Source organism: Triticum urartu, chromosome 4A (assembly GCF_056163025.1).
Source record: "Triticum urartu cultivar PI428250 chromosome 4A, HENAU_Tu73, whole genome shotgun sequence".
NCBI lineage: Eukaryota > Viridiplantae > Streptophyta > Magnoliopsida > Poales > Poaceae > Triticum > Triticum urartu.
The window spans coordinates 510,806,494-510,878,582 of NC_141876.1; the positions used below are offsets into that span (position 1 = coordinate 510,806,494).

General features: G+C 45.3%; 2 protein-coding genes and 1 long non-coding RNA gene across 5 annotated transcripts; 2 read left to right on the forward strand and 1 right to left on the reverse strand.

Moving 5' to 3' along the window:
• The first annotated feature begins 10,883 nt into the window (after window positions 1-10,883).
• On the forward strand, window positions 10,884-14,033 carry LOC125528672 (uncharacterized). 3 transcript variants are annotated; one of them, XR_007292447.2, is made up of 4 exons: window positions 10,884-11,451; window positions 11,570-11,641; window positions 12,240-12,307; window positions 13,706-14,033. It is a non-coding gene; the product is annotated as an uncharacterized LOC125528672 (long non-coding RNA). The 3 variants fall into 3 exon arrangements; XR_015601452.1 differs by lacking the exon at window positions 11,570-11,641 and having other exon boundaries at window positions 10,961-11,119; window positions 11,207-11,451; XR_007292446.2 differs by lacking the exon at window positions 11,570-11,641 and having other exon boundaries at window positions 10,963-11,451.
• Window positions 14,034-19,913: 5,880 nt separating this feature from the next.
• LOC125552433 (branched-chain-amino-acid aminotransferase 2, chloroplastic-like) lies at window positions 19,914-22,201 on the forward strand. Its single transcript, XM_048715985.2, has 7 exons — window positions 19,914-20,185; window positions 20,412-20,485; window positions 20,657-21,017; window positions 21,138-21,368; window positions 21,457-21,669; window positions 21,770-21,882; window positions 21,989-22,201. Exons 1-7 carry the CDS (start codon window positions 20,093-20,095, stop codon window positions 22,101-22,103), a joined length of 1,200 nt encoding a protein of 399 aa, XP_048571942.1. The 5' UTR covers window positions 19,914-20,092; the 3' UTR covers window positions 22,104-22,201.
• A 4,068-nt stretch (window positions 22,202-26,269) lies between these two features.
• On the reverse strand, window positions 26,270-30,899 carry LOC125552432 (squalene monooxygenase SE1). Its single transcript, XM_048715984.2, has 8 exons — window positions 30,403-30,899; window positions 28,899-29,010; window positions 28,643-28,817; window positions 28,150-28,318; window positions 27,852-28,070; window positions 27,467-27,742; window positions 27,099-27,377; window positions 26,270-26,666 (listed from the first exon to the last, which is right to left on the reverse strand). The coding sequence occupies exons 1-8, from the start codon at window positions 30,658-30,660 to the stop codon at window positions 26,556-26,558; spliced, it is 1,599 nt and encodes a 532-aa protein (XP_048571941.1). The 5' UTR covers window positions 30,661-30,899; the 3' UTR covers window positions 26,270-26,555.
• Between the last annotated feature and the right edge of the window lie 41,190 nt (window positions 30,900-72,089).

Consider the following 72,089-nt stretch of genomic DNA (forward strand, 5'->3'; position numbering starts at 1 on the left):
TCAGTGTGCCATGCTTTACGGCTTAGAACCGGGTCTTCAACGACGTTTTGAATGTCGTGGAGCATATGAGATGTTTCAGGAGTTGAAGTTAATATTTCAAGCAAATGCCCGGATTGAGAGATATGAAGTCTCCAATAAGTTCTATAGCGGCAAGATGGAGGAGAATAGTTCTGTCAGTGAACATATACTCAAAATGTCTGGGTATCATAATCACTTGACTCAACTGGGAGTTAATCTTCCTGTTGATAGTGTCATTGACAGAGTTCTTCAATCACTGCCACCAAGCTACAAGAGCTTCGTGATGAACTATAACATGCAAGGGATGGATAAGACGATTCCCGAGCTCTTCGCAATGCTAAAGGCTGCGGAGGTAGAAATCAAGAAGGAGCATCAAGTGTTGATGGTCAATAAGACCGCCATTTTCAAGAAAAAGGGCAAAGGGAAGAAGAAGGGGAACTTCAAGAAGAACAGCAAACAAGTTGCTGCTCAGGAGAAGAAACCCAAATATGGACCTAAGTCTGAAACTGAGTGCTTCTACTGCAAGCAGACTAGACACTGGAAGCGGAACTGCCCCAAGTATTTGGCGGATAAGAAGGATGGCAAGGTGAACAAAGGTATATGTGATACACATGTTATTGATGTGTACCTTACTAGAGCTCGTAGTAGCACCTGGGTATTTGATACTGGTTCTGTTGCTAATATTTGCAACTCGAAACAGGGACTACGGATTAAGCAAACACTGGCAAAGGACGAGGTGACGATGCGCGTGGGAAATGGTTCCAAAGTCGATGTGATCGCGGTCGGCACGCTACCTCTACATCTACCTTCGGGATTAGTTTTAGACCTAAATAATTGTTATTTGGTGCCAGCGTTGAGCATGAACATTATATCTGGATCTTGTTTGATGCGAGACGGTTATTCATTTAAATCAGAGAATAATGGTTGTTCTATTTATATGAGTAATATCTTTTATGATCATGCACCCTTGAAGAGTGGTCTATTTTTGATGAATCTCGATAGTAGTGATACACATATTCATAATGTTGAAGCGAAAAGATGCAGAGTTGATAATGATAGTGCAACTTATTTGTGGCACTGCCGTTTAGGTCATATTGGTGTAAAGTGCATGAAGAAACTCCATACTGATGGACTTTTGGAATCACTTGATTATTAATCACTTGGTACTTGCGAACCGTGCCTCATGGGCAAGATGACCAAAACGCCGTTCTCCGGTACTATGGAGAGAGCAACGGATTTGTTGGAAATCATACATACAGATGTATGTGGTCCGATGAATGTTGAGGCTCGTGGCGGATATCGTTATTTTCTCACCTTCACAAATGATTTAAGCAGATATGGGTATATCTACTTAATGAAACATAAATCTGAAACATTTGAAAAGTTCAAAGAATTTCAGAGTAAAGTTGAAAATCATCGTAACAAGACAATAAAATTTCTACGATCTGATCGTGGAGGAGAATATTTGAGTTACGAGTTTGGTCTACATTTGAAATAAAGCGGAATAGTTTCGCAACCCATGCCACCCGGAACACCACAGCGTAATGGTGTGTCCGAACGTCGTAATCGTACCTTACTAGATATGGTGCGATCTATGATGTCTCTTACTGATTTACCGCTATTGTTTTGGGGTTATACTTTAGAGACAACCGCATTCACGTTAAATAGCGCACCATCGAAATCCGTTGAGATGACGCCTTTATGAACTGTGGTTTGGCAAGAAACCAAAGTTGTCGTTTCTTAAAGTTTGGGGCTGTGATGCTTATGTGAGAAAGCTTCAACCTGATAAGCTCGAACCCAAATCGGAGAAATGTGTCTTCATAGGATACCCAAAGGAGACTATTGGGTACACCTTCTATCACAGATCCGAAGGCAAGACATTCGTTGCCAAGAATGGATCCTTTCTAGAGAAGGAGTTTGTCTAGAAAGAAGTGAGTGGGAGGAAAGTAGAACTTGATGAGGTAACTGTACCTACTCCCTTATTGGAAAGTAGTTCATCACAGAAACCGGTTTCTGTGACACCTACACCAATTAGTGAGGAAGTTAATGATGATGATCATGGAACTTCAGATCAAGTTTTACTGAACCTCGTAGATCAACCAGAGTAAGATCCGCACCAGAGTGGTACGGTAATCCTGTTCTGGAAGTCATGCTACTAGATTATGATGAACCTACGAACTATGAAGAAGCGATGGTGAGCCCAGATTCCGCAAAATGGCTAGAAGCCATGAAATCTGAGATGGGATCCATGTATGAGAACAAAGTGTGGACTTTGGTTGACTTGCCCGTTGATCGGCAAGCAATTGAGAATAAATGGATCTTCAAGAAGAAGACCGACGCTGACGGTAATGTTACTGTCTACAAAGCTCGACTTGTTGCAAAAGGTTTTCGACAAGTTCAAGGGATTGACTACGATGAGACCTTCTCACCCGTAGCGATGCTTAAGTCTGTCCGAATCATGTTAGCGATTGCCGCATTTCATGATTATGAAATTTGGCAGATGGATGTCAAAACTGCATTCCAGAATGGATTTCTGGAAGAAGAGTTGTATATGATGCAACCGGAAGGTTTTGTCGATCCAAATGGAGCTAACAAAGTGTGCAAGCTCCAGCGATCCATTTATGGACTGGTGCAAGCCTCTCAGAGTTGGAATAAACGCTTTGATAGTGTGATCTAAGCATTTGGTTTTGTACAGACTTTTGGAGAAGCATGTATTTACAAGAAAGTGAGTGGGAGCTCTGTAGCATTTCTGATATTATATGTGGATGACATATTACTAATTGGAAATGATATAGAATTTCTGGATAGCATAAAGGGATACTTGAATAAAAGTTTTTCTATGAAAGACCTCGGTGAAGCTGCTTACATATTGGGCATCAAGATCTATAGAGATAGATCAAGACGCTTAATTGGACTTTCACAAAGCACATACCTTGACAAAGTTTTGAAAAGGTTCAAAATGGATCAAGCAAAGAAAGGGTTCTTGCCTGTGTTACAAGGTGTGAAGTTGAGTAAGACTCAATGCCCGACCACTGCAGAAGATAGAGAGAAGATGAAAGATGTTCCCTATGCTTCAGCCATAGGCTCTATCATGTATGCAATGCTGTGTACCAGACCTGATGTGTGCCTTGCTATAAGTCTAGCAGGGAGGTACCAAAGTAATCCAGGAGTGGATCACTGGACAGCGGTCAAGAACATCCTGAAATACCTGAAAAGGACTAAGGATATGTTTCTCGTTTATGGAGGTGACAAAGAGCTCATCGTAAATGTTTACATTGACGCAAGCTTTGACACTGATCTGGACGATTCTAAATCGCAAACCGGATACGTGTTTATATTAAACGGTGGAGCTGTCAGTTGGTGCAGTTCTAAACAAAGCGTCATGGCGGGATCTACGTGTGAAGCGGAGTACATAGCTGCTTCGGAAGCAGCAAATGAAGGAGTCTAGATAAAGGAGTTTATATCCGATCTAGGTGTCATACCTAGTGCATCGGGTCCAATGAAAATCTTTTGTGACAATACTGGTGCAATTGCCTTGGCAAAGGAATCCAGATTTCACAAGAGAACCAAGCACATCAAGAGACGCTTCAATTCCATCCGGGATTTAGTCCAGGTGGGAGACATAGATATTTGCAAGATACATACGGATCTGAATGTTGCAGACCCGTTGACTAAGCCTCTTCCACGAGCAAAACATGATCAGCACCAAGGCTCCATGGGTGTTAGAATCATTACTGTGTAATCTAGATTATTGACTCTAGTGCAAGTGGGAGACTGAAGGAAATATGCCCTAGAGGCAATAATAAAGTTATTATTTATTTCCTTATTTCATGATAAATGTTTATTATTCATGCTAGAATTGTATTAACCGGAAACATAATACATGTGTGAATACATAGACAAACAGAGTGTCACTAGTATGCCTCTACTTGACTAGCTCGTTCATCAAAGATGGTTAAGTTTCCTAACCATATACATGAGTTGTCATTTGATTAACGGGATCACATCATTAGGAGAATGATGTGATTGACTTGACCCATTCCGTTAGCTTAGCACTTGATCATTTAGTTTGTTGCTATTGCTTGCTTCATGACTTATACATGTTCCTATGACTATGAGATTATGCAACTCCCGTTTACCGGAGGAACACTTTGTGTATCACCAAACGTCACAACGTAACTAGGTGATTATAAAGGTGCTCTATAGGTGTCTCCAAAGGTACTTGTTGGGTTGGCGTATTTCAAGATTAGGATTTGTCACTCCGATTGTCGGAGAGGTATCTCTGGGCCCACTCGGTAATGCACATCACTATAAGCCTTGCAAGCATTGCAACTAATGAGTTAGTCGCGGGATGATGTATTACGGAACGAGTAAAGAGACTTGCCGGTAACGAGATTGAACTAGGTATTGAGATACCAATGATCGAATCTCGGGCAAGTAACATACTGATGACAAAGGGAACAACGTATGTTGTTATGCGGTCTGACCGATAAAGATCTTCGTAGAATATGTAGGAGCCAATATGGGCATCCAGGTCCCGCTATTGGTTATTGACCAGAGAGGTGTCTCGGTCATGTCTACGTAGTTCTCGAACCCGTAGGGTCCGCACGCTTAACGTTCGTTGACGATATAGTACTATATGAGTTATGTATGTTGATGACCAAATGTTGTTTGGAGTCCGAGATGAGATCACGGACATGACGAGGAACTCCGGAATGGTCCGGAGATAAAGTTTGATATATGGGATAGTAGTGATTGTGAAGGAAATATGCCCTAGAGGCAATAATAAAGTTATTATTTATTTCCTTATATCATGATAAATGTTTATAATTCATGCTAGAATTGTATTAACCGGAAACATAATACATGTGTGAATACATAGACAAACAGAGTGTCACTAGTATGCCTCTACTTGACTAGCTCGTTAATCAAAGATGGTTATGTTTCCTAACCATGAACAAAGAGCTGTTATTTGATTAACGAGATCACATCATTAGTTGAATGATTTGATTGACATGACCCATTCCATTAGCTTAGCACCCGATCGTTTAGTATGTTGCTATTGCTTTCTTCATGACTTATACATGTTCCTATGACTATGAGATTATGCAACTCCCGTTTGCCGGAGGAACACTTTGGGTGCTACCAAACGTCACAACGTAACTGGGTGATTATAAAGGAGCATTACAGGTGTCTCCAAAGGTACATGTTGGGTTGGCGTATTTCGAGATTAGGTTTTGTCACTCCGATTGTCGGAGAGGTATCTCCGGGCCCTCTCGGTAATGCACATCACTTAAGCCTTGCAAGCATTGCAACTAAATGAGTTAGTTGCGGGATGATGTATTACAGAATAGTAAAGAGACTTGCCGGTAACGAGATTGAACTAGGTATTGGAATACCGACGATCGAATCTCGGGCAAGTAACATACCGATGACAAAGGGAACAACGTATGTTGTTATGTGGTCTGACCGATAAAGATCTTCGTAGAATATGTAGGAGCCAATATGGGCATCCAGGTCCCGCTATTGGTTATTGACGGAAGACGTGTCTCGGTCATGTCTACATTGTTCTCGAACCCGTAGGGTCCACACGCTTAAGGTTACGATGACAGTTATATTATGAGTTTATGCATTTTGATGTACCGAAGGTTGTTCGGAGTCCCGGATGTTCTCACAGACATGACGAGGAGTCTCGAAATGTTCGAGACGTAAAGATTGATATATTGGAAGCCTATGTTTGGACATCAGAAGTGTTCCGGGTGAAATCGGGATTTTACCGGAGTACCGGGAAGGTTACCGGAACCCCCCGGGAGCTAAATGGGCCATGATGGGCCTTAGTGGAAAAGAGAAGAGGCAGCCCTACATGGGCTGCGCGCCTCCCCCTTCCCCTAGTCCTATTAGGACTAGGAGAGGTGGCCGGCCCCCTCTCTCTCTTTTCCCCCTCCGCGAATCCTATTCCAACTAGGATTGGGGGCGGGGGGGGGGGAATCCTACTCCCAGAGGGAGTAGGACTCTCCTGGCGCGCCTCCTATGGCCGGCCAGCCTCCCCCCTCTAGTCCTTTATATACTGAGGCAGAGGCACCCTAGAACACACAAGTTGATCCACGTGATCTATTCCTTAGCCGTGTGCGGTGCCCCCAGCCACCATAGTCTTCGATAATACTGTAGCGGAGTTTAGGCGAAGCCCTGCTGCTGTAGTACATCAAGATCGTCACCACGCCGTCGTGCTGACGGAACTCTTCCCCGACACTTTGTTGGATCAGAGTCCGGGGATCGTCATCGAGCTGAACGTGTGCTCGAACTCGGAGGTGCCGTAGTTTCGGTGCTTGATCGGTTGGATCGCGAAGACGTACGACTACTTCCTCTATGTTGTGTCAACGCTTCCGTAGTCGGTCTGCGTGGGTACGTAGACAACACTCTCCCCTCTCGTTGCTATGCATCACATGATCTTGTGTGTGCGTAGGAAATTTTTTGAAATTACTACGAAACCCAACAGTTTGATCTCCGGAAGGGTTCCGGAATTCACCGAAAGGGGTTCCGGATGTTTCCCGAAATGTATGGGCACGAGAACACTTTATCTGGGCCAAAGGGGAAAGCCCACGAGGCTTTTGGAAATTGCAAAAGGAAGTTTTGCGGAGACCGGAGGCTAGACGCCAGGAACCCTGGCGTCTAGGGGGTAGACGCCGGGAACCCTGGCGTCTAGCCCTAGAGTCCGAGAAGGACTCTTGCCTTTCGGGTGAAACCGACTTTGAGGAGGCCTTTACTCCAAGTTTCGACCCCAGGGCTCAACATATAAATAGAGGGGTAGGGCTAGCACCAAAGACACACCAAGAAACACCAAGCCGTGTGCCGGCAACCCCGTCCCCTCTAGTTTATCCTCCGTCATAGTTTTCGTAGTGCTTAGGCGAAGCCCTGCGGAGATTGTTCTTCACCAACACCGTCACCACGCCGTCGTGCTGCCGGAACTCATCTACTACTTCGCCCCTCTTGCTGGATCGAGAAGGCGAGGACGTCATCGAGCCGAACGTGTGCAGAACTCGGAGGTGTCGTGCTTTCGGTACTTGGATCGGTCGGACGTGAAGACGTACGACTACATCAACCGCGTTGATATAACGCTTCCGCGAACGGTCTAAGAGGGTATGTAGACAACACTCTCCCCTCTCGTTGCTATGCATCACCATGATCTTGCGTGTGCGTAGGAAATTTTTTGAAATTACTACGTTCCCCAACAATCTTCACAGCCCATTAGTCCGTCCCATAGATAACAGGCCGGACGCCGAAGGACCCCTTAGTCCAGGACTCCCTCAGCGAGAGCTCCAAAAGAAGTCGAATGACGTACTATCAGGACCGCTGAATGATGACGCAACAGTAAGACAACACGAGCTGCACTTGCAGATTGAGAGACTCCTTGAACAAGAAGAAGTATATTGGCTTCAACGAGGCCGGGCAGATTGGCTCACACGTGGAGTCCAAAATACAGATTTTTTTCATAGAGCTGCTAATGGCCGACGGAAAAGAAATTTCATTAAGAGGTTACAGAAAGATAATGGTGAGTGGATTGAGGATCAAGAACTAATCAAATCTCATGCTAAGGATTACTTCTCGAATCTATTCACATCCGGTGTGCTGGAACCGGACTTTGATGTCATAGAGAAGGTTAAGCCGAGAGTTACTGATGCCATGAACGCCGAACAAAATAAACCTTACACTCGCGAGGAGGTGAAAAAAGCTATGTTTAATATTGGTGATTTGAAAGCACCCGGCCCGGATGGTTTGCATGTTGTGTTTTATAAAAGGTTTTGGCATATCATAGGAGAGGATTTGATAGATGAAGTGCTACTGGCTGTGAACTCAAAGAAAATTCCAGAGGGATGGAACAGTACCACTATTGTTCTTATTCCGAAGGTAGAAAATCCAGATGTGATCACATAGTTTTGGCCTATTAGCTTATGTAATGTGGTATATAATGTGATCTCAAAACTCTTAGTTGGTCGTCTTAAACATCTCCTTTCGGATATTATCTCACCAAATCAAAGTGCTTTTGTGCCGGGACAACTTATTACGGATAATTTCCTTGCGGCATTTGAATCTTATCATGCTATCAAAAGGAAGACCAATGGACAGTATGGTACATGTGCTGTAAAACTCGATATGCATAAGGCATACGACAGAGTTGAGTGGAGTTTTCTGGAAAAGATCATGTTGCGACTGGGCTTTAGTATCAGTTGGGTGACCATGATAATGGAATGTGTCAGGTAGGTAAGATACCAAGTCCAGGTGAATAATATTTTATCTAGCTATTTTGTTCCTTCCAGGGGCTTAGGCAGGGAGACCCGCTTTCACCGTACTTGTTCTTGCTTTGTGCTGAGGGCTTGTCTAGTCTGATACAACATAAAGAGGATGTGGGTAATTTAATTGGAGTTAAGGAGTGCCGAGACGCCCCATCAGTTTCACACCTTCTCTTTGCAGATGATTCCCTTATTCTGATGAGAGCTGACGCTGCAAATGCCGCGAGCATTCGGAGAGCACTAGATGATTATTTTGCGGCTTCGAGGCAGTTGGTGAGTGAGGCCAAGTCGAGTATTTTTTTCAGTCCTTGTACCTCTGTTGATACTAGAGTGTAAGTGTGCACAACTTTGAATATTATGGCAGAGGCTATCACAGATAAATAATTGGGCTTACCACCTATTGTTGGAGTTGAAAGGTCAGATTGTTTCCAGCATCTCATTGACCGAGTACTGAGCAGAATTAGAGGTTGGAAGGAAAAATGTTATCAATAGGTGGCAAGGAGGTTTTGTTGAAGGCGGTAATACAAGCTATCCCGTCTTATGCTATGTCGGTCTTTAAGTTGCCTAAGAAAATATGCAATAGTGTGACTACAGCCATGTCAAAATATTGGTGGGGAGATGATGATCTTAAACAACATATGCATTGGTTCACGTGGTGGAAAATGTGTGTCCCCAAAGAGAAGGGAGGCATGGGATTCAGAGACTTACATTGTTTCAATTTGGCACTACTGGCAAAGCAATGCTGGAGGTTGTTATGTGAACCAGAGTCCTTATGTGCTAGAGTGCTACGGGCCAAATATTTTCCTGATGGAGACCTTCTTAATTGCAGCCTTAAGAAAGGGAGCTCATATACTTGGCAAAGCTTGTGGAGTGGCATTCAATCTTTCAAGAGAGGTCATATATGGAGGGTGGGTGATGGGTCCCAACACTACTAGAAATCCCCATATTTCCGACGGTGAAATATAATAGCCGACGGGCCGTCGGTTATTAGAGTAATAGCGGACGGTAGTTCCAATGGCTGACCGTTATTGCCAACTCACAAGTATTACTACCAATAGCCGACGGTATACTAGATTGCCCGACGGTAAAAATCCAACTCTCGGATATCCAATTAAATGCCCGACGGTTCATTATAATGTCCAACGGTTTTTGCTACACCCTCGGGGATTACATGTAATGTCGGACGGTGAAATTTAATAGCCGAAGGTGAAAAATAAAACTCTCACCTATTAGTGCAAATGGCCGATGGTACATATGTGACCCTCGGTTATTTGGAAAATACCCAACGGGAGATAGCAATAACAGACGGTTAACTTTCACTCTCGGTGATATGCTTCAATGGATGACGTCAATAAACATGTGGAATGACCAATAGTAATTATATTCCAGATAATTCAAGATGATACATTTCTCTGTAAGTATTAAGCAATAGCTAGTATTCTAGAGTGTCTACTCACAGGCTATGTATCCGCGCATAAGCTGATTTTATATACAAAAGTATGTATAAATTTCACACTTTTAATTGTTGACTTGCAAGTTCCATTGAGAAGTTTTATCTCTATATCGGTAATTTATTACTCCGGTTGTAGATTCTACAGGTCGGAGGGGCGTTGGGTGCAGGCTCTACGTCGGGGGAAACCCTTGACCAATGAGGCCGGCCACGATGTTGGTGACGCCCATGGCGCTGTTTTCCTTCTTGTGGGCAACATCGAGACCTACACCCGGCCCTCCGCCTCTTGGCCGCAGGCGAAAGCCCAAAATCTCCGGATTGGGCTACGGCGGCACATCGGCGTTGCTTTCTTCTTGAAGGTGCCAGCTTGGAAGCTCTTCGTGGTCAGGGCTCAGTGCGGTGGTGGTCTGCTGGTCTTCAATAGTGTCCATGCTCGACAGCTGCGGTGGGTGTTTGGGTCTTGGCCGGAGACGGTGGCGGTGTATGAGTTTCCTTTAGGGGTGAGCTCGCCACGACTGTTGTCCTATCCTCGGCAACTGGTTGCCCTGTCCATTCGTGCTCGGGGGTGAGTTGCTCTGCCTGCCGACAGGACGGCGTCCTTCAATCCAGGACGAGAGGGCAGGGGTGCCCTCTTCGGAGGCAGCGACGGGACAACAAGTTTGACCTTGGGAGGAAGAGTGTGGCTTTCGTCCGGCGGTGAATAGCTCCCTTGTCGGAGTCGTTGATGACATGATCTGAGGTCGTCGTTGTTCCGTGGAGTTGTGTATCTCGTTGATTCATTTTCCGTTTCTTGTTGTATGGCCGGTTGTAATTTATAGTTTTCTTTATATATAAAGCGAGGAGAAAATCTTTCTCGGTATAGCACACACATTCAACTATAACTTTATATATGCATACCAATATACTCCCTCCGTCCCAAAATAAGTGTCTTAAAATTAGCATAAAGTTGAGACACTTATTTTGAGACGGAGGGAGTATTATTAAATAGAGCTGCTATAACATATAAAGTAATGATCTAAACGCTTTTATATTTCTTTACAGAAGCAATAAGATCTAGGTACAACGATTCATGTCAAATATAGATTGATTCCCTGATTTGGGTCATTTTTTTCGAGTTGATTTGGGTCCAACACATGTGACCATAGCATCAGCCAATCATACAAAGACCGTCCGATATTTCCCGCTTGATAACAAATTTTATGTACGTGGCCATGTCCTCCCATGTCTCACCCCCTTTTCCCTCCGATGAAACCTCCCACGCCGCTCCTTCTCTTCCCCCCATCCCCGCCAGTCCGCCACCACGCGCCAATCCCGCCGTCGCCCGTCGATCCGGCGCGCAGTTCCACCCTCGCCTCTCTCCCTGGTCCAGCAATGTCACCCAGCCCCTTAGCTTTTCCTCCCGACGCGAAAATGTCCTTTTGACTCCCGTCTCCATCTTGTTGGCCCGCAGATCTGGCAGCCCTCAGCCACGACGCTGCGAGCTCTGGCCGGCTTGACCTCGTCGGCTCGTCGCCCCCATTCAATAGGTGCTGGACGCCGCTCCTCGGGACCGCGGCGGTCTTCTTCATGGGCTCTCTCTCCCTTCACCTCCTACGCCATGTATCGGCCCCTTCCTAAAGCTCCTCCTCATCCGTGTGCCCCCCTGATGTCGCCGAGTGGACCACGCCCACACCCGCCTCCGCCCGCCTGTACCAGGTCCGGTCGCCTCTTCCTTTGGGCTTTGCGCAATTCGTCGAGCAGGTCTTATATGTGGCGTGTGTACGTGTGCTTTTGTAATGGATGGTGGGATTGTGTTCTGGTGGTTGGGGTGCAGGATTTGCTCCTGTTGTTCAATTTGAATAGCGGGGAGATGGAGGAGATGGTGGCATGAAGGGCTAGTGTGGTGGTGAGGTTCAAGTTCTATAACGAGGCCATGGTTGTTTGCATGTCTGTTTAGTTTTTTTCTTTTGTATGGTTGTTGAAAAACAAAGCCGAGCCTATTAGTTTGGAAAATAAAGTCAAGCCTATGTGTTGAAAAATAGTTTGATTAACTAGCAAGTGGCCATTTGCGCCGGTGAGTTGAGTTGGCTAGCTTGTGTTGATGCATGCATGTTTGGTCAAGGCTAGCTAGTTGCAGCAGTTGGGAATAGTGCATAAGAGAAGAGACCCTATATCAGCGTGTGTAATCAAGACTGGCATGTATACTTGATACTACTGTATAGCTTAACTAGCAGTCCCTGTAAGCAAACCAACTAACATTGAAGAGGTCCTCCATTCATGTCATAGTACGTACATTCCTAGTTCTTTTTCCTTCAGTTTTGGTTCGTAGATGTAATTGTAAGTTTTGTAATCTCGCTTTTGCTTTTCTTATCAGTATTTTGTAGTTCTGTAACATTTAACTTGTATGCCTAAGGCTGAAGCAGTCACTGACATGTTAACATCATGTCCTGTGTGTTCTTTCTCAAAGATGTAGAGCAGGGGTTCTTACAGTTTGATAAATACAGGCCACATCAGATTCTGAAGGCGGCTTTGAAAGGGGGTGAGATGATGCTCGTCAAGACTAACTGAAAAGGTTAGTCCATCATGTCTTACCCATTTAGTTATGCACCAATTTAGTTCTGGACAACATGAGCATGCTGCGGATAACTTGCTTTGAGACATGCTCTTTTATTTGAGCCTGATTTCTTAGCTTACCTCATTGCCTACGTGGTACTGTTGTACTATATATGATGTATGCACCTGCTTATGCCCTATTTTCCCAGATGTGGCTCATAACTGAGATATCTATCTATTAAATCCATCTTAATTAAGGTGTGATGGCACAATTTGGTTGAACTCATATAGGAAAAGATGTTGCTATAATCAATTATAGTAAAATCATTTGCACAGAGAAAAATATTTCAACATTAGACAATATGATCTGGCATGTTTGACCCTCATCAGGCGTACTCCTTTCTAGCTTTTGTTTTCCCCTGTACTAGCTTTGCCTCTTTTGGTCCTCAGCTTTCCAGACCTTGATGCTTTTGAGAATGTCCAGCAAACTTGGTTTCATTTTAGTAATGGAACCAGGGGTGCCTCTCTGTTTATCTAAAAAAGTGGACAATATTGAAATTTTTTTGGAAGTGCATACAGAAATAATGGTAGCTTAACATGAAGAATGATTGTGACCTGTCATACGAAACATAAGAAGTTGCTTAATTTGCTATGCGCAATATAACCGAAACTATAGTTGGTGGAGATTAGTGTGCTACTGCTATTTAATTTGTTTGAATGAAAAATTATATTTATATCTTTCTTTACATGACATTCTTAATCTGTTTTTTGTATTTATTGTATGCCCAAACTAGCCAATAGTGTTATGCTAGTCTATTGCTTCTGTTGTGTTATCAGACTGCAAAATATAAGCGCTAGTATATATACTTCAGTGGGGTTGCAGATGTCTGTTGTACATTTGTACTTGGTTATCATTTTACAACTTCAACAAGCCAATGAATCGATTATCGACACGACATATGTGTCTTTCAGATAAGGTTTTTTTTACCTGTATCACATGGCCATCTTGGTGTAACCATAGTACATGCGGGTTCTGGACATAGGATTGTTACAGTTAATTAAAAAATGTCGTGTGCTTCGAATTATATTAATGTTACAAGTAATTTGGAAAGCATGATGTGTTCTGAACCGTTGCAAACTTATAATGAAGTTGACATTAGTGCAGTTTATTGGTATATTCCTTTTGTACACATAGCAACGTGTAGTACTCAGTCTATTATTTGGAGTTGCGTTCCTGCTGATTCATGTAACCCTGAAAATTGCATGTGAAGGACCAAAAGGTGAGTACGTAGTCATACTGTTAGATATCTAACCAGTCAATTAGAACATCTAAGTTCCTTTTTTTGTATCATCAATTAAATTTCAACTACAGTATGTCGTTTTCATCTCCCTTACATTTAGTCTAATCATTTCTTAGGAATGGGAGACAGTACTGAAGAATCGTGATCTATGGCAAGGGTGATGATGTCTATGGCGATGATTGTTATGATCTATTTGGCGACGAGCATTATGATCCATATGGTGATGAAGGGTGACGAGTCTAGTGATCTTTCTTCAAGACGTTCAACAAAGTGAAATCATGGGGTTTTGGTCAATCTAGCTTATGCATAATGCTTGGACCATTATATCTTAGTTTTTTTTGCATTTTAAACTTTCTAGATTGTTCATCATGATCAATGTAATTCTGATGCAACTCTTCTGATATTTTGAAAGTTGTGCTATATACAATATATGTTACTTGGTCATGTGTGGGCTGTGCAATTCTGTGATATATTTGAAATGAAAAACAATCCTCTAAGGGTGACTATATATATAGGGTGTTCGTCGGCCTCTCAACTATAGGAATAAATGAAGGGGTGTATGCACAATCAGCGATTATACTAGCTGACAGTTTGGTTCTCCTCTTAGTTATAATGAACCCCGAGGGGCCAAATATGCCGTCACCTATTGCAAAAGCCGAGGGGAATTGATAACTGTCAGGAAATAAATTCCCGACGGGAAACCGTCAGATATGAGCATCGTCGAGTTTTGGGGAGCTGGCTCGCGACCAAAATATGACCGGCGGCTCACCGTCAGCCAAATACCGTGGAAAAATGTATTACCCTACGGTACCGTCGGCTATTATTGTAATGGCCGACCAAGCATAGCCGACGGGAGATTGCCGATGGTGTACCGTCGGTTATAAAGAAAGATGACGGTGAAGAAAAATATCCGACGGTAATTTGACCCTCGGTTATAATGGGAAATCTAGTAGTGCAAATAAACATCTGGGAGGACCCTTGGATATACCTAGTAGTCCCTCAAGGAAAATGATGATGCCTAGGGGTAATATTGTGATCACAAGGGTGTCTGAACTCATTAATACAGAGAGTAGACAATGGGATGAGCAATTACTTAATGACTTATTTTGGCCCATTGATGTATAGAGAATTCTAAACATCCCATTGGCCCTGGGGATGATGGATGATTTTGTATCATGGCACTTTTGTCGGAATGGTATTTTTTCTGTAAGGTTGGCATATCATGAAGAATGGGATCACCAACACGGATGAAAGTTGAGAATGACAAATTCAGTCCAAGGCTCAAGTACTAGTCCAGTTTGGAAGACCATTTGGAAGTTAAGTGTGCCAGCCAAGATAAAAATCCATGTTTAGAGAACCTTATTAGGGGCTATTCCTTGTCATGGCGTGCTTGCAAATAGGCACATGAGTACTAGTTCACGGTGTCTTTTATGTATATCAGATTGCGAAAGTGTTAGGCATGTGTTCTTTCTCTGCCCAAGAGTGCAAGAAGTGTGGCGCATTTTGGGACTGGACTCTCTCATCTCTGAAGTTTGCTCAGTTGAACGTGAGGGAGGATCAGTCTTGGCTGATTTGTTTCTTTCCAAGAGCCCTATATAGCCGACCATATCTGGTGTGAAAAGAACTGATCTTATTGCCACTACCGTTTGGTACGTGTGGTGGGAACGACGACGTTTCACGCACGAGCATATATTGCAGGACCCAGCGAGATCGGCGCAGACCATCACTGCGCTTGCAAAGAACTTCGTCAAAGCCAGGGTGAAGCATGCACGAATTAGGAGGCATGGTTGGCTGAGACCACCAAAGAATATTGTGAAGTTGAATATTGACGCTGGTTTTAATTATGACAGTAGTTCTGGAAGTACTGGAGCTATTCTACGTGAGTATACAGGTTCTTTTTTAGCAGCATCATGCAGTGATATTCCTTTTGTAGAAGATGCGGCGACGGCGGAAGCACGAGGCCTTAGAGACGGACTCATACTTGCCAATGACTTGGGTTGCAACAATCTTCACGTCGAGGCAGACTGCATGGAGGTGATTGATACTATGCAAAATGGAGGGAATTCTCTTGGCCCAGCTGCGGCCATTTACGATGAATGCTCTTTTCTAGCTCGCAATTTTAATATTATAGAGTTTAATTACTGTCCTAGGGAGGCTAATATGGCGGCAGATGTGCTAGCCAGGAACTCGGAGAACTCTCGAACTATTGTGTGGAAGTCAGAGCCTCCGGGGTTTTTAGTTGATATTCTCTCAAATGATGTATCCCTATTTTCACATGAAATATAAACCGCCATGATGGCATTTCCTCAAAAAAAAAAAAGAGGAGGGCACCCCTACACCTATTTGATCGTCGTATCGTTTAGGATAACAGTGCCCTCCGAAATTCACTCCAAATCCAATCAGGAGTGCGCTGGACGTTGACGTGAAGGCCTGTCCTTACTCCGGTAAGGTGCCGGAGTGATCTATTACGTTGCTGCAGTTCGTCATCGGACTCCACTTCCTCAACTGAGATGGCATCTTCAAACGGAGGTATAAACACACTACTGTCAACTAATTTTCGCATCAAATCGAGTAGTGTTCATGTGTATTAGATAAGATCTGATTAGCAATTGCATAATCCTAGCAATATCTCTAACAAACCCAGCTCAACTCTTCAGCAAAATTGTCGACGAGATGGAAGAATGGAAGGCGGCCGGAGCAGGTGGCTTAGATCGATTAGCGAGAGTGTGATTCTTGTTTTATCGCTGGTGTAGGTGTTGGTGTGTGATCGACGCTTTGTTCGTACTGCGTTCCGATATTCTTGTAAATGTTTTGCTCTTCTTTTATAAAGATATGGTATGCCTTTGACATACTCTGAGAAAAAAAGGACAATTAATGACTGTAGATTGGAAGGTTTTCCGGAACAAAAACAAATGGTTGTTTTGTGCACCGGGGCACTCGTATTGTTGTTAGGTGATCTTATAAGAACCCATTAACCACCTTCAAAAAAATAACAACCCACTAACGAACCACGAAACGGATTATGCACGCCAAGGAGGTAGCAGCGTGCAAACAACGGATTTCCATGGGTCTCGTGGCGCATTTTGTGACTTGGGCACATACTGAATAGTGAATACAGTCAGCTGATCCCATCCACTTGATTACGGACGGATGACCACAAACGGATCAGTTGAAGCGACTCGAGAACGCGCGCGTGGGGACACGTAGGCTTTGATACATTGCATGCATGCACCTACCAGCACCAGAGACGTCGTAGCATAAAGACACCAAGTCATGGCCTGCAGGATAACAAGATAAGCAACGGCTTTGCTGTCGATCGAGACGAAGAAACGAAGAAGATAAGCAAGATAGAACTCGCTGCTACCGCCAGCTCAAAAGAGGTGCGTGGGGCCGTGCCGACGCGGAATTTGTTTATCAAGGAAAGGAAAGAAGCAAAATGCAACCAAGTTCGAACACCTTCAACGACCTTCACCCGGCTACTGTTGCAGGGAAAGTAGTGGTGCCAATCTCCTACCTGGAAAATTTGTAGAATTCATATGAGAGTTCTGGTTGATACAACTAGGGCTCGATTAAAACTCAAAACTTGTAAAAACGAGTAGCTCATGACTCAACTCGACTCAAACTACATAACTAGGAGTTAAACCGGGTTTAATCTGAGATCATTAACTGAATGAGTTTAACGAGTTGAGCTAACGAGTTAGTAGTAACTCGTTAAGCTCATTAATGAGAAGAGACATGAGATAATTAAGTATCAATATTGTTGTTGATTGTTGTTATTTATGAAATGCACCAACTATTCGTTTAATGCAAATTGTTAATTGCTGTGATTCATGAAGAAAAGTTCATGTCTACAAATATATATTACGAGGTTAAATATTCTTAAAAAAAATTAATTGTATCGCAATACACATACATTGTTAAACAAGCTAACTACGAGTTACATTAGTCGAGCCGTTTCAAATATAAGTCATTATGTTAGTGAGTCCATCCAAGTTAACTCGTTATCTTAACGATCTCTAACGAGTCGAGTCGAGCAAGTTATCAGCTTGGTTTTGATCCTTAGATGACATGGTACAAAAGTCATTTCCGACATTCTTGGAGATGGTTAAGCCATTCTAGCAGAGTCGTTATATTTGTGATCGCCATTGGCCATCGTGCTCCATATGGATATGGATGCTGCGGTGACTACATGCAAACATAGATTCATCAAAAAGGCAGCCTACATATTTTTCTTACATGTGTGTTTCACATGTCATTGACTACAATGGTTCTTCCTAAAAATCCAATATTCAGAACACATTTGTTTCAGACCTCAGTTCAATTTTATTCCCCACCTCAACGATGGAAGTATTTTAGTATTAGATTTCAATATCGATTTCAACTAGGTTTTCAACTAGGATTTACAAAATGGATTTCAAGATGGATTTACAAGGATTCTCTACTAAACTATGAGCTCTTCCTCCTCATTGAAGTGACTTCACAGGCAGGGGTGGCTTCAGCTACCGTGACTTCCGTGGCCACGCGGTCGACGAACGCATGTGTGTCCTGGATACAGGATAAGGCCAAAGTCTTGAATAGTGGTGTTCATTTCTGCCAGATGGCATCGACATGTGGTAAAAGTACTCAAGGGCGGCGGGTAGGCGAGCACCGCCGTCGACTGATTCTGCCTTATGGCGCACTTCGTCCTCGACCCACTCAGAGAAGTCTCACGCCCTCTTCAAGATCTCTCTCTCTCTCTCTCTCTCTCTCTCTCTCTCTCTCTCTCTCTCTCTCTCTCTCTCTCTCTCTCTCTCTCGGCGCAGTCCTCTTCGGTCTCACCGGGAAAGGTCCACGGGGAGGGCGTGGCCACACCCGAATGGTGGAAGAGAGAAGAGGGGTAGTGGCCGACGAAGGGAGACGGTGGGATGAGTGTGCCGACGCCAGGGATCAGGGAGGAGAGTGAATATGGTGGCATCGACAAAGGGCTCTGATGGGGGTTTATACCCACAAATGGGCGCGCTTCGATGGGAAACGAGGGATGGGGATTTGCCACGTGCGGGTGGGAAACAAGTGTGAAATGCGGCGACGGTCATTAATTGATGCTCTTCCCAGTGGACAAATGGGTGCGGCATCCGCAGGGGTGAAAGCTGCAGTTGTACGTACGGCGACGCTATTGACGGGGTTGCGCGGGGGACTAAGAGGTTGTGCTAAAACTTCCCTACGCCATTGACGGGGCTGCGTGGATGACGGCTTTGTCAGAGTCTTAAAAACAGTTCCTACCAAAATTACCATATCGACAAGTTAAGATATCAATCACACCGATATACCACTAGAAAAATCAGGCTGATATAACAACAATGCTAGAATTGCTAGGGCCATGGGGCATGGTGAATCCCGGCACTTGCCGGTGGGAGGGCTCTGTTTGTATATGTTTCTTTGAATTTTGTTTGGTTTTGTGTGTCCTGCTCAGGAAGGTGAGACGACGGCGGCTTCCTGAAGATGGAATAAGGTTCTCCCCGCTCGTCTCGGTGGTGCGTCTAGCATGGTCGGATGGCGTGTGGATGTCTGTCTCTGGCGGATCTCGCAGGATTCGGTCGGGGATTGTCTTCGGTGGATCTGCTCAGATCCGGTCTTCCGTCATCTACGTTCATGCGGTTTCAGGTTGGATCCTTCCGATCTATATCTCTCTTCATCAGCGGTGTTTGCTGTTCTGGTGCGCTGGTCCTATATGACTTCTCAACTATCTACTACAACAAGTTATGTCCAGCACCGACAAGGGAGGGACGGTGACAGTAGCGCGCCTTCGGCTCACTTCAATTCTTGTAGTTACCGCTAGGTGGTCTATGAATTTGACTGTATCTTTTATTATTTCTGATGTTCATTGTAATGCTATAATTAAAGATGAATACAGAATGGAAGTATTTTCGGGAAAAAATTAGCTCGGCAGACGCCATCACACCTTACACGCGGCAGAGCAGCGCGACTACGACTTCCTCGTTCCCAGGAGGTGCCGTGCCAGGCGCGGCTGTACTCCGTCACTGCCTCGCGGGGTCCACTCAGTGCCTGGGCCCACGGGTCAATTGCCATCTCCGTCGATGGTTTTTGTCTCCATCCAGGAGAAGCAAGTTTGCTGCTCCTAGAGCTTCGGCGCACGCTGGATCCCCCGTAACAGGAGTCCCGAAACAGGGCACAGTCTTTGTCAAACATCCGCCAAATATCTTTGCCAAACATTACCGTATCCTGCTAATGCATGTGTTAGCTCGCCATAAAAAACCAATGCATGTGTTTCCTAAACCAATGCATGTGGCCTTCTATAAGGGTCGGATACAGCACGGCAGATCCAACGCTTTGCCAAATTCTCCACGACCTATATAGAAACCTCTTCACGAACACTTTGCCATTTTAACTCACTGGTATAGGCGCTGCGCTCTCGTAGCGGGCTGTGTATAGCTTTGCGAACCATTGCTCGCCGTGAAGGGTCGAGTTCTTGAACAGCTTTGGCGATCGCGGGCGTACGTGCGTGCATGGCTGTGCTGTCGTCTGCGAGGCGCCTCCTCCCGTGGGGCCGCGCCCCGGCCGGCGGGGTCAGCGGCGGCCTCCGAGCTCTACTCGGGACGGTGCGTACCCGCGCGCTTCTCGTGCTTTTACAGTTGAGATCCCCGTCTACAAAGCATGGCCGCCGGGCCTGGCGCTTCTACTCTTCTTGTTTCCGTTGCGAGAGAAGAAGAGCATTTTCCCGTCTACTAAGATTTATCCATGTCCACGATGCTCTCACATCCTGCCTCCATGAGGACGATGATGAGGTCGATCGGAACTCACAGTAGGCGCCTTCTCGGTGTGCAGGACGGAGGCGGCGGCCGCTCTCTTCTCCCGTCCCGGTGGAAGTCGTCGCAGCCGCAGCTGGACCCCGTCGACAGGTGCGTGAGTGGCATGCAGGCTCATCGTTCCTTTCCGTGATTGGTTTCGATTCGTTTGCAGTTTGATCGATCGCCAATGGCTTTTAACATTTTGTGCCGTTCGTCACACTCAAACTTAACGCTTGAGCTGTCGCCACCGGGGCATCCGTGTGCGGTTTGGCTTGGCTGCAGGTCCGACGAGGAGGGCGGCGGCGACATCGACTGGGACAACCTCGGCTTCGGGCTCACCCCGACCGACTACATGTACGTCATGCGGTGCTCGCAGGAGGAGGGCGGCTTCTCCCGCGGCGAGCTCGCCCGCTACGGCAACATCGAGCTCAGCCCCTCCTCCGGCGTGCTCAACTACGGGCAGGGGCTGTTCGAGGGGCTCAAGGCGTACCGGAGGGCGGACGGGCCCGGGTACATGCTGTTCCGGCCGGAGGAGAACGCGCGGCGGATGCAGCACGGCGCCGGGCGCATGTGCATGCCGGCCCCGTCCGTCGAGCAGTTCGTGCACGCCGTCAAGCAGACCGTCCTCGCCAACAGGCGCTGGGTACGTACAACGTGGTGACCATCGGTGTGTCCTTTTATTCACGTGAGTGCACGCCATGCTCATGAGCCCTCCATGGCTGATCTCCGCACCGCAACCACCGCTGTCCTACGTTGGTTTCAGGTGCCGCCGCAGGGAAAGGGGGCGCTGTACCTCAGGCCGCTGCTCATCGGGAGCGGGGCGATCCTCGGGCTGGCGCCGGCGCCCGAGTATACCTTCATGATCTACGCGGCGCCCGTGGGCACATATTTCAAGGAAGGCATGGCGGCGATAAACCTGCTGGTCGAGGAGGAGATCCACCGCGCCATGCCGGGCGGCACCGGCGGGGTCAAGACCATCTCCAACTACGCGCCGGTAAACATCTTTCAGCCGGTAAATATCATCTTCGGGTGAATTTCCAGAAAATGTGACTGACCGGCCAGTGTTTTTATCCCATCGTCAGGTGCTCAAGGCGCAGATGGACGCGAGGAGCAAGGGGTTCGCGGACGTGCTGTACCTGGACTCGGTCCACAAGAGGTACGTGGAGGAGGCCTCCTCCTGCAACCTCTTCGTCGTGAAGGGCGGCACCGTCGCGACGCCGGCGACGGAGGGGACCATCCTGCCGGGGGTCACGCGTCGGAGCATCATCGAGCTCGCCAGAGACAGCGGCTACCAGGTCGATCGATCAATGCACTCCACGTCCACCACGACTGTCCACCACCCAACTGCGCCGATAAAAACGGACTGAAGCTTGTGTTGTGTGTTGTCTTCTTCAGGTCGAAGAGCGCCTCGTCTCCATCCACGATCTCGTCAGTGCCGACGAAGTGTTCTGCACGGGAACGGCCGTCGGCGTCACCCCGGTGTCCACCATCACCTACCAAGGGACAAGGTAAGTCCATCTCATGCAATTCGTCCGTCGAGCCGGGGCAAAAAGATCCAAGATGTCTGTTCGATTCAGTGCTGAGATGTGTACTGATTTTTGGGCGTGCGTGCAGGTACGAGTTCAGGACCGGGGAGGACACGTTGTCGAAGAAGCTTTACACGGCTCTGACGTCGATCCAGATGGGCCTGGCGGAGGACAAGAAGGGATGGACGGTCGCGGTTGATTGAGTAGGATAACAGCGTGGGCGCATGCGGCGCCGGAAGCATTCATCAGCATTTCTTATCATGTCTTGCCAATGTGAATAATAATAGTGATGGTGATGATATCTCGGGGATGTCTCGGCCCGAAGGGTGATGGTTTCTCTGATGCTACTGATTTCTTGAGAAATATGGAAAGAGAGAAATATACGTGTGTTCCGTAACAACGCAGTTTCCGTGGGTGTTCTTGTTGCTCGAACTAAAAAGGAAGCTTCTCTGTGGGGTGACATTTTTGTGTAATATTATGCTGAGAGAGTGAGGCTTGTAATTCGGCCCCTGGCCTAGACCCTAAAAAGATTCTTCTTATTCAACGAAAATAGTAAGCCTTTTGCCTTGTTTCAAAAAAAAATGATGATGATATCTCGTGTTAGAAGATACTCCCTTCGTTTCAAACTACTCATCGCAGAAATGGATGTATCTAGAACTAAAATACATCTAGATACATCCATACCTACGACAAGTAATTCGGAATGGAGGGAGTACGTATCAAGTTCAAATTTGGGCACAGAAAGAGAGAAGCTAATGTTGATCCTGCTTGACACTTGCGTTTTTGCCAAACAGACCGTTTTCATTAGCAAGTTCAAATTTGGGCACAGAAAGAAAGAAGCTAATGTTGATCCTGCTTGACACTTGCGTATTTGCCAAACAGACCGTTTTCATTAGCAAGTTCAAATTTGGGCACGCAAAGTAGCTACTGTTGGTCCTGATTGACACCTACCATTTGCCACATAGATCGTTTTCATGCATGACAACCTGGCAGTCGCATCGACGTTACAGTTACAGAGACAATTCATGGACATTCGGGGTACTTCGATAGTTTGATACGTTCACGTTGTTGCTCTCTGACAATTTATTTACAGAGACCAACAAGTGTGAGGTTTTTCTGGCGGCGCGCGCGGCAGGCCAAACAACAAGCAAACAACGGCACGACTGCATGCGGCACATGCCACATGGTAATGGTAGGCAGGAAAGAAACGTATGCCAAAGTGCAAGTAGTCAATTTTTCTTAGGCTCCACGTACGCGCTGCCAATCCAGACCCAACGTGCGTGCTTACTGGAATTGTCTTCTTTTTGAATCCTTGATTGATTGAAGGAACACAATAAGAAAACAGCACGGATCTGTCTTTTTGTTCAGCAGATCTGATCTGATCTGATCGGGGGACAGGATGATGTGTCCGCCAAGTTGTCGCGGTGCAGTGTGTGGTCTCACCCATCTCCAGCGACAAATTGATCAAACATCCCCGCATGCTGCTCTGGAAGCTGGATACGATCACCCATTCCTCATTCTTCACAATCATGTTTTGCATGATTATGCAAGTAGTCATCATCTCCTACAATGTTGTCGTATCTCATTGTTTAGCAAGTCTGCAAACAACTGCAAAATCGGGCTTGAGGCACTCCAAATGCCTCCTCCACATCTTTCTAGCACCTCCATGTCTTGCAGCAACGTGGAATTTTTTGTTACCTCTGGAGATGATCTTGACAAAGGTAATATAATTGCAAAGATAGTACCCGTGTTGTACCTATGTTCATTGTTGCATGCAAGAGCTTCGTCCACACACAACATTGCAAACAATAGAGACCACTGCAGCAAGTTGATGTCATTGTGAGACCCTAACATGCTAAAGAAAGGGTGTCAAATCCAATGATCATGTGATGAAACTGTTTCAAGAATGATAATGCGCTTTTTATGATGACCCTAGTATTGCCTCTGTTGAGCATATGGGCAGTTCTTAAATGTTTATGCAATCCATGGATTTGAGCATACCTGAAACTTTCTCGCTTCTTCCACTACCATGAGCTTTGTTGTGTCTTCGTTATTTAGTTCTCTCAAGTACTCTCATCCAAACACCTTGACCACTACAATAGCAAATCTGACCATGGCTTCGAGGAAGTGCTCTCAGAAATCTGAAGGTACTCATCCAGGTGGTCTGCGATTGTTCCATACCAAGCATTCTCGTAGCAGTCGTGCACTTCTGGAGATCAGAGAACCCACTGCAGCCAACGGAATCCTTCTTGAGCTCAAAGTAATCATCATAAGCTCTGACATCTTCCATGATGCGCGCAAGAACAATGGTCGATGCATCCGATATCAATGTTGAAAATAGTAGTCGAATAGCGCATCGGGGACAAAGTAGTCCTCATAGAGATCAACATGTTTTGGTGCCGACGCCGATTCAACACTCTATCTCCATACGTTGAACCCTTGAATTTGAGAAGATGCTCCTCCACATGCTCTATTTCGTCAAGAAGCATCATTCGTGGCGGTTGCCGCGGCGGCAGCCTTGACGAAGAGGAGGCTAGGTGGAGCGACGAATGTCCGGCAAAGGCCTGGGCAACATCCAGGGGGATTGATGCGGCAGATTGTGAAAATACACCGGCGTCAGGGTTTTGGGTGGGTCCGGACCATCATAGGACGACATGGTTGGGGTCAAACTTAGGAGATTGTGGACGTTTTGCACTGGTCCGGCCCAAAATGGGCAGCCGCGATGAAGGCCTGAAAATTTAAGGACATCTGGTCCAAACATAAAATATAGGGGGCTGCTACAAATAAGCCGGATGATTTCTTAGAGAAATCATCGCCTAGTTAGCCGTTCGATCGGTGCACTGGTGGCCATTGAATTACAACGACGCCACGGTAGCAGCGAGTCAACGCAGCACCATTGCAGACTTGCAGTCCCAGCGCAGCTCCAACGCAGCACCACGGATTGATTCCGGCGAGCTCCATTGCGGCCCCAGCAGAGCTCCGACGCAGCACCGACGCGCCGGCGAAGCTCCATTGCAACTCCGGCCAAGCTCCAATGCAGCCCCAGCGGAGCTCCAACGCAGCTTTGACGGCTCCGGCGAAGCTGCATTGCAACCCTGCCTGAGCTCCACCGCAGCGCTGACGGCTCCGGCAAAACTCCATTGCAACTCCGGCGGAGCTCCACTGCAGCCCGCGCGTGGTCCAAGGCAGCGCCGACGGTTCCGGCGAAGCTCCACTGCAACTCCGACGGAGCTTCATTGCAGCCCGGCATGGTCCAAGGCAGCGCCGACGGCTCCGGCGAAGCTCCATTGCAACTCCGGTCGAGCTCCATTGCAGCCCTGCCGGAGCTCCACCGCAGCGCCGACGGCTCCAGCGAAGCTCCATTGCAGCCCGGCCTGGTCCAAGGCAGCGCCGACGGCTCCGGCTCCACGGGTCACATGTCGCTTGCTGCACTGCAGCTCCCCGCCGATTCGCGTTGCAGCGTCACTGGTCGACGGCGAGATCGTGGGGTCGCAGCGCTGCTGTGGTTGGACTGGTCGCGCCTAGAAAAAAGAGAAGAAGCAGGTGGAGCGGTGATGGCAGCTGGTGGTGCCTGCAGCAGCAGGTTGGGTTGGCTCATGCAGCGGTAGCTGCCGCGACGACGGGCCAGTGGCCGGTGGCGGCTTGCTTATCCTGCGTCCGGAGAAAGAGATGGGGATTTGCTTCTGCAGAGGTAGGAGATGAGGGAGCCGAGGGGCACGCGGAGAGGATAAGGTTGCCAGGTCCACGCCACGCGGGACACGCGTCGCTAGGACGAGGCGACTTCCGCGTCGCTGTTATCAGCCGGATGAAAATAAACGATTTCCTAAAATATATGGGGGAGATTTGGGAGTCAGCGTCGGAGAAGCCCCGTGGATGGTGCAGTATATACACTGTCCTCCATCTTCTAGCTTCACATGTCATCAGAGTTAATTGACAAGATGAAATGATCTGCTACTCACATAAAGAATAGATTATTGAGTAGATAGAGGCAAACAATGAAATTTCTCTCTGCTTTACTTATTGAGGGTTCAGGCCCTTTATATAGCAGACAAGACTTGACAAGTCGGTAATTTATTTAAACAGTTTTGCTAAAGCACATCTAGATGTGCCATAAGTATTGCACATCTAAATCCTATGTCATTGACTTATGCAGAGATTTCTGTAGGTATCTTATTCAAACTCACAGAGGATCTCGAAACTGGACTCTTTTCTAAGAGACATGCTTAATCAACTGGAACTCTAGATGAAATAAGGCATTTGATGAGCTGGCCCATATAACTGAAGGCATATCATGGTCCATAACAGCGTTCAGCCTAACATGGTATACAGTGGTCTGATTTGAAACGCACACAGCACAGCTCACGATCAGTAGACAAGGAACACCGCCTTAGTCCACTAGTTAGAACAGCAGGCGTAGTTCATCAGTAGTACAACAAAGATGTACAATTTAGCTAGGATGAATCAACATGGGCACTGACGCAGCAATTCAAAACATTTCAAAAACAGGATCAGCACCCAACGGAGATACTATACACGTTCCATGATCCATTCGGACTACCAACACAGCACATTTTCAACAACCGGCTAACACTGGCGGGCGACTACCAACACAGGAAAAATGTCATCGTGCGAGAGATTAGCTGCACCTTTGTAGATCAGAACTCTGCTTCAGGAGGTGCACGGTAATACGCGGGGACGGTAGCAGGGAAGAACATTTGCCTCACACCTTCAGCCTTGATGATTGGGAAGATGATACCACATGCACCCTGCAGTTGTGAACGTTGTTTATTAGCAAAGCTAGTAAAAGGCACGAAGCTATATCGAACAATGGATCGTGACGTATAATGATGTGCTTGCCAATACTCTGTATGGCCAGTCTCTAGTAAATTTTGCTACAGCAGGAGCATATTCTGCATGTTCACCCTCAACCATGTACTCAAAAGATGAATATACTGGATGCCAAAACTTCGCGACACCAGGTACTAACATACAGTAGTTATGCAAACAAGCATAAATTTTGACAAAACAGAACAGATTTCATGGATCATATTAGATATTCTGGAGCAAATGCAAATGAGCAGAAAAGATAGAAAGCAGCTAGTTCCATTCCTTCTTACCGCCGTCTTCATGTTACTACTGAAGTCTAAAACATTAACATAGATATGAAATCATTTGAAAAAACAGATTCCGGGACTTACCGAAATCAATCTCGCTCCGGTCCACATTCGTTTAGGTGAAGGAAGGGGGAGCATCAGCCGTCCAACACCAAAGATAGCAACAGCAAAGAAGTGTGCAACCAAACTCAATGGCCGAGGATTAAGACCAGAGAGTAGAGCAATGGGCCCATTTGAACAGACACCTCCAAGGCTTAAGTAATCAAAGCAAGCTTGGCGCATCTCGTCCCTAGCCTTGTCAGGCGAGGAACTGAAGACTTTGTATAGAGCACCAGCCAATGTGTTTATTGTAGAAGCAACCGGCTGAAAAAGGAGAAGAATTGAATTAAAGAAACTGTATTACACTGGAAAAGCTGGGCATTAAACTGCAATATGAAGAGTTGAAGACTGACCTTCCGCAGAGTATAGAATGACTCTAGGTATTTGCAGAGGGCAGAGGCATCATGCAGATTGCGAAGAGGCTTGAGAAGATTACGCAGGACGACTATATCTGATAATGCAACAGTCATTCCTCCACCTGTTAAAGGGTGTCGCATATTGAAAGCATCTCCCATCAAAAGTGCACCAGGTGTTGGATGTGGTGCAGCTGGCATGCTCCTATTTGGCATTGTTCTTATGCTTCCCTTATCAATTGCTGCTATAAAAGAATCATAGATTTGTGGAGGAATCTGAGAAATGACAACATAGGATATCCATTAAAATCTCGTTATAGAAATCAGGCAGTTGAAATTACACTTAGGACAAGATCAACTGCAATAGTAATACTTATAGTAGTACCTGAGGTGCAACCACGGTCTTGAGATAATTTGCCATTTCACCACTTGCTATGGAAGGCACCTTCTGACCAGGGACATCTACCAAACAGCGAACCTCGGTGCTGCTTATCGGGTAAAATAGGATGGGAGAAGGATTGGCCAAGATAACATGGCCATGGTTCGCATGAGGAAGTTCACAATTCTCCAGGACCAGGCCAACAAAGCAAGACGGCACCTCAACCTAAGCACAAAATTACATTATATCAGTACAGTAAACCAAAAAATGATAATCAGCAGTGAGTATAATGTGAGAACTGTACCTTTGGAGAGCAAAGGGCACGTCTTAAGTTCGAAAAGCAGCCATCACATACAATTGTCAATGGTGCATAAGCCTTTAGTTCTTCACCTGACTTGATCTTGTATTGCACACCCTTAACTGTACCATTTTCTTCAAGCAAAGATGTAACTGTTCCTTGCTCCAGTTGGACACTGTAAATCCAATAGTATGTCAAACATTATTCTCAGTTGAAAGTCCAGGTGTGTAAACAGTTAGATTTATGTGAAGCTAACCCATTTAAAATGTATATGATTTTTTTGAAAAGAGCATGAGAGCAAATACACCAAAATTTAAGAACTTCCACACAAGCAGAATTAAACCATTGCAAAGGGCCGCACTTTTAAAGTATTACCATTCTAAGGCATAGCTTATGGGTAAAATGAACTTATCATGTAGAAGGATACCAGATGAAAACTAGACAAAGAAGTACACCAAATAATTACTAAAGATATCTCATATGGGCAATGAGGTATTACTTGGGTAACGACGCAGCTTTTTCACGCATCCTCTGAATAAACCGTCCATTGTGAAAGCTCCTGCCAGCCACATCTGAATGGAACTTCTCCAAGGGGTAAGAAAGTTTTGTGTTCTTCCCATCTTTGAACAACGCGTAACCAAGGACACGCTGTGCATCAATTTCATCAACGCAGTCTGGGTAGAATCAAATAGTCAGTATACATTACCTATGGTTCTGTTAGGAAACCCATTTTAAGCAGGAGGCGTAAAGCTTACCCTGCAGACCCAATTCCATCAATTTCAGGTAGCCTCCAGGTTGTAACAATTCGCCCACAATTCTATCTGGCTCTGTCAGGTCTCTCTCTATAACATGCACCCGTCTACCATCCTGTGTCACCAACAAATAAAGCAGGATATAAGCAAAAAATCCAAGATAACAGTAATGCACCATTTGATCATGAAAGCAGCAGAATTGCATTTTAGTTGTTATATCCAAATCTAGACGAAACTAGGGTCATCACGGTAATACTGCTTTTAGGGATATACTGTATTTTCACAAGGATATGTATCTTAACACTCTTGGCTGGTACACAACCTCTGACAATTATAGAAGGAACTTTCTTCTTTAATTTGTTGCCTAAACTATCACTCATTGTGTGGAGTTATTACGAACAAAACCAAAAGAATCAAGTACAATAACTCGTTCAACATTTTCCTATTGACGATATATCATTGGCGGAGTTGCTGTAAGCCACAGAAGAAAATTAAGTGGGTCCTCAAAGTAGTTGGGCATTTCATTAATGGTGCAAAGCTAGAAGACATCAAGTCTCTGTTGGAGCAGGTTGGACGAGAGAGCATGGAAAAGGCTAGAGAAAGAGAGAAGATAATACAGATGACCTCCTCTTTTGCCCATTTATGAGTAATTTACAGTTCTGTCACCACATGTTCTCATTCATTTAGCCAGAAAGAAAATAAGCAATTTCAGCAAAACTTGCAAGGCAGCCCTGGCATGATTTTTGCAAGGCAAAACAAATTTATTACTCCCTCTGATCCATATTAATTGTACTAAATCAGCAACAATTAATATGGATCAGAGGGAGTAAAAACAAATTTCTTGTGTGTATTATTCTGCCACCGTTGTTTTCCCCTCTCTTTTCTGTCCCTCCAAGCGTGCCATGCCCACCAGGAAGCAGGAATTGATTGATGCGTGGACACAGGGTGATAAATTTTATACCACGGCTTTTTGGAAGAGATTTTTTTTCCCTATTTAGAATTGCATGACATGACATTTAAGGAACACCTTCTCAGCACCATACGAATTCTACATCCCCAACACACAAATAACAGACTTCGCTTTCACCTAAGGGTGAAAACACGCGTCAGGTGCTGCAACAAATCACAATTATTCCCTGCATGCATCCGTCCCAGATCAAGAGCCGTCACATGACTTGCGTGCACCCACCCCAGATCAAAAGCCGTTACATGACTTTTCTAACGAAAAGGTGGCTAGGAACCGATGATAGCAATGACAGAGCAGTTGCCCTTTCTGAATCGAGAGGTGTTTGTTCTGATAGATAATCTATACTTGATCCTTTCTGGGAACTCATGGTGGAAATTTTGATCCCTGCGTTCAATCTCCTGTTCTCCTTTTTTGACTTCAAATTCGGTCCTATTTCTTGAGAACGAGAACCACAAGTTTCCGGTCTAAAAGAAACAAGAAGTCCCTGCCTAACCAGCGGAACGCGAGGACGGAGAAGTAAGCAAGGAGAAAACATGTCACCTTTCCGAGCGTGTACGCGAGGGCAGATCCGGCGACCCCGGCTCCGACGATGATGACGTCCGTCGGGCCGTCCACGGCCGCGCTCCCTGCGCCGTCGGCGACCGCGCAGCCGTCGTCCGGCGCGGGGATCCCTTCGACCGGAGCCCCGCGGCGGCGGCGCTGGCGCTGGCGCCCCAGCGCGGCGGCGACGAGCACCGCCGCGAGGAGCGTGGCCGCGGCGGCGCCAGCGAGCTGCCCGACGTCGGCGGCCGCAGCCATGCCGCAATGGGGGCCTGCTCCTGGGGTCGTCGTTCCTCGGGGGTTTCTCAGCGCGGCGCGGCGCGGCGCGTTCGTTGGGTTTGCGTGTGGGCTCTCTCGGGCCGAGGGGCGACGGGAGAGAGGGTGATGCGTGCGGGGAAGAGACGGAGCGGGGGAGAGTGCCAGGCGGTGAAATTGGGACGAGAGACGAGACGAGAGAGAGGGAGAGGCGGCCGCTTGGAGTTGGAGATTGTTCCGTTTTTTATGGGGCGGAGGAGGGAGGGAGATCGCTCTCTCCGCCCTGCCTGTCCCTGTAGCTGGCTGTCTCTGCTCTGGCTGGCTGACCTCGCTGGATTTTTCTGGTATTTTCCTCTTGGAATATGTTCGTTCTTCTTGTCTAAAGAGAACTATTTTTTTTGTTGCATTTGTTCGGCGATCGGTTTGTACTTTGTTCTGCAAATATAATTTTATTATATTAGTTATTAGTATTATACTATAATAGTAACACATGAGGCGAAAACGACGCGACGGTCCGTATCATGGGTCCATATGGGGGTGTGCCTAGCAGCTGGCCTGACTTGAATACATAAAGTAAACCACTGCATCATTGAAGTTATGAATGAAGATTTGTAGGCTAGTGAGTAGGAGTAGCACCCTATTACAACTACGCTACGCTGAAACATCGTTGACGAGTGAAACGTGCACACATAACCGACCCGGCCCACCGGACTACAGAACGAGAAGAAGAAGAAACAATGTCCGATCCCGCGGGAATACTGGATGCGCGAGGGAGAGCGCGCGCTGTCACGCGAAACGGTCCAGAAACGCTCCACGACAGCTCTGACGTGCGCCCGTGGCTGGCACCGTGCCAGCTCACGTGCCGTCAGCGGTGGGGGCGCGGCACAAGCATCTCGCCTGACGCTGGATCGATCGCATCCCCGTCTGCCGCCGGTGCGAGGCGGTTTCGTGCCGTCCGTTTTCCCGCAGGCGCCCATCGCAGCTCCGCGTCACGGGAGCACGCGGCGCAGATTCTCTCTTTTTTTTAATGTTGGTAGTAGTTTTACCAAATTCATTGATCAGAAGAAAGGAGGTTGGTCCAGTTTATGAGGGAAACCGGACCCGAAAACCATACAACAGCGCTTTTCGGCAAACAACAACACACATCCTCACGAGCCACGGGTCCCTCTAACCAGATCTACCTCCATGACGATGCTCCCAAGAGAGAACGCGACACACCGAATAGCGCCGCCATCGTCCGATCTAACTAAATCAAGGGTTTCCTCCAGAGTGCGTCGGGAAAGGCAAGGTGAGAGCAGCTACATCAATGCCTCCAACAAAGGAGTCATGCCTGAAAGCGCCGCCATCGACGACTCCGGCCACAACCGGAGTACGACTTTCGCCGGCAGTCTCACCTGCATAGCCCGAACCTAGGATCCGATCAGCCTACAAACCGAACCACTATCCTTGCCTCCACGGCTAACCGCACCTTCCCGGCGAGCTCGACGTGCTTCCAAACCTTGCATCCGCATCCCCCACTGGACGGAGGATGCAACCCCTAGCGGCGCCATTCTTCTCCCATCGAAAAGATGCAACCAAGCACAACGCCATTCGTCTCCCCGAGGATGCAACGCCTGCCGGCCATTCATCTCCCGACGAAGGATGCAACACCCACAACGAGGCCATTCCTCTTCCTCCAGCCACCACCATCTCGTCCTCACACCTGAAACAGCGTCGAGCTTTCCGAACCATCATCAGGAGGATGCAACACCAAGCAGGTGCCATTCATCTCCCACATCTTCTCTCGCACGGTGACCCGCAGCCACGCCAACCACCGCTGCCCCAGGCAGCCAGATCCGTCCACGAGCGCGCCAGATCGAGAAAGGCCACAGCGAGGTCCACGCCCATCCCGCGATGCTGCAGCAGATCCGCGCAGAGAACGGCGCCCAAGCAACACGCTCACGCGCCACCCTGGATCTGAATGCAACAGCACAACGGCGCGCCCCCGCACAGCACCCTCGTCCAGCCACACGGACCGGCAGCGCCCTCGCACCGCGCCCACGTCCTCCCGCGCAGACCAGCAGCGCCCTCCTCTTGCCGCACGAACCGGCCGCGCCGCCCCAGATCTGGCGCATCGGCAGCTACTTCGGCACCCCGTGGATCCGACGCCAATCTCGCGGATCTGGCGCGCACGTCGCCGCGCCCGACTGGCGCGCCGGCCAGCCCTCCGGCCGCCTGCCGCGGCTGCCCGCCACATCGCCTGACGAGGCTGCCCCCGCGCAGCACGCCAAACGAGCGGGGAAGGAAGGGCCCGCCGCCGCCGGCTCCAAGCGGGCTTTGCCCGGCGGAGCTTGCCGGCGGCGGCGGGGGAGAAGGGGCAGAGGAAGGTGGTTGGCCGGCGGCGGCTAGGGTGTGCACCCGAGTCGCCCGCGGGGAGGGGCGACGCGGGGCCAGTTTTACGTGGTGCAGATTCTCGTCTAAATCTTCTGTATGCGGTCCGGATCACGCTGTCCGTATAGCAGAAGTCATCCAACACTGGTTTGTATGAGTCCGCGGCGTGGTTCGGATGCAATTTTTTTCGTAAACCGAAGACAAATATGAAGAGTTTTAGGGGTCGTTTGGATAGCGAACATTAGCTACGGATTTATAGTAAACCAGTTTTTAGCCCATTTTTAGCAAAGCCGGTTTTACTAATAGATAATTGAATAACCAGTTTATAGGAAACTATGCTTGGGTTACGAAAGTGGTAAAACGAGTCTGTCCAGTTCCTTGTCTGGGGAATTGTTTGGAACTCTGAATAAAATTCTCATGACTTTCTATTTCTGCCGTGACACTTTATCCAATTTGGTGGCCGGCTGACTTTCCTTGAGCTACAGCCTCCGAGCTCACTCGCCATGACGTCCATGGCAGTCCGCCGTGCAGTGCCGGCCACGCTGAGGCTGGAGCTCGGCTATTCCCATGGCAGTCATCCATGTAACTGCAACACATGTACACTCGCCAACATCACCATCACAGACAGCAGTAGCAGAAGGATGACGATTCTCCAGTGAGCATGTAGGTTTGAGGCCACACTTATGAGGAGTTCCGGATGGAGGCGTCTTTGACGAGGAAGGAGGAAATATTATGCATCCAGCCATGGCGATACTTTTTTTTATTTTTAGGTTGTTGAGAAATAAGCGGAGGCGATAGGAATAGTTGTGATCGAGTATACAGGGATCGCGTTTTTGGAAAACGAGAATGCTAAATTTCTGCCGACTGGCAGTTTGCAACAGATCCGAACGGTTCACTCATCGTTAGATCCGCATCGAACGCCCCATGCAAGTTTCATCTCGCATCTCTTTTTTTTCCTACTCACGCATGTCTGGGAAGGCAGTTTCTTTCTTTCCGGGCATCATTCCCGCGAGGGAGTTTCCTTATTTTTCAGCAATTATTCCCGCGAAGGAGTTTTCTTTTTTTTCGGCCATCATTACTGCGAGGGAGTTTCCTTTTTCTTTCGACCATCAATCCCTCGTACAAGTTTCTTTTTTGGATCCCTCGATCTGGTTCAATTTCGCAAAAAGCTGGGGAGCTTGGAGTCGAACCTCATACCCCTATAGGTTAGTTATGAACTCAATAACCACTTGGACTGGCTCGGCTTTGACGACAAATCTAGTTTTCTTTTCTTTTGTACCTTCACATATCTAGCCAAAAAATAACAAAGAAAGGAACGTTGTGTAAATAGCACGGTACACAGGATTCGTACATGGGGTCCCTACCTAACTAAGTTGATGTCCATTAACCATCTCAAACTAAGTAGATTTTCTGTGTGAACTAAGCTCATTTTGTCTTCGGATTGAAAAAATCATGGATCTGGCAAAAAAATTCTTAAAAACAAAACCCCGGTAAATTCTATGTAAATAGCATATACACCATGCAGCTGATATTTTACACAAAAACACCGCGGTAACTTTGATCAAGCAAAAAAGTTGTTAAAAAGATTAAAAAAACCTCGATAACTTTTGTGTAAATAACATGATGACATAAGCACCATTGACGTGATAACTTATGTACAACACCATGATAACATTGACCCAAGGAAAAAATTGTTAAAAACACCCTATGATAACTACTATGTAAATAGGATGGCAATTTATGCCCCACGTCACCTCGAGAAAGCTATTTTCCACTCGACTGGAAATTCGCTAACAGATCCGAACGATACGGTATCCGTCCGATCGGCATCTCGCGATCACGATCGAGCGAGTAAACTACTCCTTCCGCATGTACCCCGCGCGAGAAAATCAGGGTCCCCGGGTCCCCACGTCATCCATGCAGCGTCGCACGTCCTGCCCCCGAGGAACGGCTTGATAACTTATGTGTCATAGACGTGATAATTATATAGTACATGCCTGGTATTGACCTGGAAAAAAAATCATCGAAACATATCGGCATGTTATCTAGTTTTAAAGGTCTCATCGCGATGAATCTTTATGTGAAGACAATTTCTCAATCCCATGGACGTTTGAGCTACAAAACATTTTGAATTTTTAGTTTTGAAAAGAATTTAGGCTGGCATCATTATTTTTTTCTGCATGCATGTGATTAGCTGCTAATTAAACTAACTATTACTGGACAGTGAACACACACATAAAAAGGAAACGATACGAGCTATGTCAGAAGTTAGCACTGCTCTCATGTGAATAGCATGGTAACTCACATATCGTAGACCTGATAACCTATGTACCTCGGTCCTAATAACTTTGGCATGGGGGGAGGGGGGAGGGGGTTGATGAAATATCCCTTCGGTAACTTTTGTGTGAATAGCATGGTAACTCACATGTCGCAGGCCCGATAACCTTGTACCTCAGTCCTGATAACTTTGGCATGGGGGGAGGGGGTTGATGAAATATCCCCTCAGTAACTTTTGTGTGGATAGCATGGTAACTCACATATCGCTGACCTGATAACTTATGTACCTCGGTCCTGATAACTTTGACATGGAAGGGGGGATTGATGAAATATCCCCTTGGTAAGTTTTGTGTGAATAACATGGTAACTCACATATGCGGACCTGGTAACTTATGTACCTCGGTACTGGTAACTTTGGCATGTGGGGGAGGGGGGGGGTTGATGAAATATCCCCTCAGTAACTTTTTGTGTGAATAGCATGGTATCTCACATATCGCAGACCATGATAATTTATACCCCGGTAATATCTGTAAACAACATGGTAACATATGTAGCTCAGGCGTGATATCTGAACAAATCAACGTAGTATCTAGTTTTGATGCTTTCTTTGAGAATCTTTTCGATCGGACCAACGGTTTGAACTACAAAACATTTGAAGTTTCGAAATAAAGGGGAATCAAGGATGACATCAACTTTTGGGTATTCTAATTCATTTGCATGTGGGGAGAATTGGAGGACCACTTTTATGCCCCGGTAATTTCTATATAAATAAGATGGTAACTTACGTATCATAGACGTGATAACTTACTTAGCCTGGGCCTGATAACTTTTGACCCTGAAAAAAAGTCATCAAAACATACCAACATGGGATCTAGATTCGAAGATCTCGTCGCGACGAATCTTTTATGTGAAAACAGTTTTTCAATCAGAGCTATGGTTTGTGCTACAAAATATTTTAAAATTTGAATTTCAAAGAAATCTTTGATGACATCAGTAGTTTAGTTTTTATATGCATGCATATTTAACTATGCAGCTGCAAGCTACGCACGCATGCAAAGTTATCATCGCTCATCCAGCATGCATGCGTACGGCGATCGTCCGTGCCTATAGCTAAAATCCTGCCGTCCGGTCATTAGCACAGTCCAAAAACTACTAACAGTCGTTTTTCTATAAACGCAGAATATGAGGATTCCCAGAACCAAGTTTTATATATCCACGGGTTTGTTAGAGCACCCAAACAAGATTATATTCTGTTAGGAAGTTTTGCAGGTTTATAGAGATCTGGTTTTTCATATACCACGTAGACCCATTTTGTTCGTCTGCGTCCGTTTGGGTCAGCGCGGACAAAAGTGGCGTCCCAACGCGCCGACCCAAACCCAAATCACGTCCGCGTCGTGTCCACGCCGACGCATTTGCGGCTCAAATTTGCGCCCCAAATGCGTCGGTGCGGACGCCGAACGGACGCTTCGCGCGCCTTCTCGCTGTCCGACGCGTCCTCACATGGCGGCCGTCCAACTACCCGCTGCCCACGCGGTCAACTTAATTTATGACGGCGGGCCCATGCGTCAGCGATGGCGCTCGTCCTTTTTTAAGCCGACCGTGCGGCGGGGCCGTCCTCATCCAAACTCGCCGTCCCCATCTGCCCATCCTTGCTCCCTCGTCGCCGGCATACCCTAGCCACCGCAACCACAACGACGATGGGCCTCTTCTCCGGCGCCAGCGGCAGCAAGGCCAAGGGCAAGTCCCCCGCCACCCCTTTCCCCTCCGAGTTTCTCCCACCTCCGCCGGCGCCTCGCCGGCAGAGGCAGCGCGTTAGTGTGCCAGTGCACCAGGCAAAGTGGCACTGGCAGAACCGCCAGCCACTGCCGTATCCCGACGTGACGCTGCCGCACGACTGGCATCTGGATCCAGATAGGATCCCAGTGCCGGCGGCGCCGTGGTCGGCTCGTGCTCACGCGGAGGAGGTGCGGCGCCGGCGGGCGCTGCTGACGGCGGAGCAGCGCTGCGACAACGCCTACGCAACCGACTCGCCCAACTGGGCGAGGTGGTTCGCCTTCGAGCACGAGGAGGCGAGGCACCGGGGCGTGCGCGAGGTCGACCGGAGGCCAACGCCGCTGGTCGCCCGCGAGGAGGACCAGGCGGCGGAGGACGCCTACCAGGCGGCCCTTGCGGCCGTCTACTGTGAGAGCGAAGAGGACGAACGGCGCAGAGCGGAGGCGGCGGACGCGAAAGAGGAGGCCCGCTACGAGGCGGCAATGGCGCAGGCCCTTGCCCTCTCCGCGGCGGGCGACAGCGTGGTGCCGTCGGTGGCCCCGCCGTCCCCCATCAAGCCGGAGCCGGAGCCGCAGCCGGAGCCCGAGCCCGAGCCCATCGCGCGCTTCTCCTGGAATGGAGTGGTGCTCGAGTGGGTGTCCGCGCCACCAGTCTGGCTGGGGGTGACGCCGGCGCAGGAGCAGGCCTACCTCGAGATGTGGCGCCAGCACCGGCTGGCAGAGGAGTGCCGGCAAGGCGAGTACGAGGAGATGCTCGATCACGACCTCGAGGAGGAGGCACGCGAGGCCGAGGAGGAGGCGCGCCAGGCCGCGGCTGCACAGGCGGCCGCACAGTCCCCCACTCCGGCACTGCCTGCGCCGGCACAGCCCGACATGACAGCGCTCTGGAACACAGCGTTCGCCTGGACCGGGCCGGCGCCGATGCTCATCGACCTCACGGACCCCGAGGACGACGACGACGATGCCTAGGGCAGCGCGCTGCCTCGTAGTTTAGGCTGTTTTTATTTTTTTTAAATGCAAATGTGGACGCGTGGACTCTCGCCGGCCTTCGTGGCCGGCTTTAATATTTAATTAATGTAGTTTCTCTTTTTTAAATATGCATGCGTTCATTTTTTTTGGCGCCGTCTAAAATGGGTCGCAGGCCAGCGTTGGGCGCAGGTGCCGAACCAAATGCGGAAGCGGGCATACGTGTGCGTCTGGCCGACCCAAACGGACAAAAAGCAGACGAAATCGACGTCCTTTGGGTCGGCCCGTTGGAGTTGCTCTTATGGAAGTCTTGGACCGTTCCCGTGCTCGATTCTGACTGCCCTGACCGACCAAAACCCCTCCTTCCTTGTTCGCGCGTGTTCCCGCTCGACGCCAGTTGTCCGCATTCATGCCGCTGTAGAGCGCGCCGATCAATATTGAAGACGGCTTAGGGCAGACGCGACTTCTCATCGCCTCCGTCATTGAAGCGACGCGCCGGTCGTCTGCGTCTATTCAACACCAGAGACGCGTGACTGGACGGGACGGGGCGGATATGCCCGTCCGTCCGTATGCCGCCATTAAGTAGGCTCGTCGACCGATAAACACACTTCGGCACCGTGCATTAACGCACCTGGACGCCTCACCTCATCGGAATCCGCTATTTAAAGGCGGCCACGCGGGGCTAACTCCACACCAAAGCACAAGCCCCTCCCCATCCTCCTCCCTTCACTACATCTGTCATGACTACAGGCGGCGAAGTTCTGTGGGAGAGCCTTTCCACGAAGATGAAGCATGTCGTGGTCGCCCTTGCCGCCGCCTGGCAGAGCCGCCATGCTAGGCGGATCGAGACCGGCTTGCCGGCCAGCTCGCCGATACGTCTCCATCGTATCTATTTTTTCAAATACGTTTGCTTTTGATTTTGATGAATATAATATGCATGTGCTTGCTGCTGCTACTTGCAGTTATTATGAGAGAAAAACTACATCTCCGTCTCTATGTTTCCAATACAATAAAAATGCAAGAAATTCTTTATGCTACATATCGACCTTTATTATGTGTGCATGAATTGTTTTTTTATAATATGCCGATGCATAGGAAGAGAGTTATACTCCATTGTTATGTGATATATGTTGCTTTGTGCTCACTACAAAATTATAAATCATTGTTAATTAAAATTGGCTTTGACATACCTTGGGATTCGGTATATTAATTACTTGACCACTTTTTGCATAGCTTAATGGCTTTAAAAAAAGCGCTGCCAGGGAGACAAGCCGGAAGTTTTAGGGAGTCATTTTATTCTGTCGTGTGCTCTTAAAAAGTCTAAAAACAAAAATATATATAAAGAGGAACCTAAAAAATTCTAAAAAAAGTGAAAGTGAGAAAGACGAGCACCGTTGAAGTGGGGGATATCCTTGAACTTTGTTCATGCACATGAAAACTTTGTGAATCTTGAATTACAATTAATGAAGATTTATAAGTTAATAAGTTATCTTGCCCGGTTAAGATAAAAATGTTTATTTAGCGTATGTTGCAAGGCACTCTTCCGTGTCGTCTTATGCTTGACAATAGCCATATTAAAGTTTCACTCCAGTGTCCTTCTTGTTCTTCTTGATCAAAAGATAAGAAGGATTTTTTATATCTTTTTTTGCGTGAAGGAGCTTTAGAGAATGATAGGGTTGGATGAAATTATTAAAAGAGCTTGAAGTTGATTATGCTGGTGTAGCTATTTTGGAGTTATTTCTCTTTTTTCTAGATTAGGAGTTGTCTATTATGGGGGTTCAGAATGCTTGCGAGATGATTGCCATTACAACTTGGTATCTATGGTGGGAATGGCGTAAACTGTTTTATGAGGAGAAAGTTCAAGATGCTCGATTACTTTGGTAGTTCGTGCCCTGAGGGATGATAATATTTGTTTATGGGAATGACTGGTACAGTTATGAGGGATGACAAAGGAAAATTCGTTGTTGTGGGAAATTGAAAACTAGAGTGGTATGGGGATTATAAAAATGATTTGGTGTGTGGAGGGATGATGAAGTGTGTTTTCTGTTTTATAATGTGGTATTTTGATGGTCACTTTCTAAGGGTATAATTATGTGTTATCAATAAATTTACCCACACCTACGCACGGAAGTTTCATGCAGTGGTAACCACATGTATTATATTGATGCTACAGTGTCACATGTTGGCATTTATGTTTTGTCATGTGATGAGAGGGTGCGAGATTGATTTGTTTTTATAAGCTGGTTTTTGCGGATTGATTTGAGAAATCATTGACCCGTCAAAATCATGAACCAGATTCAAAATTGAATACTCACTTGAATAAAAGAGCTCCTTGAGAAATTTTTGACCAAGTCAAAATTTAGGAACTCAACCCAAAACCATATTGATGCTATGGTGTTGATGTCGACACTTATTTTCTGTCCATGATGAGAGTGTGTCCAAGACTGGTATATTTCCAAAATCCAAAACTATCCTATTTCCAAAATCCAATTTAAAATTTGAATTTTAGCCTAGTTCATGCGCGCCAAGCAAAGTTTGAGTACTAAGAGCATCTAGAGCCACGGGCCCCAAAGCGACATCAAACGCCCAGGCGGCCCGCCCGGTCATTGACTGGTCATGAATATGTGTCCCATGCGGGCGCCTCAAATAGGCCTCAAACATCCAGGCTGATCTACACCCTTCATATCTAGCCCAAATATGGGGGCGCCCGGACGCGTCCGGGGGCTTCTGCCATGTAGGACCGGCGATGGGGTCCAATGCAGAATCGCCCGAAAACCCAGTGGTCTGACGGACGTCTCATCCATCGCCGCGGTGTGAACGCAATGTGCCGCCGCTCCGGCTCGTCACTCGAGACCAAATTCGACTATTTAAGCCGGCCGGTGTCAGTGTCAAAACCAGAGGATCTCAGGTAGGGGGTCCCGAGCTATGGATCTAGGATCGATGGGGAACAAGGGACGAAGTGAACGCGGTGTTTACCTAGGTTCGGGCCCTCTCGAAGATGTAAACCCCTACGTCCTGCTTGATTGTATTTGATGTATGCTATGGTTACAGAGTAGATCTACCTCGAGATCAGACGAGCTAAACCCTAAGGTAATGAGGTGGTGAATGTAGGTCTCTCCAAAAGACTAAAACCCTCTGGTTTATATAGGCACCGGTAGGGTTAGGGTTACACACGACCGGTTACAAGGAAAGGAAGATCCTGCCTAATCTTGGCTTGGAGGACACACCATGACTCCGAAGATTCCTTATCCAGTTAAGGATACACACTCCAGCTTGGCCCCATAGTGGCCCATCAGTCCGGCCCAAACACAACAGGCCGGCAGCCCGAGGACTCCTAATCCAGGACTCCCTCAATATCCCCAGAACTTGCCTCCAACGCCAGGGCTTGTGCCCGGCATCCTCACACCTCGCGGTCTTCGGCTTGCGAGGCGAGTTCTTCATTGTGTCATGTACATGCTCAGACTCAAGTGGTGTTCGGAAACTGAAGCATCCATTTTACTTAGCTCCAAAGGCAAAAAATTGCTCCAGTGTGAATAGTGTCCACATATGACAACTTCTATCCTCTTTAACGAAGGGTCGAGACTGGTCATAATACCGAGCGGCCTGACTATTCTCGATGTGCGGCTCGAGGCCGCCCCCCCTGGCATGTCTCATTAAGGCATAGATTGTGCCTCGTTTTTTGGGGATTTGATCAATGATCTCGATTCCCCACTTGCGCATAACGTCGCGAGAGTATCAAGAAGTGGAGAAGCCCACGGCGTAAAAAGAGGAACCCTTGGCTATTCCGTGGCCTATAAAAAGGGGGATTGCTACAGTTAGCATCCCGCGCCTTGTTCCACCTTCCGCTGCTACTTGCACAATCCTACAGAGCTCCAACACCCTGTCTTTCTGCTCCACAGCGAATCCCGTCCTGCCCTCCCCATCCATGGCCGGATCTGGTAAAAATGGCAAGCGGGATGCCTCCATCGTTACCAACAACGACATCCTGGAGCTGAAGCGGGCCGACTACTTGTCGGCCGACATCGCTCACCGGGCCCCTGAAAAGGGCTAGCTCATTGCTACCTCTTGAGCATGCGTTGGTTTTCCCTTGAAGAGGAAAGGGTGATGCAACAAAGTAGCGTAAGTATTTCCCTCAGTTTTTGAGAACCAAGGTATCAATCCAGTAGGAGATAACACGCAAGTCACCTAGTACATGCATAAACAGTCAAGAACCTCGCAACCAACGCGATAAAGGGGTTGTCAATCCCTTCACGGTCACTTGCGAAAGTGAGATCTGATAAAGATAATAAGATAAATATTTTTGGTATTTTTGTTGTATAGATTGGAAAGTAAAGATCGCAAAATAGTAAACAAGATGCAATAATAAAAGAGATGCAATATAATAAGGAAGAGACCCTGCGCCATAGGTTTCACTAGTGGCTTCTCTCATGATAGCATATATTGCGGTGGGTGAACAAATTACTGCCGAGCAATTAATAGAAGAGCGCATAATTATGAGAATATCTAGGCAATGATTATGAACATAGGCATCACGTTCGTGTTAAGTAGACCGAAACGATTCTGCATCTACTACTATTACTCCACACATCGACCGCTATCCAGCATGCATCTAGAGTATTAAGTTCATAAGAACAGAGTAATGATTTAGGCAAGATGACATGATGTAGAGGGATAAACTCAAGCAATATGATATAAACCCCATCTTTTTATCCTTGATGGCAACAATACAATACGTGTCTTGCTGCCCCTACTGTCACTGGGAAAGGACACCGCAAGATTGAACCCAAAGCTAAGCACTTCTCCCATTGCAAGAAAGATCAATCTAGTAGGCCAAATTAAACCGATAATTCGAAGAGACTTGCAAAGATATCAAATCATGCATATAAAAATTCAGAGAAGAACCAAATATTATTCATAGATAAACTTGATCATAAATCCACAATTCATCGGATCTCGACAAATACACCGCAAAAAGAATTACATCAAATAGATCTCCAAGAACATCGAGGAGAACTTTGTATTGAGAACCAAAGAGAGAGAAGAAGCCATCTAGCTAATAACTATGGACCCAAAGGTCTATGGTAAACTACTCACACATCATCGAGAGGCTATGGTGTTGATGTAGAAGCTCTCCGTGATCGAATCCCCCTCCAGTAGATCGCCGGAAAAGGCCCCAGATGGGATCTCATGGGTACAGAAGGTTGCGGCGGTGGAAAAGTAGTTTCGTGGCTCCCCCTGATGTTTTAAGGGTATAAGAGTATATATAGGCGAAAGAAGTACGTCGGTGGAGCTCCGTGGGGCCCACAAGGGTGGGGGGCACGCCTACCCCCCTGGGCGCGCCCTCCTGCCTCGTGGAAGCTTCGCGGAGTTCCAGACTTCCACTCCAAGTCTCCTGGTTTGCGTTTGTTTCAAGAAAGATCCTCGCGAAGGTTTCGTTCCGTTTGGATTCCGTTTGATATTCCTTTTTTACGGAACACTGAAATAGGCAAAAAAAACAGAAACTGGCACTGGGCCTCCAGTTAATAGGTTAGTCCCAAAAATAATATAAAAGAGCATATTAAAGCCCATTAAACATCCAAAACAGATAATATAATAGCATGGAACAATCAAAAATTATAGATACGTTGGAGACGTATCACTAATCCCCACGCCCAAGCCGGGCGAGAGGGTCGTATTCCTCCCCCATTTCATCCGGGGCTCAAATTTCCCCTTCACCACTTCCCGAGGGGATTGATGTTCTTCTACGGGCTAGACTTCCATGATCTAGCCCCCAACCCCCTCCTCCATATCTCGGCCTTCATTATCGTCTGCGAAGCCCTACTCCAATTCCAACCGCACTTTGGCTATGGCTGAAGGTGTTCAACATCAAGCCCAAGGTGGTTGGCGGTGCCCAGGCGGCCAGAGGGCAGGTTCATCGACACCGTAAAGGTGTGGCAAAAAGAGTGGTTCTACATCACAGAACCAAGGGGGCTACCTAGACGGCCGCTCCCGAATTCAGATCCGGACTCATGACGGTATTGGCCTCGTGGACCACAAAGAGTCCGGACTGGGGGTCCACTACAGACATGAAGTTGCTAGAGAAGCGCGTCATCGGCGTGATGGAGACCGACGCCAAGCTGACTGATGATCCACAAGTATAGGGGATCTATCATAGTCCTTTTGATAAGTAAGAGTGTCAAACCCAACGAGGAGCAGAAGGAAATGGCAAGCGGTTTTCAGCAAGGTATTCTCTGCAAGCACTGAAATTATCGGTAACAGATAGTTGTGTGATAAAATAATTCGTAAGGGTAACAAGTAACAATTGTAACTAAGGTGCAGCATGGTGGCCCAATCCTTTTTTAGCAAAGGACAAGCCTGGATGAAGTCTTATATAAAGCAAAGCGCTCCCGAGGACACATGGGAATTATTGTCAAGTTAGTTTTCATCATGCTCATATGATTCGCGTTCGTTACTGATAATTTGATATGTGAGTGGACCGGTGCTTGGGTGCTACCCTTACTTGGAATATCCTCCAACTTATGATTAACCCCTCTCGCAAGCATCCGCAACTACGAAAGAAGAATTAAGATAAATCTAACCATAACATGAAACATGTGGATCCAAATCAGCCCCTTACGAAGCAACGTGTAAACTAGGGTTTAAGCTTCTGTCACTCTAGTAACCCGTCATCTACTTATTACTTCCCAATGCCTTCCCCTAGGCCCAAATAATGGTGGAGTGTCATGTAGTTGACGTTCACATAACACCACTAGAGGAAAGACAACATACATCTGATACGTCCATTTTGCATCATGTTTACCTACTGTTATTTATTATGTTTTTATGCATAATAATGCTTTTTTGGAGTAATTCTAATGCCTCTTCTCTCATAATATGCAAGGTTCACACAAAGAGGGAGAATACCGACAGCTGGAATTCTGGACCTGAAAAGCTACGTCAGGCCACATATTTTGCACGACTCCAAATGAGCTGAAACTTCACGGGGATTTTTATGGAATATATAAGAATTATTGGAGAAAATAAATACCAGAGGGGCCCACCAGGTGGGCACAACCCACCTGGACATGCCAGGGAGCCTAGGCGCGCCCTGGTTGGTTGTGCCCTCCTCGGCCCACCTCCGGTGCCCCTCTTCTAGTATATAAGTCATTTTGACCTAGAAAAAAAAATAAGGAGAGGACTTCCGGGACGAAGCACCGCCGTCTCGAGGGGAACTTGGGCAGGAGCACTTTTTCCCTCCAGCGAAGCGATTCCGCCAGGGGAACTTCCCTTCCGGAGGGGAAAATCATCGTCATCATCATCACCAACAACTTTCCCATCTTGGGGAAGGCAATATCCATCAACATCTTCAACAGCACAATCTCCTCTCAAACCCTAGTTCATCTCTTGTGTTCAATCTTTGTACCGGAACCTTAGATTGGTGCTTGTGGGTGACTAGTAGTGTTGATTACATCTTGTAGTTGATTACTATATGGTTTATTTGGTGGAAGATTATATCTTCAGATCCATTATGCTACTTAATACCCCTCTGATCTTGAGCATGATTATCATTTGTGAGTAGTTACTTTTGTTCTTGAGGTCATGGGAGAAATCTTGTTCCAAGTAATCATGTGAACTTGATATGTGTTCGATATTTTGATGGTATGTATGTTGTGATTCCCTTAGTGGTGTCATGTGAACGTCGACTACATGGCACTTCACCATATTTGGGCCTAAGGGAATGCATTGTGGAGTATTTATTAGATGATGGGTTGCAAAAGTGACAGAAGCTTAAACCCTAGTCTATGCGCTACTTCGTAAGGGACTGATTTGGATCCAAAAGTTTAATGCTATGGTTAGATATATTCTTAATACTTTTCTCGTAGTTGTTGATGCTTGCGAGGGGGTTAATCATAAGTAGGAGGTTTGTTCAAGTAAGAACAGCACCTAAGCACCGGTCCACCCACATATCAGATTATCAAAGTAGCGAACACAAATCAAACCAACATGATGGAAGTGACTAGATGAAATTCCTGTGTACCTTCAAGAACGCTTTGCTTATCAAAATAGACCATTTTGGCATGTCCTTTGCATCAAAAGGATTGGGCTACCTTGCTGCACTTTTGTTACTGTTACCGTTACTTGCTCGTTGCAAATTATCTTGCTATCAAACTACTCGTTACTTATAATTTCAGTGCTTGCAGAGAATACCTTGTTGAAAACCACTTGTCATTTCCTTCTGCTCCTCGTTGGGTTCGACACTTTTACTTATCGAAAGGACTATGATTGATCCCCTATACTTGTGGGTCATCAAGGCTCTTTTCTGACGCCATTGTCGGGGAGTGAAGCGCTCTTGGTAAGGAAAAATTATTACTACGTGCTGAAATTTATTGTTACTTGTTACTATGGAGAACAATCCTTTGAGGGGTTTGTTCGGGGTATCTTCACCTCGACCGGGACCACAATTAGTTGCCCCTCAACCTACTACACCTACTGAAAATATTGGTTATGACATTCCTTCGGGTATGATAGAACAACTGCTAGCTAATCCTTATGCAGGAGATGGAACCGAACATCTTGATATGCACTTGATATATGTAGTTGAAATTTGTGGATTATTTAAGCTTGCAGGTTTACCCGGAGATAAAGCTAAGAAGGAGGTTTTCCCGTTATCTTTGAAGGGAAAAGCATTGGCATGGTATAGGCTATGCGATGATATTGGATCTTGGAATTGGAATCGTTTGAAATTGGAATTTTACCAAAAAATTATCCTATGCATCTAGTTTATCGTGATCGTAATTACATATATAATTTTTGGCCTCATGAAGGAGAAAGTATCGTCTAGCTTGGGGGAGGCTTAAGTCAATGTTATATTCATGCCCCAATCATGAGCTCTCAAGAGAAATTATTATTCAGAATTTTTATGCTCGACTTTCTCGTGATGATCAATCCATGCTTGATACTTCTTGCACCGGTTCCTTTATGAAGAAGACTATTGAATTCAGGTAGAATCTTTTAGAAAGAATTAAACGCAATTCTGAACATTGGGAACTCGGCGAAGGTAAAGAGTCGGGTATTAAACTTAAGTATGATTGTGTTAAATCTTTTATGAATACTGATGCCTTTCAAAAGTTTAGCACTAAATATGGACTTGACTCTGAGATAGTAGCCTCCTTTTGTGAATCATTTGCTACTCATGTTGATATCCCTAAGGAGAAGTGGTTTAAATATCACCCACCTATTAAAGAAGAAATTAAAGAACCGGCAATAGCTAAAGATGAAACTATTATTTATAATGTTGATCTAGATGTTCCTACTGCTTATATTGAAAAACCACCTTTCCCTGTTAGGATAAAGGAACATGCTAAAGTTTCAACTGTGGTCAATAAAAGTTATATAAGAGGACCTAAACCTGTTGAACAAATCAAAGAAGAACCTAGTGTTGCTATGGTCAAAGATCTCTTGGTACACATTTTTGGATGGGCATGTTATTTACTTCTGTGATGAAGTTGCTAGAATTGCCAAACCCTATGAAAAAGATAAGCATAGACTTGTTGTTCTCAGTCAAAATAGGAGATCATTGTTATCATGGTTTATGTGACTTAGGTGCTAGCGTGAGTGCTATTCCTTTTACCTTATATCAATAAATTATGAGTGACATAGCACTGGCTAAAATAGAAGACATAGATGTTACTATTAAACTTGCTAATAGAGACACCATCACGCCACTTGGGATTGTTAGAGATGTTGAAGTCTTGTGTGGGGAAATAAAATATCCTACTACTTTTCTTGTTCTTAGTTCCCCACAAGATGACTTTTGTCCCATTATCTTTGGTAGACCTTTCTTAAACACTGTTAATGCTAAAATAGATTGTGAGAAATTCTACCTCTTGAGCACTTGCGTTGGTTTTCCCTTGAAGAGGAAAGGGTTTTCTCTTTTTTTCATGGCCTCTTTTTTTTCGTCCAGAGTCTCATCCCGACTTATGGGGGAATCATAGTCTCCATCATCCTTTCCTCACTTGGGACAATGCTCTAATAATGATGATCATCACACTTTTATTTTCTTACAACTCAAGAATTACAACTCGATACTTAGAACAAGATATGACTCTATGTGAATGCCTCCGGCGGTGTACCGGGATATGCAATGACTCATGAGCGACATGTATGAAAGAATTATGCACGGTGGCTTTGCCACAAATACGATGTCAACTACATGATCATGCAAAGCAATATGACAATGATGAAGCGGAACGGTGGAAAGTTGCATGGCAATATATCTTGGAATGGCTATGGAAATGCCATGATAGGTAGGTATGGTGGCTGTTTTGAGGAAGGTATATGGTGGGTGTATGATACCGGCGAAAGGTGCGCGGTATTAGAGAGACTAGCAACGGTGGAAGGGTGAGAGTGCGTATGATCCATGGACTCAACATTAGTCATAAAGAACTCATATACTTATTGCAAAAATCTACAAGTTATCAAAGCAAAGTATTATGCGCATGCTCCTAGGGGGATAGATTGGTAGGAAAAGGCCATCGCTCGTCCCCGACCGCCACTCATAAGGAAGACAATCAATAAATAAATCATGCTCCGACTTCATCACATAACTGTTCACCATACGTGCATGATACGGGAATCACAAAATTTAACACAAGTATTTCTCAAATTCACAACTACTCAACTAGCATCACTCTAATATCACCATCTCCATATCTCAAAACAATTATCAAGTATCAAACTTCTCATAGTATTCAACACACTCATAAGAGAATTTTATTATTAATCTTGTATGCCTAGCATATAGGATTATTTAAGCAAATTACCATGCTATTTAAGACTCTCAAAATAATCTAAGTGAATCATGAGAGATCAATAGTTTCTATAAAACAAATCCACCACCGTGCTCTAAAAGATATAAGTGAAGCACTAGAGCAAAACTATATAACTCAAAAGATATAAGTGAAGCACAGAGAGTATTCTAATAATTTCCGAATCATGTGTGTCTCTCTCAAAAGGTGTGTACAGCAAGTATGATTGTGGTAAACTAACAAATAAAGACTCAAATCATACAAGACGCTCCAAGCAAAAAACATATCATGTGGTGAATAAAAATATAGCTCCAAGTAAAGTTACCGATAGAAGTAGACGAAAGAGGGGATGCCTTCCGGGGCATCCCCAAGCCTTGGCTTTTAGGTGTCCTTAGATTATATTGGGGGTGCCATGGGCATCCCCAAGCTTAGGCTCTTGCCACTCCTTGTTCCATAATCCATCAAATCTTTACCCAAAACTTGAAAACTTCACAACACAAAACTTAAAGAAGAAAATCTCGTGAGCTCCGTTAGCGAAAGAAAACAAAAGACCACTTCAAGGTACTGTAATGAACTTATTATTTATTTATATTTGTGTTAAACCTACTGTATTCCAACTTCTCTATGGTTTATAAACTATTTTACTAGCCATAGATTCATCAAAATAAGCAAACAACACACGAAAAACAGAATTTGTCAAAAACAGAACAGTCTGTAGTAATCTGTAGCTAGTGCAAGATCTAGAACCCCAAAAATTCTAAAATAAATTTCTGGACGTGAGGAATTTATCTATTAATCATCTGAAAAAATAATTAACTAAATATCACTTTCCAAATAAAAATGGCAGCAGTTCTCGTGAGTGCTAAATTTTCTGTTTTTTACAGCAAGATTAACAAGACTTTCCCCAAGTCTTCCCAACGGTTCTACTTGGCACAAACACTAATTAAACACAACCAAAACAGAGGCTAGATAAATTATTTATTACTAAACAGGAGCAAAAAGCAAGGAATAAAAATAAAATTGGGTTGCCTCCCAACAAGCGCTATCGTTTAACGCCCCTAGCTAGGCATAAAAAGCAAGGATAGATCTAGGTATTGCCATCTTTGGTAGGTAATTCTTCAATGAGGCATCTACCGTCCTTAGGAATTTCTTTCTTTTTATTGATTACCAAACTTTTAGGCACAATATCGAAAAAAATCATTAGCAGCAAATGGTTCCTTAATGATAGCAAAAAGATTAGGATGAACACTTATAGATTTGAGATCCGCAGTTTCTTTGCTAGAGGATTCACCTTTATTTTTAGGAACATACATAAGCTTGGCAATTTTAGTTGGGGGACTTGGAGTATTCTTTACAGAAGAAAAAACAGTTCCCAAATTGGTAATTATACCCTCAAGTTTATCGATTCTAGTGGAATCATGATTTATTCTTTCGTTAACTATAGGTTCCTTCTCTTTAATATTTTTCAAAGTTACTCCTACTTTAGATCCATATTGGGTAATTTGGTTGTGGATCTTTTTATTGAAATTTTCAATTAACTCAACGGTAGCAACTTTATTTTCAATAATTTCAAGTTTTTGCATTACATGCTCCAAAGTTAACATAGTTCCATTAACCAAAAGAGGTGGTGAGCCAAACAAATCTATCATAGCATTGTAAGAATCAAAAGTATGGCTACCCAAGAAGTTCCCTCCGGTAATAGTATCAAGGATATATTTGTGCCAAGGAGTAACACCTACATAAAAATTGTGAAGAAGAACAGAAGTAGATTGCTTCCTGGTAGATCTATTTTGAGCATTGCAAATTCTATACCAAGCGTCTTTTAGATTTTCTCCCTCCCTTTGTTTAAAGTTTAGAACTTCATTTTCAGGAGACAACCGGAAAGATAAGGGACTAGCCATAACGATAAGCGAGCGGAAAAGCGACGAAAGGAAAAGAGAGGGAGGATAGAGAGAGGGGGGAATAAAACGGCAAGGGTGAAGTGGGGGAGAGGAAAACGAGAGGCAAATGGCAAATAATGTAATGCGGGAGATAAGGGTATGTGATGGGTACTTGGTATGTTGACTTTTGCGTAGACCTCCCCGGCAACGGCACTAGAAATCCTTCTTGCTACCTCTTGAGCACTTGTGTTGGTTTTCCCTTGAAGAGGAAAGGGTGGTGCAGCAAAGTAGCATAAGTATTTCCCTTAGTTTTTGAGAATCAAGGTATCAATCCAGTAGGAGGCTACGCGTGAGTCCCTCGCACCTACACAAAACAAATAAATCCTCACAACCAACGCGATAAGGGGTTGTCAATCCCTACACGGTCACTTACGAGAGTGAGATCTGATAGATATGATAGGATATTTTTTTGGTATTTTTATGATAAAGATGCAAAGTAAAATAAAAGCAATGAAAATAACTAAGTATTGGAAGATAATATGATGAAGATAGACCCGGGGGTCATAGGTTTCACTAGTGGCTTCTCTCAAGAGCATAGGTATTTTACGGTGGGTGAATGAATTACTGTTGAGCAATTGACAGAATTGAGCATAATTATGAGAATATCCAGGTATGATCATGTATATAGGCATCACGTCCAAGACAAGTAGACCAACTCCTGCCTGCATCTACTACTATTACTCCACACATCGACCGCTATCCAGCATGCATCTAGAGTATTAAGTTCATAAGAACAGAGTAACGCCTTAAGCAAGATGACATGATGTAGAAGGATAAATAGATGCAATATGATAAAAAACCCATCTTGTTATCCTTGATGGCAACAATACAATACGTGCCTTGCTGCCCCTGCTGTCACTGGGAAAGGACACCGCAAGATTGAACCCAAAGCTAAGCACTTCTCCCATTGCAAGACAGATCAATCTAGTAGGCCAAACCAAACTGATAATTCGAAGAGACTTGCAAAGATAACCAATCATACATAAAAGAATTCAGAGAAGATTGAAATATTGTTCATAGATAAACTTGATCATAAACCCACAATTCATCGGTCTCAACAAACACACCGCAAAAGAAGATTACATCGAATAGATCTCCACAAGAGAGGGGGAGAACTTTGTATTGAGATCCAAAAAGAGAGAAGAAGCCATCTAGCTAATAACTATGGACCCGTAGGTCTGAGGTAAACTACTCACACTTCATCGGAGAGGCTATGGTGTTGATGTAGAAGCCCTCCGTGATCGATGCCCCCTCCGGCAGAGCTCCGGAACAGGCCCCAAGATGGGATCTCGTGGATACAGAAAGTTACGGCGGTGGAATTAGGGTTTTGGCTCCGTATCTGATTGTTTGGGGGTATGTAGGTATATATAGGAGGAAGAAGTACGTCAGTGGAGCAACAGGGGGCCCACGAGGGTGGAGGGCGCGCCTGGGGGGTAGGCGCGCCCCCTACCTCGTGGCCTCTCTATTGGTTGCTTGACGTAGGGTCCAAGTCTCCTGGATCATGTTCGGTGAGAAAATCACGTTCCCGAAGGTTTCATTCCGTTTGGACTCTGTTTGATATTCCTTTTCTTCGAAACCCTAAAATAGGCAAAAAATAGCAATTCTAGGCTGGGCCTCCGGTTAATAGGTTAGTCCCAAAAATAATATAAAAGTGGATAATAAAGCCCAACAAGGTCCAAAACAGTAGATAATATAGCATGGAGCAATCAAAAATTATAGATACGTTGGATACGTATCAAGAAACAAACTGTCGGTGTTAGTTTCGGTGATGAGTCTCATGAGTTTAATTTTTCTAAGTTTAGTAGAAAGCATCATAAGAAATAATTACCTAGTAAGGATGAAATAATTGGTCTTGCTTCTATTGCCGTGCCTCCTACCGATCCACTGGAACAATATTTGCCAGACCATGAAAATGATATGCATATGCATGAAAGAAATGAGATAGATAAAATTTTATTTGAACAACGACCTCTGCTTAAACACAATTTGCCTATTGAAACTTTAGGAGGTCCTCCTCCACCTAAAGGTGATCCTGTGTTTGAATTAAAACAATTGCCAGACACTTTGAAATATGCTTATCTTGATGAGAAAAAGATATACCTGTTATTATTAGTGCTAACCTTTCAAAACATGAAGAAGAAAGATTATTGAAAATTCTGAAGAAGCACCGAGCCGCTATTGGATATACTCTTGATGATCTTAAGGGCATTAGTCCCACTCTCTGTCAGCACAAGATTAATATGGAGCCTAATGCTAAACCCCTTGTTGATCACCAACGACGTTTAAATCCTAAAATGAAAGAAGTGGTAAGAACTAAAATAATGAAGCTTCTAGAAGCAGCACTACAAAAAAAGACACATCTGTGACATTTTGGGCTGAATGATTTTTTCTATCATGCTTATGACACTTCTATGACGATAATTGTGACAAAACCTGGTATCATCATAGATGTGGTGGGCTCCTACTGCTATGACAAAAAATCATGACATAAAATGGGCTTTTCATCCTGGGCGGGTCGGAGACGCAGCTGCATGACATTCTTTGGGCCTTCCATGACGGAAAAAATCGTGGTAGAAGCGAGGGCGAGGAAAATATCGGGGAGTTCCCAGTTATGGTGGGTGGTCGGGGGCCGAGCGATGTGTGTTTCTCTCATACACGTACACGTACACGCGTGGGTGCGAGGCATTGGGCTCTAACTGAACCTAAGCAAGGCATTCGCCTACTAAACCCAAGCGATTGCACTGCAGGCTACGCATTACTAAACCTGAGTGATCGATCGGTCTGGCTATTAACTGAACCCGATTGAGGGATTCCTTCGCTACTACTGCTAACTGAAGCCGATCGAACCTGCTGCCTCTTGATGAACAGTGAGCATTGTTGGGGGGTTGGATGAACAGTTCCCTGTGGGGGTTGGATGAACAGGACCCCGTGGTAGTAGAGGTCGTTGCCGCTGGATGAACAGGACCCTGATCGAGCCAGTTGGGGGTGGATGAACAGGACCCCATGGAGGGCTGGATGAACAGGACCCCGTGGAGGGCTGGTTGAACAGTAGCCGGTGGAGGGCTGGATGAACAGTAGCCCGTGGAGGGGTGGTTGAACAGGACCCTGTGCAGAGGGTTGGTTGAACAGTGGCCAGTGGTGGAGCGGTGGAGGCTGGGTGAACAGGAGCCCGTGGATGAACAGTAGCTGGCGGAGGCAGGAGAGAAGATGCGGTGGATGAACAGTCGCAGGTGGAGGCTGGAGTAGGTCGACGGTGGATGAACAGTAGCCCGTGGAGGCAGTCGACGGTGGAGATGAACAGTAGCTCGTGGAGTCCCGTTTTGCGGTATGCCACACCCCTCCCAATGAAGAGGACCCTCGTTTCGACCGTAGTACTCTAACACAAGTCCGTTTCCTTCATTTTATGGTACGCCACACCCCTCCCGATCAACAGGACCCCGTTTCGACCGTAGGAGGTCGAAGAGAAGTCTGTTTCCTCTGTTTTGCGGTACGCCACACCCCTCCCCATGAACATGATCCCGTTTCGACCGTAGGTGGTCGAACACAAGGCCGTTTCCTTCGTTCTGCGGTACTCCAAGCCTCGTTTCGATCGACTGTTCCGTCCAAGCCGGTAGGATCCCGATAAACACCATGCATTCCATTGCCTCCCGATGAACACGACGCATAGTTTCTCCATTCCAACCCAGCCGGTTGGCTGCCGATGAATAGGACGCCGTCGCTGCCTCTCCATGTACACGAGCCCTGGCCGTATGTATGCGTGAGTAGGCATTCGAGATCCCCGCCATATGTACGTACGCGGCCGTATTTACTTTCTTGCACCCTGGTTGTACGTACATGTACATGCTACGTGCGTGCCTCTACTATGACATGTGCCCTTCCTTACTCGGCCACGGTTCGATGTTGCAGCCTGCAGACAGACTGATCGACCAGTATGTACGTACACGTTCGCGACCAGAATGACAACGCTACGTACGCTTCGACCAGCTGGGTCTCGACTGTCATGGAGGATAAGAAGGCACTTCCTTGCGTGTGAAGATGTAGCTACTGGGTCCCAACAGTCAGGGGAAACATTTTTTTCACAAAATAGAGTGGCTCGTTCGGTGGGTCCCTACTGTCAGGTGGAGGAATCATTATTTTGCGCGTAATAAGGAGGCACTTCCTTGCTGCGATCGTGGACCCAGTTGTCAGCCTCTCCATGTACAGTACTCTTCCGATGGAAGTTGTTCCTTGACCACATTGACCACACCCGCCGAAAGCACCAAGGCGGTGGACGACGGCGAGGCCTAGGAAGGGGATGACGCGAAGCCGGGGAAGATGCGACAGTGGATGCCCATGCGAAGAGGAGTATGAGGGTTCACTGGTTCAACTGCAGTGTGAGGCTGCCGTCGCCGCAGAATAACAGGGGGTGTGGGTGAGTAGAGGGATGACCTGGCTAGCGGTAGGAGTAGTGGGGGGTGGTGAGGCCTCCACGGCAGCACAACCGGCCACGGGAGGCAGGAGCACGCGGCATGGCCGGCGCTGGTTTGGGCGGCTAGAGCAAGAAGACCAAAGGTTGAAGAAGCACTACGGCCGTTGGATGGACATCGTACGGTCACTGGAGCTAGAATCGTTCATATTGACTAAGTTGACATAGCCCTCCGTCCCCATCAACTTAGTAGGCCCACAAGTCAGCCTCCCACTACGGTGGATCCCAGCTAGCAGGGGGAGTATTAATTTTTTTGTGCGTAAGAAGGAGGCACTTCGTTGCGTGCGAAGATATAGCTGGTGGGTCCGAGCTGTCAGTGGGGGGGACGTTTTTTTCGTGAAATACAGAGGCCCTTCCGGTGGGTTGCAGCTGTCAGGTGGAGGAATCATTATTTTGCGCATAATAAGGAGGCATTTCCTTGTGTGCGGCTTGAAGGAAATATGCGCTAGAGGCAATAATAAAGTTGTTATTTATATTTCCTTATATCATGATAAATGTTTATTATTCATGCTAGAATTGTATTAACTGGAAACTTAGTACATGTGTGAATACATAGTCAAACTGAGTGTCACTAGTATTCCTCTACTTGACTAGCTCGTTAATCAAAGATGGTTAAGTTTCCTAACCATTGACATGAGTTGTCATTTGATTAACTGGATCACATCATTAGAGAATGATGTGATTGACTTGACCCATCCGTTAGCTTAGCATGATGATCATTTAGTTTGTTGCTATTGCTTTGTTCATAACTTATACATGTTCCTATGACTATGAGATTATGCAACTCCCGAATACCGCAGGAACACTTAGTGTGGTATCAAACGTCACAACGTAACTGGGTGACTATAAAGATGCTCTACAGGTGTCTCCAATGGTGTTTGTTGAGTTTTCATAGATCGACATTAGGATTTGTCACTCCGTGTATCGGAGAGGTATCTCTGGGCCCTCTCGGTAATGCACATCACTATAAGCCTTGCAAGCAATGTGAATAATGAGTTAGTTACGGGATGTTGCATTACAGAACGAGTAAAGAGACTTGCCGGTAACGAGATTGAACTAGGTATTGAGATACCGACGATCGAATCTCGGGTAAGTAACATACCGATGACAAAGGGAACAACGTATGTTGTTATGTGGTTTGCCCGATAAAGATCTTCATAGAATATGTAGGAACCAATATGAGCATCTAGGTTCCGCTATTGGTTATTGACCGGAGATGAGTCTCGGTCATGTCTACATAGTTCTCGAACCCGTAGGGTCCGCACGCTTAATGTTCGATGACGATCGGTATTATAAGTTTATGTGTTTTGATGTACCGAAGGTAGTTCGGAGTCCCGGATGTGATCACGAACATCACGAGGAGCCTAGAAATGATCGAGACATAAATATCAATATATTGGAAGGCTATGTTTGGACATCGAAATGGTTCCAGATGAGTTCGGGCATTTACCGGAGTACTAGGGGGTTACCAGAACCCCCCGGGGAGTCAATGGGCCTTACTGGGCCTTGGTGGGTGAGAGGAGGAGGCGGGCAAGGTGGAGGGCGCGCCCCAAGCCCAATCCGAATTGGGTGGGGGGCCAGCCCCCCTTTTCCTTCCCTCTCTCTCCCCCTTCCTTCCTCTGCTACTCCAACTAGGGAAGGGGGAATCCTACTCCCACCTGGAGTAGGACTCCCCCCTTGGGCGCGCCATGAGAGGGCCGGCCCTCCCCTCCTCCACTCCTTTATATACGAGGGAGGGGGGACCCCATAGACACACAAGTTGATTGTTTAGCCGTGTGCAGTGCCCCCTACACAGATTTCCACCTTGGTCATATTGTTGTAGAGCTTAGGAGAAGCCATGCGTCGGTAACTTCATCATCACCGTCATCACGCCGTCGTGCTGACGAACTCTCCCTCGACCTCAGCTAGATCTAGAGTTCGTGGGATGTCGCCGAGCTGAACGTGTGCAGATCGCGGAGGCGCCGTACTTTCGGTGCTAGGATCAGTCGGATCATCAAGACGTACGACTACATCAACTGCGTTGTCATAACGCTTCCGCTTACGGTCTACGAGGGTACATGGACAACACTCTCCCCTCTCGTTGCTATGCATCACCTAGATGGATCTTGCGTGTGCGTAGGATTTTTTTTGAAATACTGCGTTCCCCAACAAAGCCGTGGACCCAGCTGTCAGCCTCTCCACATCCAGTCCACTTCCGATGGATGTCGTTCGTTGACCACGCCGCGTCGAGAGCACCAGGGCGGTGGACGATGCCGAGTCCTAGGAAAGGAACGACACAGACCCGGGGAAGACTAGGAAGTGGTTGCCCATGAGGTGGGGAGTACGAGGGTTTACTGGTTCGGCTGCCGTCGCCGGAAAATAACAGGAGGTGTGGGTGAGTAGAGGAATGGCCTGGCCAGCGATGGAGTAGGGTGGAGCGGTGCGGCCTGAGCGGTAGCACATCCGACCACGGGAGGCAGGAGCAGGCAGTCCCACCGACGCTGGTTTGCGTGGCTGGAGCAAGAAGATCATATATTAAAGATGAAGGAAATATGTCCTAGAGGCAATAATAATGTTATTATTTATTTCCTTATTTCATGATAAATGTTTATTATTCATGCTAGAATTTTATTAACCGGAAACATAATACATGTGTGAATACATAGACAAACATAGTGTCACTAGTATGCCTCTACTTGACTAGCTCGTTAATCAAAGATGGTTAAGTTTCCTAACCATAGACATGAGTTGTCATTTGATTAACGGGATCACATCATTAGGAGAATGATGTGATTGACTTGAACCATTCCGTTAGCTTAGCACTTGGTCGTTTAGTATGTTGCTATTGCTTTCTTCATGACTTATACATGTTCCTATGACTATGAGATTATGCAACTCCCGTTTACCGGAGGAACACTTTGTGTCCTACCAAATGTCACAACGTAACTGGGTGATTATAAAGGTGCTCTACAGGTGTCTCCGAAGGTACTTGTTGAGTTGGCGTATTTTGAGATTAGGATTTGTCACTCCGATCATCGGAGAGGTATCTCTGGGCCCACTCGGTAATACACATCACTATAAGCCTTGCAAGCATTGTAACTAATGAGTTAGTTGCGGGATGATGTATTACGGAACGAGTAAAGAGACTTGCCGGTAACGAGATTGAACTAGGTATTGAGATACCTACGATCGAATCTCAGGCAAGTAACATACCGATGACAAAGGGAACAACGTATGTTGTTATGCAGTTTGACTGATAAAGATCTTCGTAGAATATGTAGGAGCCAATATGAACATCCAGGTTCCGCTATTGGTTATTGACCGGAGACGTGTCTCGGTCATGTCTACATAGTTCTCGAACCCGTACGGTCCGCACGCTTAAAGTTCGGTGATGATCGGTATTATGAGTTTATGTGTTTTGATGTACCGAAGGTAGTTCGGAGTCCCGGATGAGATCAGGGACATGACGAGGAGTCTCGAAATGGTTGAGACGTAAAGATCGATGTATTGGACGACTATATTCGGACATCGAAAAGGTTCCGAATGATTCAGGTATTTTTCGGAGTACCGGAGAGTTACGGGAATTCGTCGGGGAGTATATGAGCCTTATTGGGCTTTAGGGGAAAGAGAGAGGAGAGGCTGTGCGCCCCCCAATGCTTAGTCCGAATTGGACTAGGGGGAGGGGCGGCGCCCCCTCCTTCCTTGTCTTCTCTTTTCCCTTTCCTTCTCTCCTACTCCTACTAGTTGGAAGGGCTCCTAGTTCTACTAGGGAAGGGGGAATCCTACTCCCGGTGGTAGTAGGACTCCCCTAGGGCACGCCATAGAGAGGGCCGGCCCTCCCCCTCCTCCACTCCTTTATATACGGGGAGGGGGGCACCCCTTGGAGATACAAGTTGATCAGTTGATCTATTCCCGCCGTGTGCGGTGCCCTCCTCCACCATATTCCACCCCCGTTATATCATAGCGGTGCTTAGGCGAAGCCTTGCGTCGCTAGAAACATCATCACCGTCATCACGCCGTCATGCTGACGAAACTCTCCTGTGAAGCTTTGCTGGATCGGAGCTCGCGGTACGTCATCGAGTTGAATGTGTGCAGAACTCGGAGGTGCCATGCGTTCGGTGCTTGGATCGGTCGGATCGTGAAGACGTATGACTACATCAACTGCATTGTGCTAACGCTTCCGCATTCGGTCTACGAGGGTACGTGGACACACTCTCCCCTCTCGTTGCTATGCATCACCATGATCCTGTGTGTGCGTAGGAATTTTTTTGAAATTACTACGTTCCCCAACAGTGGCATCCGAGCCAGTTTTATGTGTAGATGTTATATGCACGAGTAGAACACAAGTGAGTTGTGGGCGGTACAAGTCATACTGCTTACCAGCATGTCATACTTTGGTTCGGCGGTATTGTTGGATGAAGCGGCCCGGACCGACATTACGCGTACGCTTACGCGAGACTGGTTCTACCGACGTGCTTTGCACACAGGTGGTTGGCGGGTGTCAGTTTCTCCAACTTTAGTTGAACCGAGTGTGGCTACGCCCGGTCCTTGAGAAGGTTAAAGCAACACTAACTTGACAAACTATCGTTGTGGTCTTGATGCGTAGGAAAGAACGGTTCTTGCTCAGCCCATAGCAGCCACGTAAAACATGCAACTATAAAGTAGATGACGTCTAACTTGTTTTTGCAGGGCATGTTGTGATGTGATATGGTCAAGACATGATGCTATATTTATTGTATGAGATGATCATGTTTTTTAATGGAGTTATCGGCAACTGGCAGGAGCCATGTGGTTGTCGCTTTATTGTATGCAATGCAATCGCCCTGTAATTGCTTTACTTTATCACTAAGCGGTAGCGATAGTCGTAGAAGCAATAGTTGGCGAGACGACAACGATGCTATGATGGAGACCAAGGTGTCGCGCCGGTGACGATGGTGATCATGACGGTGCTTCAGAGATGGAGATCACAAGCACAAGATGATGATGGCCATATCATATCACTTATATTGATTGCATGTGATGTTTATATTTTATGCATCTTATTTTGCTTTGATTGACGGTAGCATTATAAGATGATCTCTCACTAAATTTCAAGATAAAAGTGTTCTCCCTGAGTATGCACCGTTGCCAAAGTTCGTCGTGCCGAGACACCACGTGATGATCGGGTGTGATAAGCTCTACGTTCATCTGCAATGGGTGCAAGCCAGTTTTGCACACGCAGAATACTCGGGTTAAACTTGACGAGCCTAGCGTATGCAGATATGGCCTCGGAACACTGAGACCGAAAGGTCGAGTGTGAATCATATAGTAGATATGATCAACATAGTGATGTTCACCATTGAAAACTACTCCATCTCACGTGATGATCGGATATGGTTTAGTTGATTTGGATCACGTGATGACTTAGATGATTAGAGGGATGCCTATCTAAGTGAGAGTTCTTAAGTAATATGATTAATTGAACTTAAACTTATCATGAACTTAGTACCTGATAGTATTTTGCTTGTCTATGTTGATTGTAGATAGATGGCCCGTGCTCTTGTTCCGTTGAATTTTAATGCGTTCCTTGAGAAAGAAAAGTTGACAGATGATGGTAGCAATTACACGGACTGGGTCCGTAACTTGAGGATTATCCTGATTGCTGCACAGAAGAATTATGTCCTTGATGCACCACTAGGTAACAGACCTATTGCAGGAGTAGATACAGACATTATGAATGTTTGGCTAAGCTCAATATGATGACTAATTGATAGTTTAGTGCACCATGCTTAACGGCTTAGAATCGGGACTTCAAAGACGTTTTGAACGTCATGGACCATATGAGATGTTCCAGGATTTGAAGTTAAATGATAGAAGAAAAGTTGAGTAAGATTGATGATATGTCTAGAAGCATTGATAGAATTACTCATGAAGTAGAAAATCTCAAGATGATTTTTTTTGCCTAAGGTTGAAGAATCAATTAAAGCTTTATATGTTTCTATGGATGAAAGTAAGAAAAGAACTGATGTGCTTAGAGCTAAAAGAGAATTTTAAGAAAAAGCATTTCCTAGTGATTGCTTTCATAAAAGTGATGAAGATCTTAAAGTGGTTGGTGTTTCTTCTATTGATTTCTTGTTTAGTAAAATTAAGATTGATTATAAAGGGACTAGAGAAGAGTCAACTTTAGTTAGAAGGCGTCCCGATAATTTGGAGTGTGAAAATCTTGTTGACAAAATTGATAAAAGTGGGTTTGGAGAGGTCAAAACTTTAACTAGTGATGTGCCCACTCTTTTGGATTACAAAGACTTTAATTATGATAATTGTTCTTTGATTGATTGTATTTCTTTGTTTCACTCCATGATAAATTCACCCCATGCTTATGAAAAAAAGCTTTACTAAACATATCGTTGATGCTATGATGAAAGCTTTGGAAGAAAAGTTGGAATTAGAGATTTCAATCCCAAGAAAATTACATGATGAATGGGAACCTATTATCGAAGTCAAGATTAAAAGTTATGAGTGTTTTGCTTTATGTGACTTGGGTTCTAGTGTTTCTACAATTCCGAAATCTTTATGTGATCTGCTTGGTCTTACCGATATTGAAGAATTCTCTTTAAATTTTCACTTGGAGTATTCTACTATTAAAAAGCCTATGGGAAGAATTAATGTTGTTATTATTCTTGCAAATAGGAATTATGTGCCCATAGATTTTATTCTTCTTGATATTGATAGCAATTTGTCTTGTCCAATTATACTTGGTAGGCCGTTTTAACGTATTATTGGTGTCGTGATTGCTATGAAAGAAGGCTATACTAAATTTCAATTTCCACTAAGGAAGGGTATGGAACACTTCCCTAAAAGAATAATTAAGACACCATATGAATCAATCATGAGGGCATCTTATGGATCTAAAACTAAAGATGACAATACTTAGATTTATGCATTATGCCTAGCTAGGGGCATAAAACTATAGCGCTTGTTGGGAGGCAACCCAATGAATAAATTTTATTTTTGTCTTTTTCTTTATGTTCTTGAGTGTTTGCACAATTATGCTACTGTTATGATTATGTTTTTTATGTTTTATTTAGTGTTTGTGCCAAGCAAAGCCTTTGGGATCATGTTGGATGATAGTTGATTTGATCTTGTTGAAAAACAGAAACTTTTGCTTCTAGTAAAATGATTTTTAGTTTTTAACAAAAGAGGGATAAAATCCTCATTTTTGTACACAATATTGATATACAAGTTTCCCACGTTGTCCGAATTTTTCAGAATTTTTGGAGTTACAGAAGTATCTGAAGTTTTTAGATTGCTATGGACTATTCTGTTTTTGACAGATTCTGTTTTCTTTGCGTTGTATGCTTATTTTGATGAATCTATGGTTTGTATTGGAGGGTATAAGCCATGGTAAAGTTGGAATACAATAGATAAAATGCAAAAATGAAATATGAATGGATTTTCAATAGTACTTAGAGTAGTGATTTGCTTTGTTATACTAACGGATCTCACAAAGGTTTTGGTGAGTTTTGTATGATTAAAGTTTTCAAGTTTTGGGTGAGATCACGATGGATGAAGCAATAAGGAGTAAGAAGAGCCTAAGCTTGGGGATGCCCCATGGCATCCCAAGCTATTATCTAAAATATAAGCAAGCAACTGGGGATGCCCGACTGGCATCCCCTCTTTCTTCTAACGACCATTGGCATTTTACTTGGAGCTATATTTTTATTCGTCACATATCACGAGTTTTGCTTGGAGCATCTTGTATGATATGAGTCTTTGCTTGTTTTTATTTTTAGTTTAAGTCAAGTATCCTTGTTGGAGACACCTATTTGAGAGAGCCAAACAATTATGTTATGACTTGTTAGAATTTCTCTCTATGCTTCACTTAAATCTTTTTGAGCTATGGAATTGCTCTAGTGCTTCACTTATATCTTTTTGAGCACGATGTGCTTTAGTATTTTTCAAGAAATGCTCTGATGCTTCACTTTGATTTATTTGAGAGTTAGTAATTTTTTTAAGAAATTCTGTCATGCTTCACTTATATTATTTTGAGAGAAGAAAATTTTTATGCTCATGTTCTTCACTTAGATTTGTTTGAGCTATCAAAAGCAACATATGAAATTAGTCCCAAAGTGATAGATATTCAAGAGGGATATAATAAAAACTTTCATGAAGATCATTGGACAAAATAAACTTGATTCTTTGTAATAGTTTTGCGATATGATGATAGTGATTTGTGAGTCATGTTGATGAGTAATTATGATTTAGTAAGAATATTGGTGTTAAGGTTTGTGATTACCTATGCAAGCACAAAATTCAATAGTTATGCAATGAAATTACATCCTACTTGCGGTGCATTATTCGGTGTTAGTTATGCTTAATGCCCGCTTATGAGATTTTCCATTTCCTGGTTGGATGCTTCTCAATCTTTTGCTAGCCTTCACTTGCACTAAGTATGATTACTACTTGTGCATCCAAAATCCTTAAACCAGTTTTGCCATATGAGTCCACTATACCTACCTATATGCGGTATTATTTTGCCGTTCTAAGCAAATTTGTATGTGCCATCTCTAATCTTCAAAATAAATTTCCTTTTTGTGTGCTCGTACCGCTCATGAAATGGTAGGAGGTGGCCGATATTTTTCCAAGCTAGATGTGTTATTCTCAAGATGAGTGTTTATTCACTTGTCATTGCACGAGAGTACGGCAAAGGTATTAGGGATGCCCAGTCCCGAAATGAAAAATGAATTTATTTATGTTGTCAAAATAATAAATTCCTTGGAAAGTGTTGGTATGGATGGTACCCGTGGATTTGGTTAGCCGTGGAATGTGAAAGTATGGTGGAAAAAGGAATAAACTTTATTTTTTGTTTGGGAACCACCCATGATATATCTAGCGTTGAAAGTATTGGGAACTACTCAATCGTTTTCGTTGACAAGAAAGGCATGCCACACAAAATGTTTTATCTCTATCTTTTTCGCTTTGAGCTCCAGCACCACTACAAATCCCTACCTCCCTCCGCGAAGGGCCTTTGTTTTACTTTATGCAATTTTTATTTTTATTTGAGTCTCCATCTTCTCTTATAAAGCACCAACTAAGGGGCACTATGATCGTACTTGAGCATTGGGTGTAGCTAATATGTGAGTGTGTTTCATGAATGGATCAATAATTGAGCATAATGGGCTAGGGATGACTTGCTTTAGTGTTGATGCTTTGAAAGACATGGTTGCTTGTTGATATGCTTGAGTATTGAAATCTTCATGTCAAAACTAGACTATTGCTTTGAATCATATAAAAGTCCAAATGCCCATGCTACAAAGAAAAGAATACTCCCTCCTTTCCGGTTTATAAGGCTTATCTCAAAATTTTAGTTTTTCCATTTTATAAGGCTCAATTTGGTTGTTTCCCATCACAAATTCAGATTCCAAGGTGCATTAAATCATTGCATGCAAGTATTAAGGGAAAATTGACCAATGCATGTACTTTATGCATGCATGCATTCCAATTAATGCATTGGTAAACATAATTTTTTGAGGAAAATAAGAGCATTAATTTGGTGCTTTTGCAAACTACAAAAAATATTCCACCACTCACCATCTATCTTGGTTGGTGAGATTTTTGAATTGAGCCTTATAAACCGGAAAGGAGGGAGTATGTGATGAACATGATAGGCATCATTCCACATCAAAAATTGTATTTATCATTTACCTACACGAGGACGAGCAGGAATTAAGCTTGGGGATGCTGATATGTCTCCAACGTATCTATAATGTTTGATTGTTCCATGCTATTATATTATCATTCTTGGATGTTTCACAATCATTTTATAGCAACTTTATACCATTTTTTGGGACTAACCTATTGACATAGTGCCCAGTGCCAGTTACTGTTTTTTGCTTGTTTTTTATTTTGCTGAAAATCAATAGCAAACAGAGTCCAAACATAGCGAAAAATTTTGGAGAATTTTTCTGGGCCAGAAGACACCGGATGGGCCAAAGAAGTACCAGAGGGGTGCCCCGAGGGGGGCACAATCCACCTAGGCACGCCTGGGGGCCCAAGCGCCTTGGTGGGTTGTGCCCACCTCGGTGGCCTCCCGCACTACCTCTTTGCTCTATAAATACCCCAATATTCCAAAAACCCTAGGGGAGTTGATGAAACACAATTCCAGCCGCCGCAAGTTCCAAAAACCATAGATCCAATCTAGACACCATCACAGAGGGGTTCTCCGATGGTGCATGAATAGTTCATTGTAGACCTACGACTCCATAGGCAGTAGCTAGATGGCTTCCTCTCTCTCTCTCTTGATTCTCAATACAATGGTCTCTTGGAGATCTATTTGATGTAACTCTTTTTGCGGTGTGTTTGTTGGGATCTGATGAACTTTGAGTTTATGATCAGATCTATTTTATCCATGGAAGTTATTTGAGTTTTAATCTCTTATATGCATGATTACTTATAGCCTCGTATTTCTTCTTCGAATCTTTGGTTTAGTTAGACCGACTAGATCGAATTTTCTTGCCACGGGAAGATGTGCTTTGTGATGGGTTCGATCTTACGGTGCTCAATCCCATTGACAAATGGGGAAATGACACGTATGTATCATTGCTATTAAGGATCACAAGATGGGGTCTATTCCTACATGAATAGATCTTGTCTACATCATGTCATCGTTCTTATTGCATTACTCCATTTCTCCATGAACTTAATACACTAGATGCATGCTGGATAGCGGTCGATGTGTGGAGTAATAGTAGTAGATGCAGGCAGGAGTCGGTCTACCAATCTTGGACGTGATGCCTATATAACGATCATTGCCTGGATATCATCATAATTATTTGAAGTTCTAATAATTGCCCAACAGTAATTTGTTTACCCACCGTATGCTATTTTTCTAGAGAGAAGCCATTAGTGAAATCTACGGCCCTGGAGGTCTCTTCTTTATCATATTTTACTTCGATATCTATTTTTATTTGCTTTTATTTTAAGATCTATTAATACAAAAACCCAAAAATACATTGCTGCAATGTTATGTTATTTATTTTATCTCGCGTTCCTGCGAGATCTATTTATCCAATCTACTACAATTTTATCTATCCTTTTACCCGGGAGGGATTCACAACCCCTCTTACACGTCGGGTTGCAAGTATTTGTTCTTTGTGTGCAGGGACCGTTTACATAGTGTTGCGTGGTTCTCCTACTGGTTCGATAACCTCGGTCTCATCACTGAGGGAAATACCTACCATACTTGTGCTGCATCATCTCTTCCTCTTTGGGGAAATATCGACGTAGTTCAAGCCGCATCAGGGACATCATAGCAATCTAGATCTGCCAGAAAAACAACTCGAAACAAGAATAGAGGATTTTTGCCATGGTACGGTGGTAAAAACCTACGGGAGATTATATAATGAATTTTTACCGACCAAAGGACTTGTCGCCTCCTCGTGTACTTTTTGGACTACTTTTAATTTTCCTGATTTTTAAAATATTCCAAAATGGAGTAAAATTGCCATTGGAAAAGTTTAGGAGTCGCTTTACTTACCGTACCACATACCTATTCCTTTTCGGGGTCTGAAATGTTCTGGTAGGTTTCCCTTATGTAGTCCTCCAGTGTTATGGTATTAACAATATTGGTTGCAACATCTATGGGCGTACCTGGGATATAATGTTTGATTCTTTGCCTGTTTACCACCTTCAGGTTGGTGCCTTCGGCGTTTTTGATCTTGATGGCACCGGAACGATAAACCTTCTCGATAATGTACGGACCTTCCCATTTAGAGAGAAGTTTTCCTACAAAAAATCTTAAACGAGAGTTGTATAGCAAGACATGGTCACCTACATTAAATTCACGCTTTTGTACCCTTCTATCATGCCATCGTTTAACTTTCTCTTTAAATAACTTGGCATTTTCATAGGCTTGGGTTCTCCATTCGTCGAATGAGCTAATGTCAAATAACCTCTTCTCACCGGCAAGTTTGAAATCATAGTTGAGCTCTTTAATTACCCAATAAGCTTTATGTTCTAGTTCAAGAGGTAAGTGACATGCTTTCCCATAAACCATTTTATACGGAGACATACCCATAGGGTTTTTATAAGCAGTTCTATAAGCCCATAATGCATCATGAAGTTTCTTAGACAAACTCTTTCTAGATCTATTGGCAGTCTTTTGCAGGATCAATTTAATTTCTCTAGTAGAAGATGGGCACCGGAGGCCTACCATGGGGCCCACAAGCCCTAGGAGTGCGCCCCACAGGCTTGTGGCCACCTGGTGGGTCCCCCTCTGGTGTTTCTTCACCCAATATTTTTTATATATTCCAAAATAATTCTCCGTATATTTTCAAGACTTTTGGAGTTGTGCACAATAGGTCTCTCAGATTTGCACCCTTTCCGGTCCAGAATTCCAGCCGCGGCATTCTCCCTCTTCATGTAAACCTTGTAAAATAAGAGAGAGAGAAAAGGCATAAGTATTGTACCATAATGTGTAATAACAGCCCATAATGCAATAAATATCATTATAAAAGCATGATGCAAAATGGACGTATCACTGACCAACGTGGTCGAGATAATGCTCAAGCGCCAGATTCTTCCTTGCCAGCAATGGGACGATCCAATGTGGGCATACAAACCCAAATACCCGGCCACCGTGCAGTTCCTCTTTGGCACAACCCATGACAAGGCGTGGAGTCTGTTGTTCAAGCCTCAAGAGGAGTGGTCGGGTAAGGTGGAGGACATCGGCCTCGACACGGCAACCCCCCATGGAGGTGAGTAGTCCTTCCCCTGACATGTGGTCGGATAATCATATTGTGCATAACTTGTTCTGAGCCTCCTTTTACGGATCTTTGTAGAGCTGGCTCAAAAAGGCCGAAAAGATCAGTAGTGAGGCGCCACTGCCCGAGAAGCCCCGATCGGCTCGATAAGAAGGGCAAGAAGAAGAAGGATGTGCCGGAGGCCAGGGAGGGCCTCCGCCGAAGAGCTCATCCGGACACCCGGTCCTGAAGTGATGTAGCCCCGTCAGCTCAGGACGGGGACGAAGACGAGGACGAGGATGAAAGTGCATCCTCGCACTCCAGGAAGAGGGCGGCTGATACGTCCATTTTGCATCATGTTTTCTTACTATTATTTATAATTTTTTTATCCATAGTAATGCTTTTTGGAGTAATTCTAATGCCTTTTCTGAAGGAAATATGCCCTACAGGCAATAATAAAGTTGTTATCTATATTTCCTTATATCATGATAAATGTTTATTATTCATGCTAGAATTGAATTAACCAGAAACTTAGTACATGTGTGAATACATAGACAAACAGTATGTCCCTAGTGTGCCTCTACTAGACTAGCTTGTTAATCAAAGATGGTTAAGTTTCCTGACCATAGACATGTGTTGTCATTTGATGAACGGGATCACATCATTAGAGAATCATGTGATGGACAAGACCTATCCGTTAGCTTAGCATTATGATCGTTTAGTTTTATTTCTATTGCTTTCTTCATGACTTAGACATGTTCCTCTGACTATGAGATTATGCAACTCCCGAATACCAGAGGAACACCTTGTGTGATATCAAACGTCACAACGCAACTGGGTGATTATAAAGATGCTCTACAGGTGTCTTCGATGGTGTTTGTTGAGTTGGCATAGATCGAGATTAGGATTTGTCACTCCGTGTATCGGAGAGGTATCTCTGGGCCCTCTCGGTAATGCACATCACTATGAGCCTTGCAAGAAATGTGACTAATGAGTTAGTTGCGGGATGTTGCATTACGAAATGAGTAAAGATACTTGACGGTAATGAGATTGAACTAGGTATGATGATACCGACGATCGAATCTCGGGCAAGTAACATATTGATGACAAAGGGAATGATGTATGTTGTTATGCGGTTTGACCGATAAAGATCTTCGTATAATATGTAGGAGCCAATATGAGCATCCAGGTTCCACTATTGGTTATTGACCGGAGATGTGTCTCGGTCATGTCTACATAGTTTTCGAATCCGTAGGGTCCGCACGCTTAACGTTTGATGACGATTTGTATTATGAGTTGTGTGATTTGATGACCGAAGTTTGTTCAGAGTCCCGAATGAGATCACGGACATGACGAGGTGTCTCGAAATGGTCGAGAGGTAAAGATTCATATACTGGAAGGTTGCATTTAGACATCAGAATGGTTCCGAGTGGTTCGGGCATTTTTCCGGAGAACCGAGAGGTTACGAGAACCCCCAGGGAGAAGTATTAGGCCTATTGGGCCTTATTGGAGGAGAGGAGAAAGGCCACATGAGAGGGGCACCCCCCTGCCCAAACCGGATAGGACTAGGGGAGGGGGCGGCCCCCCTCTTTCCTTCTCCCTCTCTCTCCCTTCCCCCTTTCCCTCTCCGGTGGAAGGAAGGGGGGCGAATCCTACTTGGACTAGGAGTCCAAGTAGGACTCCCCCCCTTATGGAACGCCCCCCTAGGCCAACCACCTCCTCCCCCCTTTATATACGGAGGCGGGGGGCACCCCAAATGCACAACAGACATCTCTTAGCCATGTGCGGTGCCCCCCTCCATAGTTTACCACCTCGGTCATATCGTCGTAGTGCTTAGGCGAAGCCCTGCGCCGATAACTTGATCATCACCATCGCCATGCCGTCGTGCTGACGGAACTTTCCCCCGTCCTCAACTGGATCAAGAGCTCGAGGTACGTCATCGTGCTGAACGTGTGCTGAACACAGAGGTGCCGTACGTTCGGCACTTGGATCGGTTGGATCGTGAAGACGTTCGACTACATCAACTACGTTACTAAACGCTTCCGCTTTCAGTCTACGAGGGTACATGGACATACTCTCCCTGTCTTGTTGCTATGCATCTCCTAGATAGATCTTGAGTGATCATAGGAAATTTTTTGAAATACTGTGTTCCCCAACAGTGGCATCCAAGCCAGGTCTATGCGTAGATGTTATATGCACGAGTAGAACACAAAGAGTTGTGGCCATAATAGTCATACTGCTTACCACCAACGTCCTACTTTTATTCGGCGGTATTGTTGGACGAAGCGGCCCGGACCGACATTACATGACTGCGTTCATGAGACTAGTTCTACTGACGTGCTTCGCACACAGGTGGCTGGTGGGTGTCTATTTCTCCAACTTTAGTTGAATCAAGTTTGACTACGACCGGTCCTTGTTGAAGGTTAAAACAACACACTTGACGAAAAATCGTTGTGGTTTTGATGCGTAGGTAAGAATGGTTCTTGCTAGAAGCCTGTAGCAGCCACATAAAACTTGCAACAACAAAGTAGAGGGCGTCTAACTTGTTTCTGCAGGGCATGTTGTGATATGATATGGTCAAGACGTGATGAGATATAAATTGTTGTATGAGATGATCATGTTTTGTAAAATTTATCAGCAACTGGCAGGAGCCTTATGGTTGTCGCTTTATTGTATGAAATGCAATCGCCATGTAATTGCTTTACTTTATCACTAAGCGGTAGCGATAGTCGTAGAAGCAATAGTTGGTGAGACGACAACGATGCTACGATGGAGATCAAGGTGTCAAGCCGGTGACGATGGAGACCATGACGGTGCTTTGGAGATGGAGATCAAAGGCACAAGATGATGGCCATATCATGTCACATTCTTTGATTTCATGTGATGTTTATCCTTTATGCATCTTATTTTGCTTAGTACGACAGTAGCATTATAAGATGATCCCTCACTAAATTTCAAGGTACAAGTGTTCTCCCTGAGTATGCACCGTTGCTACAGTTCTTCGTGCCGAGACACCACGTGTTGATTGGGTGTGATAAGCTCTATGTTCACATACAACGGGTGCAAGTCAGTTTTGCATGTGCAGAATAGTCGGGTTAAACTTGACAAGCCTAGCATACGCAGATATGGCCTCGGAACACTGAGACCGAAAGGTCGAACGTGAATCATATAGTAGATATTATCAACATAGTGATGTTCACCATTGAAAACTACTCCATCTCACGTGATGATCGGACATGGTTTAGTTGATATGGATCACGTGATCATTTAGATGACTAGAGGGATGTCTATCTAAGTGGGAGTTCTTAAGTAATGTGATTAATTGAACTTTAATTTATCATGAACTTAGTACCTGAGAGTATTTGCATGTCTATGTTGTGTTAGATCAATGGCCCGTGCTACCGTTCCTTTGAATTTTAATGCATTCCTAGAGAAAGCTAAGTTGAAAGATGATGGTAGCAACTACATGGACTGGGTCCATAACTTGAGGATTACCTCGTTGCTGCACAGAATAATTATGTCCTGGAAGCACCGCTAGGTGCAAGACCCGCTGCAGGAGCAACTCCGAACGTTATGAACGTCTGGCAGAGCAAAGCTGATGACTACTCGATAGTTCAGTGTGCCATGATTTAGGGCTTAGAATCGGGACTTCAAAGATGTTTTGAACGTCATGGAGCATATGAGATGTTCCAGGAGTCGAAGTTAATATTTCAATCAAATGCCCGAGTTGAGAGATATGAAGTCTCCAACAAGTTCTATAGCTCCAAAACGGAGGAGAATAGTTCTGTCAGTGAACACATACTCGGAATGTCTGGGTACCACAACCACTTGACTCGGTTGGGAGTTAATCTTCCTGATGATAGTGTCATTGACAGAGTTCTTCAATCACTACCACCAAGCTATAAAGGCTTCGTGATGAACTATAATATGCAAGGGATGGAAAAGACAATTCCCGAGCTATTCACAATGCTAAAGGTTGCGGAGGTAGAAATCAAGAAGGAGCATCAAGTGTTGATGGTTAACAAGACCACTAGTTTCAAGAAAAAGGGCAAATGGAAGAAGGGGATCGGAGAGGTGTCTTCGATGGTGTTTGTTGAGTTGGCATAGATCGAGATTAGGATTTGTCACTCCGTGTATCGGAGAGGTATCTTTGGGCC

Excerpts from the sequence above, each read along its gene's own strand:
- LOC125552433 (XM_048715985.2), top strand. The coding sequence starts at position 20,093 with ATGGCTGTGCTGTCGTCTGCGAGGCGCCTCCTCCCGTGGGGCCGCGCC. Across the intron at positions 20,186-20,411 it reads TCCGAGCTCTACTCGGGACG|GACGGAGGCGGCGGCCGCTC; the intron begins GTGCGTACCCGC and ends CTCGGTGTGCAG. Across the intron at positions 21,670-21,769 it reads CCAGAGACAGCGGCTACCAG|GTCGAAGAGCGCCTCGTCTC; the intron begins GTCGATCGATCA and ends TGTCTTCTTCAG.
- LOC125552432 (XM_048715984.2), bottom strand. The coding sequence starts at position 30,660 with ATGGCTGCGGCCGCCGACGTCGGGCAGCTCGCTGGCGCCGCCGCGGCC. Across the intron at positions 29,011-30,402 it reads TCGCGTACACGCTCGGAAAG|GATGGTAGACGGGTGCATGT; the intron begins GTGACATGTTTT and ends TTGGTGACACAG. Across the intron at positions 28,818-28,898 it reads GATGGAATTGGGTCTGCAGG|ACTGCGTTGATGAAATTGAT; the intron begins GTAAGCTTTACG and ends GATTCTACCCAG.